Source organism: Saimiri boliviensis, chromosome 14 (assembly GCF_048565385.1).
Source record: "Saimiri boliviensis isolate mSaiBol1 chromosome 14, mSaiBol1.pri, whole genome shotgun sequence".
In the NCBI taxonomy this organism is placed as follows: domain Eukaryota; kingdom Metazoa; phylum Chordata; class Mammalia; order Primates; family Cebidae; genus Saimiri; species Saimiri boliviensis.
The window spans coordinates 44,547,298-44,603,339 of record NC_133462.1 but is presented as its reverse complement, the minus strand read 5'-3'; the positions used below and the strand labels follow the sequence as shown (position 1 = coordinate 44,603,339).

At 58.1% G+C, this 56,042-nt stretch overlaps 2 protein-coding genes across 2 annotated transcripts; one reads left to right on the top strand and one right to left on the bottom strand.

The window, feature by feature from the left end:
* The first annotated feature begins 11,160 nt into the window (after nt 1-11,160).
* CSNK1G2 (casein kinase 1 gamma 2) lies at nt 11,161-50,274 on the top strand. Its single transcript, XM_039466035.2, has 12 exons — nt 11,161-11,450; nt 37,988-38,438; nt 46,910-46,950; nt 47,046-47,115; nt 47,205-47,353; nt 47,462-47,696; nt 47,766-47,851; nt 47,944-48,028; nt 48,110-48,258; nt 48,368-48,451; nt 48,527-48,633; nt 49,118-50,274. The coding sequence occupies exons 2-12, from the start codon at nt 38,252-38,254 to the stop codon at nt 49,170-49,172; spliced, it is 1,248 nt and encodes a 415-aa protein (XP_039321969.1). The 5' UTR covers nt 11,161-11,450; nt 37,988-38,251; the 3' UTR covers nt 49,173-50,274.
* Nucleotides 20,467-22,086, bottom strand: LOC101037493 (uncharacterized protein CSNK1G2-AS1-like). Its single transcript, XM_074385701.1, is given in 4 exon segments — nt 20,467-20,665; nt 21,327-21,463; nt 21,895-21,958; nt 21,961-22,086. Coding segments are annotated over 4 exon segments (450 nt in total). The 3' UTR covers nt 20,467-20,542.
* Nucleotides 50,275-56,042: the final 5,768 nt, after the last annotated feature.

Genomic DNA, 56,042 nt, shown 5'->3' with positions numbered 1-56,042 from the left:
AGGTTCAAGTGATTCTCCTGCTTCAGCCTCCTCAGTAGCTTGGATTACGGGCACCTTCCACCATGCCCGGCTAATTTTTGTAGAGTCAGGGCTTACCATGTTGGCCAGGCTGGTCTTGAACTCCTGACCTTATGAGATCCACCCACTTCAGCCTCCCAAAGTGCTGGGGTGACCAGTGTGAGCCACTGTGCCTGGCCCCACTGTGTAATCATTTCTGTGTCCCCATATTCCTCCCTGGAGACTCGAGACCCTCTGTCTGCCCACCCAGCCCCTGGTGAAAAGCTGGGCAAATGAAGGAATGAATGACAACAGAAATCATCGTGGAGCCACTTTTTGCAGATGGGGAAACTGAGGCCGGGCGATTCATCGCCCTGCCGGGATCTCACAGAATAGCACAGCAGTTCTGTCGGCTTTAGAGCCACCGCTGTCCTGCCCAGGGGCACTTAGTGTGCTCTTCCAGATGCCCCGTCTCCGAGATCCCCTGGCGACCCCCTCCTTGATTCCCACCTTCCCCAGGCAGCTCTGTTCTGCCCGGCTGAGCCGCTCTTTCCTCCCTGTGTCCAGCTACCTCACATGAAGCTGACTGTCCCTGTCCCTGCCCTGAGACCCTGTGCTGCATTTTGTCCCCAGAAACGGCTCTGCAGGACACCCCAGCCCCCCAGTGTGGATTCAACATCCATCTCTGTCTTACTGTGGCCTCTGGGTCCTCCCAGGGCAAAGCGTGGTAGCTGCCTGGCTAGATGGAAATGGGGTGTCCGGGATGGGTGCTGTGGCTCACACCTGTGATCCCAGCACTTTGGGAGGCTGAGGCCGGCGGATCACCTGAGGTCAGGAGTTTAAGACCAGCCTGGTCAGCATGGTGAAACTTGGTTTCTATTAAAATACAAAAATTACGGGCCGGGTGCAGTGGCTCACGCCTGTAATCCCAGCACTTTGGGAGGCCAAGGCAGGTGGATCATGAGGTCAAGAGATCGAGACCATCCCGGTCAACATGGTGAAACCCCGTCTCTACTAAAAATATAAAACATTAGCTGGGCATGGTGGCGTGTGCCTGTAATCCCAGCTACTCAGGAGGCTGAGGCAGGAGAATTGCCTGAACCCAGGAGGCGGAGGCTGCGGTGAGCTGAGATTGCGCCATTGCACTCCAGCCTGGGTAACAAGAGCGAAACTCTGTCTCAAAAAAAAAAAAAAAAAAAAAAAAAGGCCGGGCGCGGTGGCTCAAGCCTGTAATCCCAGCACTTTGGGAGGCCGAGGCGGGTGGATCACAAGGTCGAGAGATCGAGACCATCCTGGTCAACATGGTGAAACCCCGTCTCTACGAAAAATACAAAAAATTAGCTGGGCATGGTGGCGCGTGCCTGTAATCCCAGCTACTCAGGAGGCTGAGGCAGGAGAATTGCCTGAACCCGGGAGGTGGATCACCTGAGGTCAGGAGTTCGAGACCAGCCTGTCTAACATGGTGTAACCCCGTCTCTACTAAAAATACAAAAATTATCTGGGAATGATGGGTGCCTGTAACCCCAGCTACTTGGAAGGCTGAGAAAGAAGTGCCCAAATCCAGGAGGCAGAGGTTGTCGTGAGCCAAGACTGCGCCACTGCACTCCTGTCTAGGTGACAAGAGCAAAACTTCGTCTACAGAAAAAAAATAATAATAAAAGAAAGCTCTGGAATGATATGAAATGGGGAAACAGAAAAAAGTTGTAGAATCAGGCTGGGTGTGGTGGCTCACATCTGTAAATCCAGAGCTTTGGGAGGCTGAGGCAGGTGGATCACCTGAGGTTATGAGTTCGAGACCAGCCTGGGCAACATGACAACATTGGCAGACATCACCAATCAATGAATGGTGTTTGTCCTGCCCTTCTTCCTCCTGTGCACGGGGTAGGCATCACCAATCAACCAACGATGCCCACACTGCTTCCCTCCCCTGCACAAGGCAGACATCACCAATCAATCAAGCAGCACCAGGAAGAAAGCAGTTTGGCAGTTCAGTCTGTGTTCGACTCTGTCCTTTTATAGATGAGGCTGAGGCCCGGGGACCTGCTCAAGGGCAACCACAGGGCAGATCCCTCCTCCCCTCCCTGGGAACTAGCATTGTCTCTGGTTGCTGGAGCCAATTCAGGAAAATCGCAAGGTCATGTCCATTTTCAGCCCAGGGCATGAGTCACTGGATCCCTGCTGTCCAGGGCTAGACCAGGAGATGATGGCCAGGACTGTCCTCTCGCAGGGAGGCCACTGAGGCTGGCGGGGCCAGGACTGGGCGCGGAGCCACTCCAGGCGGAAACCCCTTTGTAATTGGAGCTGCTCTGAACGCGGCAGCCAGGTCCCGAGTCCCAGGCAGCTGTTGTCATCTGCTCGGCTCCTTCCCCTTCCCGGCACCTACTCTTCCTGTTGTGGGGGGCCTGGCCCACCTGACTCCTGTGTTCCCAAGGGGCCGCCCCCTATGGAACCTGGCCTTGTGGTCACCAGGATGTGGCCTAACCCAGCACTGGCCAGTCATCTAGGAGGGGCCTGTGCCAGACAAGAGACTCCTAGTATCTTTTTTTTTTTTTTTTTTTTTTGAGACAGAGTCTCGCTCTGTTGCCAGGCACCAGGCTGGAGTGCAGTGGTGCGATCTCGGCTCACTGCAACCTCTGCCTCCCGTGTTCAAGCAACTCTCCTGCCTCAGCCTCCCGAGTAGCTGGGACTACAGGCGTGCACCACCATGCCCAGCTAATTTTTTTATTTTTAGTAGAGACAGGGTTTCACCATGTTGGCCAGGACGGTCTCCATCTCTTGACCTCGGGATCTGCCCACCTTGGCCTCCCAAATTGCTGGGATTACAAGCGTGAGCCACTGCTCCTGGCCCTTTCCTAGGATTTTATAAGGATCCTGGGAGAGAGGAGTTCTGTTTCGTTTCGGGTTGCTAAGCTAGGCCACACCTTCTGCCACGGATGGAAGAAGCTTGTAGTGAAAGAATGAAGCCAAGGCACAGAGACAGAGAGACAAGGAGAGGGAGAGAGAGACAAAGAGAGAAGAGATGGAGAGGGAGAGAGAGCGAGGGAAAGGTAGAGACAGAGAAAGATATGGGTAGGGAGACAGATGGAGAGAGAGAGATAGACAGAGATGGAGAGACAGAGATGGAGAGACAGACAGATAGAGATGGAGAGATAGAGACAGAGATCGAGATGGAGAGACATAGGGAGATATAGAGAGGGAGAGAGAGAGGGTGACAGAGATGAGACACAGTGGAGATAGAGGAAGGGAGAGACACAGAGAGAGACAGAGAGCCTGAGAGATAGAGACAGCTTGAGAGACAGAGACACAGTGATAGAGAGACAGAGGAAGGAAGAGACAGAAAGAGATAGAGCCAGGGAGAGGCAGAGACATAGAATAGCGAGCACGCCAGCCTGGACAAGAGAGCAAGGCTCCATCTCAAAAAACAGAGAGGCAGAGAGACAGATAAAGAGACAGACGGAGAGACAGACACGGGGAGAGGGAGAATGGCCACAGGCACTGAGCTGGGCCACCCGTGGATGCAGCCATGCCTGAGGGCGACCTCGCCCGGCAGGTGAGTTTCACAGCGCCGCACACGTGACGGGCTGCACCTGTGCGTTAGCGCGTGCGCGATGAGGCTCAGCTGCTGTGACGAATCGGCCGCCTGGCTCAGAGGCTCCGGCACCGTGGACATTTACTGCTTGCTCCAAGCGGGCAACCCAGGCAGCTCTGTGGGACCCGCTCCATGAGGTGAGCTCAGCACTCAGCGTCCCTCCCCATCTGGGCTCCACGGACCCCCAGGGCCCCGTGTGCTTCTCCTCCTGGGGTCGGAAGGCGAATGGAGGCCCAGGGTGGACGGCGGCACAAGCCCGAGGCGCCTGGGCGACCCGGCCTAGCTTTGCTTCCCTCGATGCCCGAGTCAGGCTGCTGCAGCCCTGCCCCACCCCCTGACCCTCCAGCCAACCGGCCTGAGAGTCAGTGGCCCTGAGAAGGCCACCGGGCTGCGGGGACACCTACAGCTGTCACACATGCCAGGACCACAAGGTAAGCCAGGGCAGAGAAGCTTCCAGAAGGCTCCCCAGAGGCGGCGACCCCGAGGCTGGGCCTTCAAGGATGAATGGGGCCACAGTGGGAGGGAGGCTTTCCTGGCAGAGGGTGTGGGGGCGTCGGGCTAGTGGCGTCTCTAACAAAATCCCACTGTTGATGCAGCTTATGCACAACAGAAATTTCTTTTTTTCTTTTTTTTTTTTTTTGAGACGGAGTTTCGTTCTTGTTGCCCAGGCTAGAGTGCAATGGCGCGATCTCGGCTCACCGCAACCTCCACCTCCTGGGTTCAGGCAATTCTCCTGCCTCAGCCTCCTGAGTAGCTGGAATTACAGGCACACGCCACCATGCCCAGCTGATTTTTAGTATTTTTAGTAGAGACAGGGTTTCACCATGTTGACCAGGATGGTCTCGATCTCTTGACCTCGTGATCCACCCACCTCGGCTTCCCAAAGTGCTGGGATTACAGGCTTGAGCCACCGCGCCCGGCAGAAATTTATTTCTCACAGCTCTGGAAAGGCCAGAGGTTCAGGACCAAGGTGTGGGCAGCTTTGGTGTCTGCTGAGGGGCCTGTTTGTTTTTGTGTGTGTGTGTGTGAGGCTGGGGTGAAGTGGCACGATCCCACCTCACTGTCACCTTCGCCTCCCAGGTTCAAGCAGTCACCCTCCTCAGCCTTCCGAGTAGCCGGGATTACAGGCACCTGCCACCAGGGCCGGCTGATTTTTGTATTTTAGTAGAGACGTGCTGGTCTCGTCGGCCAGGCTGGTCTCGAACTCCCGATCTTGTGGTCCGCCTGCCTCGGACTCCCAAAGTCTTTTGATGACAGGCGTGGGCCGCTGCACCCGGCCCCTTCCTTTCTTTCTAGAGATGAGGTTTTGCTGTGCTGCCCAGGCTGGAATGCAGACAGAGTCATGGCACACTGCCACCTCCTGGGCTCAGGCCATCCTCGTGCAGCGGCTGCGACTACAGGTGTATGTCGCCACGCCTGGCTAATTTTTAGATGATTTGTAGAGACGAATTCTCATTTTGGGTTCCTGATCTCGGACATCTGACCTAAAGGGAGCCTCCCACCTTGGCCTCCTTAAATGCTGGGATTACAAATGTGAGCACCTCTCACGTGAGTATAGGGATAGAACAGAAGGAGGCGCTTCCTCCCTTTCTCTCCCCCAAACCTACAGCTGTTTGGGATTTTCTGGGAGGCTTGATGGTTGTTTTTCTCTCTAGAGGAGCGGACAACTTGTTATCCTTACAATGTTCTTATTTGATTAAGACATCAAAGGGTGCCAGGTGCGCTGGCTCACACTTGTAATCCCAGCCCTTTGGGAGGCCAAGGACAGTTTGAGCTTCGGAGTTTGAGACCAGCCTGGGCAACATAGCGAAACCCTATCTCTACAAAAAATACAAAAAATTGGCCGGGCACAGTGGCTCACGCCTGTAATCCCAGCACTTTGGGAGGCCAAGGCGGGTGGATCACGAGGTCAGGAGATGGAGACCATCCTGGTCAACATGGTGAAACCCCGTCTCTACTAAAAATACAAAAAATTAGCTGTAATCCCAGCTACTCAGGAGGCTGAGGCAGGAGAATCGCCTGAGCCCAGGAGGCGGAGGTTGCGGTGAGCCGAGATCGCGCCATTGCACTCCAGCCTGGGTAACAAGAGCGAAACTCTGTCTCAAAAAAAAAAAAAAAAAAAAAAAAAAAAGTTGTTTCCTATGATCCATGTTAGAGGAAGTAAAAAAATAAAATAAAAAGAAAAAAAATACAAAAAGTTAGCTGGGCATGGTGGCGTGTGCCTGTAATCCCAGCTACTCGGGAGGCTGAGGCAGGAGAATTGCCTGAACCCAGGAGGCGGAGGTTGCGGAGAGCCGAGATCACGCCATTGCACTCCAGCCTGGGTAACAAATGCGAAACTCCGTCTCAAAAAAAAAAAAAAAAAAAAAAAGAAATACAAAAAATTAGCCGGGCTGGCTGGGCTTGGTGGCTCATGCCTGTAATCTCAACACTTTGGGTGGCCAAGGCGGGCAGATCACGACGTCAGGAGCTCGAGACCATCCTGGCCAACGTGGTAAAACCCCGTCTCTACTAAAAACACAAAAAATAAACGCAGGAGAATCGCTTGAACCCAAAGGGTGAGGTTGCAGTGAGGCGAGATTTTGCCACTGCACTTCAGCTTGGCCACAGAGCAAGACTCCGACTCCGTCTCAAAAAAAAAAAAAAAAAAAAAAAAAAAAAATTAGCCTGGCATGGTGGCGCATATCTGAGATCCCAGCTAGTTGGGAGGCTTAGGTGAGAAGATTGTTTGAGCCCAGGGAGGTAGAGGCTGCAGTGAGCCGAGATGGTGCCACTGCACTCCAGCCGGGTGACAAAGACCCTGTCTCAACCCCCAAAGGGGCTGTTCTCACCCACCTCCCCAGCTATCTCCAATGATGGCCTCATGATTACAGCTGAAATGAATCAGGAACATGTGGACCACATTTGAAGTGGGTTAAAAGTGAGAAAGCAAGGTTGGCTATGGTGGCTCACGCCTGTAATCCCAGCACTTTGGGAGGCAGGTGGATCACCGACGTCAGGCATTCAAGACCAGCCTGGTCAACACGGTGAAACCCTGTCTCTACTAAAAATACAAAGATTAGACAGGTGTGGTGGCGTGGGCTTTTAATCTCGGCTACTCAAGAGGCTGAGGCAGGAGAATCACTTGAACCTGAGAGAGGGAGGTTGCAGTGGACCAAGATCATGCCACTGCACTCCAGCCTGGGTGTCAGAGTGAGATTCTGCCTCCAAAAAAGAAAAAAAAAAAGCTGGGCATGATGGCCTGCACCTGTGTGTGGTCCCAGCTGTTCAAGAAGCTGAGGTGGAGGATCACTTGATCTCAGAAGGTCAAGACTACAGTGAGCCAAGATCACACCACTGATCTCCAGCCAGGCGACAGAGTGAGACTCTGTCTCACAAAAGAAAAAAGCCAAAAAGCATGACAGGCCATTTGCTTTTTCGAAGATCCCAAGTGAGGCTGGGCAAGGTGGCTCACGCCTGTAATCTCAACACTTCAGGAGGCCAAGGCGGGTGTATTACGAAGGTCAGGAGTTCGAGGCCAGCCTGGATAACGTGGCGAAACACAGTCTCTGCTAAAATACAAAAATTAGCCAAGTGTGGTTGCGGGTACTTGTAATCCCAGCTACTTGGGAGGCTGAGCCAGGAGAATTGCTTGCACCCAGGAGGCAAAGGTTTCAGTGAGCCGAGATCCCACTAGTATCAAAAGAAAGAAAAAAAGGTCCCAAATGATTAAACAAGAATCAATTTATTTGAGGCTGGAAGTCCCATACTGACAATTTTTGATTCATTCATTCATGAATTCCCATGACATACCTGTGGGGGCCATCATTATCCCAAATTTACACACAAAGATGAGAAGGCCAGAGAGGGTGAGTGAGCTTCCCACAGTCACACAACTTCTAGCTAGCACAGCCCCGGCCTGGTCTCACCGTGTGCATTCTTTCAGTTACACCATTTTACAGGGACATAGCCAAAACTCACCATTAAAGTACACATAATCCCAGCTAACGCCTGTAATCCCAGCACTTTGGGAGGCCAAAGCAGGCAGATCACCCAAAGTGAGGAGTTGGAGACCAGCCTGGCCAACATGGTGAAATCTTGTCTCTACTAAAAATATGAAAATAAGCCAGGCCTGGTGGTGCCCATCTTTAGTCCCGGCTACTCTGGAGGCTGAGGAAGAATCGCTTGAACCTGGGAGGTGGAGGTTGCAGTGAGCTGAGATCGTGCCACTGCACTCCAGCGTGGGTGACAAGACTGAAACTCTGTCTCAAAAGAAAGAATGGCCTGTAATCCCAGCACTTTGGGAGGCTGAGGTGGGAAGATCACGAGGTCAAGAGATCGAGACCATCCTGGTCAACATGGTGAAACCCCATCTCTACTAAAAATACAAAAATTAGCTGGGCATGGTGGCGCGTGCCTGTAATCCCAGCTACTCAGGAGGCTGAGGCAGGAGAATTGCTTGAACCCAGGAGGCGGAGGTTGCGGTGAGCCGAGATCGCACCATTGCACTCCAGCCTGGGTAACGAGTGAAACTCCGTCTCAAAAAAAAAAAGAGAAGCCAAGGGGTGCAGTGGCTCAAGCCTGTAATCCCAACATTTTGGGAGGCCAAGGTGAGAGGATCACTTGAGGCTAGGAGTTTGAGACCAGCCTAGGCAAAATAGCAAGATCCCCATCTTTATAAAAAATTTTAAAATGAGGCAGTCGTGGTGTTCACCTGTAGGACCAGCTCTTTGGAAGGCTGAGGTAGGAGGATAGCTTGAGCCTGGGAGGTCGAGGCTGCAGTGAGTCATGATTGTAGCGCCCCTGCACTCCAGCCAGGCAAGGGTAAGACCCTGTTTCAGAAACAGGAGTGGGAGAGAGGAGACAGGCCAGGGAAGTCTCAGGAACCGGAACCTGGGTTCTGAGAATGCTGGGAGGTCTGTGGCATTGATTCATTCATTCATTTCACTTACCACATATGGCTGCCCCATTTAGACCGAGTGTCTACTGTGTGCCAGCCCTTTTGCTGGGTCCTCCAGGCCCGGCTGGAGGAGACGGACATGAAATAAACGGGCTCCTTCACAGCGTGGATCCGGACAGAGGGGGGACCCGACATACTGTCAAAGGATAGCAGGGGTAGTTGCTAGAGCTTCTCCAAGGAGTCGCATTCCACGTGAAGCTGTCGGAACACAGGGGTGCAGGGAGGACTGTCTGCCTCTCACACTGCCGCAAGAGCTGCAACATTGGTCTCCCAGAGCTCAGTGCCACCCTCACAACGCTGCCACTCAGCCTTCCCATTCCGGCAGAATTCTCCTCCATTTTTCTCTGCGTTCCTCTCTGGCTTGAATACCACAGGACTGTCATAGGAGATGATGAAATCTTTCTCCCAATCTTATCACATCTAGCTTAGCCTTTAGGGTTTGGTCTTCCCTCACCATCTAGCCAGAGAAGGTGTCTTTCCCTCAGACACTGCCACATACTACCGTTGCTGTCTTTTTTTTTTTTTTTCCCTAAGATGGGAGTCTGGCTCTGTCGCCAGGCTGGAGTGCAATAGCATCATCTTAGCTCTCTGTAACCTCCACCTCCCAGGTTCAGGTGATTCTCCTGCCTCAGCCTCCAGAGTAGCTGGGACTAAAGACGTGCACCACCAAGCCCAGCTTATTTTTGTATTTTAGTAGAGACAGGGTTTTGCCATGTTGGCCAGGCTGATCTCGAATTCCTAACTTCAGGTGATCTGCCTGCCTCAGCCTCCCGAAGTAGTGGGATTACAGGCGTAAGCTACCGCGCCCGACCTGATCACAGCTTCTTACAGCCTCAACCTCCCAGGTGCAAGCAATCCTTCTGCCTCAGCTCCCCAATCAGCTGGGACTGCAGGTGCATGCCACTATGCCGATTTTTGTATTTTTTGTAGAGATGGGGTTTTGCCATGTTGCCTGGGCTGGTCTCCAACTCCTGGGCTGAAGTGATCCACTTGCCAAAGCCTCCCAAACTACTGGGATTTCTTTCTTTCTTTTTCTTTTTTTTTTTTTTAGACAGAGTTTCTGTCACCCAGGCTGGAGTGCAATGGCGCAATCTCGGCTCACTGCAACCTCCGCCTCCTGGGTTCAAGTGATTCTCCTGCCTCAGCCTCCTGAGTAGCTGGGATTACAGGCGCGTGCCACTGCACCCAGCTAATTTTTGTATTTTGTTAGTAGAGACGGGGTTTCAACATTTTGGCCAGGCTGGTCTCGAACTCCTGACCTTGTGATCCACCTGCCTCGGCCTCCCAAAGTGTTGGGATTACAGGCGTCAGCCACCGAGCCCGGCCAGGATTTCATTTAATATTACTATTTTAAGACAGTCTTGTTCTGTCAGACAGGCTAGAGTGCAGTGGGGCAATCACAGCCCACTGAAGCCTCGACCTCCTGGGCTCAAGCAATCCTCCTGGCTCAGCCTCCCAAGTAGCTGGGGCCGCGGGGATGCACCACCACACCCTAATTGTATTTTTTGTAGAGATAGGGTCTCACTCTGTTGCTCAGGCTGGTCTCGAACTCCTGGGCTCAACCGAGTGTCCTCCTGCTTCAGCCTCCCGAAGTGCTGGGATTACAATGTCCCCGCCCTACATCCTACCTCATAACATCTGAAATCATCAGAGGGCTGTCTCCTCCCGCTAGGACCAAGGACTCCCTGGGAAACGATGCCAAGAGTCTAGCTCGCTGTTCTATTCTCAGAGCCACTGACAGGCACTTAATACAGGTTTGAATGAATGCGTCTCCTCGGACTTTAAAAATGCCCCACCGGGAGGTGCGTGGGGGATGTGGGGAGGCCGGGAACCATTTCCGCAGCTGCTGCAGGTCCCCTTACAGGCCTTGTCATGGGGCGAAGAGGGCCTCCCTGTGCGGGGCCCGGGCCTGTGGGTCCCCTCCCCAGGTTTCTTGCCCGGTGCAGGCGGGAGGCGGGCAGGGAGCGGGTTCCACGCGCAGAGCCGCATGCGTGGCATGGCAGGCCCCGCAGTGCACTGGCCCCGCGGTCGGCCGCCCACGCCACCGCGGTTGTACCCCTGGACGCGGAGCAGTTATTCTAGAACTGTTTTCCCCTCCTGGCCCAGGAAGGCCAGATGGAAAACCCTCTTGCCCTTAATCAGTTCATTTCCTGGCGGGGCGCCCGCCCCTTCCACCGCCTGCCCCGGAAACCTCGCAGCCCCGCGCGCGCAGACCGTCGTCTCGCCGCGCCTCGCCCGCCACCGCCCCACGCAGGCAACGCCCCGCGGCGCCGCCCGTCCGTGACGTCAGGTGGCGAGACCGTGACGTCACACACGCGGTGGGGCGGTGCCGGGGCGACCAGCCACGCGTCGCCATGGTAACGGCGGGTGGGGCGGCGCGGGCGGCAGAAGCCCCACCCCTCAGGAGGATGTGGAAACCTCTCGACGCCTTTGCCGCCTGCGTACGTCCCCGCGGCCGCGCGCTTTCGGTGTTCCCCGCGCGCAGCGGTCCGGCGGTCCCGGAGCGGCCGCAAACCGCGGTGGCCGTCGCGCGGCGCTCCCCGCTGTCGCAAAGCGGCGCGAGTGACGCCCTGCCTGGCGTTGGCCCCTCCCCGCGCTGTGACGTCGGCGGCGCGCGCCCCCGGCGCCCTGGCCGCGGCTGCGCAGTGAGGCGCGTATGGCCGCCGCCCCCCGCTGGCCGACGCTGGCGGCGTAAGGCGCGCGGGCCCCGGAGCGGGCGCGGCGGAGCGCGGCGAGCCCGGCGCTTCCCGCCCCGAACATGCGGAGGCCGGCCCAGGCGGCGCGGGAGCCGGAGCGGGGGCCGAGCGGGCGCCGGAGCCGGAGCGCGAGCGGGCGCGAGGCCCGGAGCGGGGGTCCTCACCGCGCTGCTGAGCCCGGGCCGGCAGCCCAGACGCTACCCACGGGCCCGGCCACAGCGGAGCCAAGGTAACGAGGCGCGCGCCCGTCCCGGCCCCACACCCCCTGTGCCCGGCCCTCGGCGCCCCCGGTGACCCCCGGCGCCCCCGCCCCCACAGAGGGTCCATTGCCCCTTGCGTTCCGGACCCCATCGCCCACCCCGTCTAACGGCCCTCCACGCTGAGCCCCACAATCAGGGCCCCACTGCCGCAACACCCCGCTGACCCTGCGCTTGGGACCCCAGCGCCCCCAGCTCCGCCGACGCCACGCTCAGGACCTCCAGACATACCTCCACGCTGATCTCCACACTCCCCCGCCCCAGGGACCCTCACACTCCAGACCCGGCCCCAGTGACCCCCACTCTGCACCCCGGTGACTGCCGTGCTCCAACTCTCCTGCCCTTTGCTGAGCCTTTAGCCCTCGCCGCACCTCCCGCTTTCTTCCCCCACCCGGTGCTCAAGCCCACCGCCCACTCACCCGTGCCCTTCACACCTCCCCACGTTCTGGTCTCGATGCCCCTGCCCACCTGGCCCCGTCGCTACCTCCTGCCGTGCCCCCCCTCCACACTTTGTGGTCCTGACGCTTTTGAGGGGGAGAGCAGGGGAGTGGTGGGGGGAGGAAGGGGTCCGATCCGCAGGGACCTGTTGCGGCACTGCCTGGGAACTCCCGGCTGGGCTCGCTGCCCCCTCCCCCTTCCGCTCTGGCCACCGGCTTTGTTTTCCGGAAACGCACGGATCTGGGAGGGAGGGTGAGATGTCTGAGCGGGGCCTGCGGTGGTCACGCCGATCCCCAGTCCCTGCGCGGCTCCTCTCTTCCAACTTTCTTTGGGGAAGACTTTCCTGCTGGGGGGCGTGGGGGCTGAGAGGGCATTCAGGGACTGTTGCGTCCTGAGCCAGAATGGCTTTGGGACAGCTGGTTCTTATTCCTGTGGCCTCCGGATGGCATTGTTTGCAGGAAACGGCCGGAGGGTTGTCTGTGTAGGTGGAGTCCAGCATCTTCTCCCTCGCTGCGCTCCACTGTGCGTCCCAGGGCTCTCCACACGTCCATCTGGTGGGGCTCTGCCTTCCAGGGTCTGCCTCTCCACCCCAGGACCGGCAGGAGCATCGTTGGTGTTTCCTGGGCGTGGGAGCTGAGCCGGAAGGTACAAAGGTTCCCGTCTTGGGGGAAAACCCAGTTATGCCGCCGAAAGGCGCTCGGATTAGGGAGGGGACTGAGGGGGCAGCTGGGGATGGAAGTACCCGGGCTACTCTGCCCTGCACAGCCCAGCCTGGCCTGGGGCGCCTCTGGGCAGAGGACAGACTTTGCCAGGGCCCCCAGGTTCGGAAGGGGGAAGTTTGCGGTTGTTACCGGTGGAGTTTGTTTTCTTTTCCCCTGCGTCTCCACCAGCAGAACAAAACGCTATGGGCTGGGCTGGGCCCGGCTGTGCCTACTGATGAGTTTCCCAGGCAGGCAGCCCCCGGGCGTGTGTGCAGGCACGCGCACGCTTGCCTTGACGTCTCCAGGGCCCAGAGTGTTTTGTTAAGCCCCCTGCAGTGAGCTCTGAGAGCCGCTCCTTCACAGATGGGAGGGGATGGGAGGCTTACATGCCGGGTAGCTGGGGTTGGGGTGGGGTCGCAGTGGGAGGGCCAGGTCCAGGGGCTGAGAGGCCAGCTGTGTGTCCTGGAGGACGTGCCGCAGGCAGGTAGGGTGAGATGTGGGAGGAGCTGGCTGTACTCCCTCCGCCCCCGTGGAGGCGAAACCCCGGTGGTCCTCTGAATTGACTGTGCCTGCTGTGCATTTGGACCTCCTTGTGTGTAAAGGGGCTTCCTGTCCTGATTTCCCTCCTCTCCGGTTCCTCTAAAGGGGCTGCAGGACCAGCGCCTCGTTTCCCGGGCTCTGGGCAAGTCTGAGGCCATGCCGTTTGCAGGATGGCTCGCCGTGGTGCAGCACTTGGTGCAGACAGATTTTGTGGGATTGCTGACTTTGGTTTCTTTTCTTCTCCTCCTCCTCTTTAATGATATAGTCATTACTCTGGGCTACAAAGGAAGTAGGTAAGGGTTTTTAATTGAAAGTCTCCCTGTTGCTCATCCCAGGCTTAGGGGAAGCTAGTACGCCAGCCATTAATTTGGGATTTGATTTGGGGCAGTCCCGTGGTGTGGCAGTCGGGGGGCGGGTACTGTGTCTGTGGGGGGTCAGTGCACATCTGAGAGGCAGGCCCCCCACCAGACTCGTCTGCAGAGCCGCTGGGAGGGATGGAAGCTGAACTTGGGGACAGCCAGCATTGCCGGGGGCATCTGGAGAGGGGGATCCTGTTGCGGGTTTGGCTCTGTGTCTTTTCTGCGTCTCCACGGAGCGGCCCCAGACCCCCAGGGGCTCAGGGTCCATCAGGAGGGCAGATGGTGGCTGCAGGCAGCACTGTGGGTGCTTTTGGGGCCGAGTGCTGGGCACAGCCTGGCAGGGGCTACAGGCCTCGGGTGGCGGTGTTCAGGCCAGCCCACGGGGCTGTCTTTTCCTGAACCCGGAGGGGACACGGAGCCCATGTGAAGGAGGTCGTGGCCCGAGTCCCGGTGAGTGTACCGGGGGCGGCCACGGGCAGCCGTGGGCTTCGTCCTAGGTCAGCCTCGAGTCCTGTGTCCAGCTAGGGCTTGTGCTGGAATTCAGCTCTGGCATCAGGCGTGCCGGGTCCGCCTCTCTATCCCGCCATCTGCGGAGTGCTCCCCCAGCAGCCACGTGAGAGAAACTGTCGGTGCCGGCACGAAGCCTGGGGTAGGGAGGCTCCAGGTCTCGGGCTCTGCGTCGGCCTCTTCCTCATTCGGGAGCTCTCATGGGGCCTGAGCTGTGGGGCTTCCCGGGAGGTGGGTGGAGCATCCATTTTACAGATAAGGAAGTCGAGGCCTACCTGGCCTGCTTGGGTAGAGGGGAAGCTGCATCTCCCAAGGGCTCACTCCCACGCCCGTGCTCCTCCGGTTGCCCCCCGTGCCAGTGGGAGCAGTGGCAGTGAGGGGTGGTGGCCCTGCAGCCAGAGGATGCGCCTCACCGTTCTCCTGTCCTCTGGGTGCCGGCTCTGGGTGCAGGTGACCGTGCCGCCCCGTGCTGGCCACGTGGATGCAGCTGTCTGCTGGGTTGGCCTGTCCAGGAGCTGGACTGGCCTGGCTGGGTGGGGCACCCCTTTGTTCTGCCTCTGCGAGGACTCAAAGTGGGGAGCCGGGACCACCAGAACAGCGTATCCGGCGCTCTGCGGGCAGCCACACAGCGGGCAGGGATGGGACGAGGGACAGGGCCTGCCTGGCTCCTGGCCTCCTCGAAAGCTCCCCTCTGGCAGGTGGGGCCCAGTGTGCCCCCTCCCCTGGGCCGGCCTGCCTGTGGTGGGGCAGGGACCTCTGGTACTCCAATATGGCCTCCTCCATTTCTGTCCCATCACCACCTACATCAGTAGCGAGGGCATAGGGCAAGGCAGGATGTACCCCAGGTGGCCAGCGTGAGCCGGCCATTCCCCAAGCTCCACGGCCCCTTTCTCCCCCTGCCCAGAGTCCCTGGCCGCCACCGCTGCTTGGGGCCCTGTGCCAGCCTGTGCCTGTAAGGTGCTGGGATGCCCTCTGCAGAGTCACTCTGAGCTCCATGCTGGGCCCACAGGGAGCTGCTTCTCAGGGTCCTCCGCAGCCCACCCCCCCAACTAAGGTGGCCCTGGCCCCGGAGCGCTGACTGCTCAGGGCACGTGCCTCAGGTGTGGGGCTGTCTCTTGCTGGGAGCCTCCAGTGTGTCTCCTGCACAGGGAATTGGGGCAGCCCCCTGCCCACCCTACCCAGGGCCCCTCCTGTCACCCCCAGCTGTGTTCCTGGGGTGGCCCAGAGGCTTCCTTGCACCATGACAGTTTCAGGTCACATCACTTTGAAAACAGCCAGCTCTGGCCAGATGCAGTGGCTCACGCCTGTGATCCCAACACTTTGGGAGGCTGAGGCGGGTGGATTACCTGAGGTCAGGAGTTCAAAACTAGCCTGGCAAACATGGCGAAACCCTTTCTCTACTAAAAATGCAAAGATTAGCTGGGTGTGGTGGTGCGCGCCTGTAATCCCAGCTACTCAGGAGGCTGAGGCAAGAGAATTGCTTGAACCTGGGAGGCAGAGGTTACAGTGAGCCGAGATTGCGCCACTGCACTCCAGCCTGGGCGATATCGAGACTTTGTCTCAAAAAAAAAAAAACCGAGAAAACCGCCAGCTCTTCCTTGCTCCACATCTGCCGTACTTCCGGCTGCGCTGGGGTAGGGCCATGGCCTCCCTGGAGAGGGCGTGGGGCAAGGACCGAGGCTGTTGGTCATGAGTGGGACCGGCAGCCCAGGAGTCCCCTGCGGGAGTGGGACGGGAGATGCTGGTGTGGCTGTTGCAGCCCATGGGGCGTGACTCTTGTCACGGCAGACTCCATCCAGGTACAGAGGCCACACGCGTGCTCCAGAAAGAGGTGGGAAGCACGTCCCCCTGGGCCTGTCCCAGGAGGTCACTCCCACCCCACACCTGTGGGAGCAGCTGCCTCGCCTCTGTGTCTCAGGCCCCTCAGGAGCGGGTGCAGGTGAGGGCAGCAGGAGGAGAGATGGCCTGAGGCTTGGGGTCCCAGGCCAGGGCAGCCCCTCACTATTTATTGATTTGTTTTAGGTAGAGTCTCACTCTGTCTCCCGGGCTGGAGTGCAGTGGCGCGATCTCAGCTCACTGCAGCCTCCACCTCCCAACTTCACGAAATTCTCCCACATCAGCCTCCTCTGAGTAGCTGGGATCACAGGTGCCTGCCACTGTGCCCGGCTAGGTTTTGTATTTTTAGTGCAGACCGGGTTTTGCTGTGTTGTCCAAGCTGGTCTTGAACCCCTGGCCTCAGGTGGTGTTCCTGCCCGGGCCTCCCGAGTAGCTGGGAAGACAGGCATGAACCACCGCGCCCGACCTTGTCGCTACTTAAAAGGCAGAGAAAATCCAAGAGGCTTTTTTGTTGTCACCAGCAATTTTCCGTTGATGCATAATTGTCCTTGGAGCCTTGGAAAAAGTTGTGCTTAAAGGTAGTCCCTCCATTTTCCGGGAACTTCACCGTCCGGAATGAGGCATCCGAGTCCTGGTCCGACCGTTGGAGGGTCCCCACCCGTGAGGCTGACGACCAGGCCTCCTGCCTTGGCCGCGGTGCTGCGGGCGGTGTGGCCTGTGGGGCCCGGCCCCCTTAGGGGCCTTGTTTCCCAGGTGACCTCTGGATGCTCGTGTGGTCTGCGGTGACCTCTGCCCTTCCCCATCTGACCCCGTACCCAGGGAAGATGGCAGGTGTGCGAGGCCTTGTCCCGTCCCAGTGGCCATGACCCTCGGGGTTTTCTGTTCAGGGGTTCTGGGGCACTGGCCCAGGCTCTCCCTGCGGACACTTACTGGGATGGGAACCTGGGGCGGCGCACGGGGCCAGCGTGAGGACAGGGAGGGGACCTCGTCTGCCTCTGACTGGCTGGGTGTGCCTGTGAGTTCCTGAGGGTGAGGGTGTGGGGGGGATCCAGTCGGGGCCTGGATCCTGCAGGTGGGCTGGGCCAGGGTTTGTGGCTGCAGGGGTCATATGTGTGTGCCATCCCTCCAGTCAGGCCTGTAAGCCTCGGAGAGGGGCGTTGTGTGGGGCTCGATGCCTGAGTCCTGGGTGGGCCGTGGCTGTCCCAGGGGAAGTTGTCAGGGACCCCGCTGCCCCTTGGAGTTTGGCAGGGACCCTGGCGATGGGGGTGGTGGCGTCCTGGGGCCTCCAGGTGAGTCACCTCGCTTTCCTGGTGCCCAGGCGCTGGCCTGTGCTTCCTGTGGGCGCACAGCCCTGGTTCCTTCGAAGGCTTCATGGGCCGTGCCTCGGGGAGCTGGTTAAACGCTGGCCCTGTGAGCAGGAGGTGTGGCTTCGACGGGCGCCCGGCCCAGGGGTAAGACTTGATTCTGCTCCTGAGGGAGCCCTTCCCTGGCCCTGTCCTGCCTCCTCTTCCCCGGGGTGCTGGTTGGAGCTGGGCTCGCTGCTTTTCTTAAAATTAGTGACCCCGGCTGGGCTCTGTGGCTCACACCTGTAATCCCAGTGCTTTGGGAGGCCGAGGTGGGCCGATCACTAGGTCAGGAGATTGAGACCGTCCTGATCAACATGGTGAAATGTCGTTTCTATTAAAAATAAAATACGCCGGGTGCGGTGACTCAAGCCTGTAATCCCAGCACTTTGGGAGGCCGAGGAGGGTGGATCACGAGGTCAAGAGATCGAGACCATCCTGGTCAACATGGTGAAACCCCGTCTCTACTAAAAATACAGAAAATTAGCTGGGCATGGTGACGTGTGCCTGTAATCCCAGCTACTCGAGGCTGAAGCAGGAGAATTGCTTGAACCCAGGAGGCGGAGGTCGCAGTGAGCCGAGATCGCGCCGTTGCACTCCAGCCTGGGTAACAAGAGCGAAACTCCGTCTCAAAAAAAAAAAAAAAAAAGAAAAGAAAAAAAAAAAAGACAACTCTTTGCCGGGCACGGTGGCTCAAGCCTGTAATCCCAGTACTTTGGGAGGCCGAGGCGGGCGGATCACAATGTCAAGAGATCAAGACCATCCTGGTCAACATGGGGAAGTCCCGTCTCTTTTAAAAATACAAAAAATTAGCTGGACATGGTGGGGTGTGCCTGTAATCCCAGCTACTCAGGAGGCTGAGGCAGGAGAATTGCCTGAACCCAGGAGGTGGGGGCTGCGGTGAGCCCAGATCGCGCCATTGCACTCCAGCCTGGGTGACAAGAGCGAAACTCCGTCTCAAAAAAAAAAAAAAAACTGGAAAAGAAAAGAAAAATATTTTGCTGGGCGTGGTGGTGGGTGCCTGTAATCTCAGCTACTTGGGAGGCTGAGGCAGGAGAATCGCTGGGAGGTGGAGGTTGCAGTGAGCTGAGATGGCGCTGCTACACTCCAGCCTGGGAGGTAAGAGTGAGACCCGTCTCAGAAAATAACAGCCCCGTCACAGGGACGCAGCTCAGTGTTGTCTTACAGCTTTACTTGGGTTTGTCCTCAGAACACGAACCACTATTTTGAGTGGAAACGTCCACGTTCGGGAGAATTGCTCGGCGTGTGCATGTGAGTGGTGTTTGCACAGCTGCCCCGTGAGCGGGACGGGTTAGGGCGCCAGCCCTCACGCGGCGGAGCACCCTCGAGCCCCGCAGCAGCTGCTGGCGACCGAGGCCTCGGGCAGACACAGTCCCTGCATGCGCCTGGAGTGCCGTGAGTGTCGGGCGCTGCGTCCTCACAGTGAGGAAGCCGGAGCCCAGGACGTGCTGAGGAGCGTGAGGAGCCCGCTTGCTCTTCCTGCGGTGCCCATGACGCCCATGGGAGCCTCTGTCCTCGTCGCGCTCACGTGGAGGGCCGAGGTGCAGCGGGTGCGTCTTGCTGCCTCGGGCGGCAGAGCGGAAGGGCGGCAGGAGAGGCTGGCGTCCTCGGGAAACCCCTATTGAAGAAAATCCGCCTCTGAGTGGACCTGTCAGTTCACACCCGGCTTGGTCAAAGGTCCTCTGTGCAGCCACCACCTCCCCAGGGAGCCCGTCCTTATCGCAGTCCGCCCTCCACACCGCCCTCTCCAGAACCTTCCTGTTTTCCCGAAGTGAAACGCCGTCCCCATGAAATGCTCGCTCCCCTGCCCCGAGTCCTTAGCACCCCATCCTACTTTCTGTTCCATCTTGGAGACCTAGACCGAGGGCTCTAGGGACCTCCTGGGGTGGAATCACAGGGGTGTGGCGTCTCTCACGGAGTGTGGCTCCTCAAGGTGCATCCGCCCGTGTCCGAGCCTCGCTCCTGTTCGTGGCTGAGTCAGTGCAGTGTGTGGATGGACACGCGCTTATTTACGTCGTGGATGTTTGCGTGGCGTCTGCGTGTCGGTTGCTATGAGCCTCTGTGTACAGTTCATGCATGTCCGTGTGCTTGTGGTTCTCTTGGGTGGACATCTAGTAGTGGAATCACTGGTCACATGGTGACTCCAGGTGTGGCCGTTTGAGGAGCCGCCAGCCACTATCCATAACACCTGCCGCGTTTGGGGACCACATCTCTGCACAGCGGCAACCACGCCTCTCCTCTTCTGGTGACCGGGTTCTTCTCATCCTTGGCCCCTTGGTGAGCAGCGGGTGCAGGGCTGGATGAGGGCTCCTGGGAGACGGTGAGGAACGTGGGCAGAGGCCAGTGTGCTGATGATGTGTGTGTTGGCAAACATTCCACGTCTGTGGCTGTGAGTGCTGCGCCTGCCCAGGTGACGGATGGCAAGATGCTGCCACGTGCTCAGCTCAACTTTTTTTTTCTTGAGACAGAGTCTTGCTCTGTCACCCAGGCTGGAGTGCAGTGGCACGATCTTGGTTCACTGCAGCCTCCACTTCCCAGGTTCAAGTGATTCTCCTGCCTCAGCCTCCTGAGTAGCTGGGATTACAGGTGCCTGCCACACGGCCAGCTCATTTTTTCTATCTTTAGTAGAAACAGAGTTTTACCATGTTTTGGCCAGGCTGGTCTTGAACTCCTGACCTTGGATGATTCTCCCGCCTCAGACTCCCAAAGTGTGTTCTTTTTTTTTTTTTTTTGAGACAGAGTCTCACTCTGTCGCCAGGCACCAGGCTGGAGTGTGGTGGCGAGATCTTGGCTCACTGTTGGCTCACTGTGACCTCCGCCTCCTGGGTTCAAGTGATTCTCCTGCCTCAGCCTCCCAAGTAGCTGGAACTACAGGTGCACGCCACCACACCCAGCTAATTTTTGTATTTTTAGTAGAGACGGGGTTTCACTATGTTGGCCAGGATGGTCTCGATCTCTTGACCTCGTGATCCACCCGCCTGGGCCTCCCAAAGTGCTGGGATTACAGATGTGAGCCACTGCGCCTGGCCTGTGTTTCTTTTAATAACAATATACTTGAAGATGATTTTAAAAAAACCCAATTCCTGAAGGGCCTTGATCAAAGTCGAGGTGAATACAGGCCTGACTCTGAGGGGCACGTATCTAGCAGGTGTCGCATGGTAGACAGGGCCTGGAGCTGAGTCTTGCAGGACTGGATGGAGGCCAGGGGATGGCGAAGACCTGGGCGGCTCCTCAGGACCAGGCCCTCTTGCCGGGGGCTCCCCAGGGAATGAAGCTGAACTCCACTGTGATCTCCCTGCTGCAGCCCTCATGGGGATCATCACAGAGGTAGGAGCCGGGGACCCATGTGACTTCCTTCGAGTGGAGGGAAACGGAGGTGGGACATCGCATGGTGGCTCCCACATGACAATGGCAAAAGGCTCTCCAGTCTGGGGGACAGAGCGAGACTCAGTCAAAAAAAAAAAACAGCAGGCCGGGCGCGGTGGCTCAAGCCTGTAATCCCAGCACTTTGGGAGGCCGAGGCGGGTGGATCACGAGGTCAAGAGATCGAGACCATCATGGTCAACATGGTGAAACCCCGTCTCTACTAAAAATACAAAAAATCAGCTGGGCGTGGTGGCGCGTGCCTGTAATCCCAGCTACTCAGGAGGCTGAGGCAGGAGAATTGCCTGAACCCAGGAGGCGGAGGTTGCGGTGAGCCGAGATCGCGCCATTGCACTCCAGCCTGGGCAACAAGAGCGAAACTCCGTCTCAAAAAAAAAAAAAAAACAAAAAAAAAAACAGCAAAGTAAACGTAGAAACGTGTCCACCCAGGTTTCTCATAGCTGTCCTGTCCGAGGTTACGCTTCTGGAAGGGCCAGTGTCCTCCAGACGCAGCAGGATTCCGATGGGAGGTCCCACCCGCCCCGGGGCCTGCCATGGAGCTCTCTTTCCTGCTGGGGTGTCTGACTGCCCATGTGCTCCCCTGCCTGTCTGTGGCAGCACCTGGGGCCGGCAGACCCCTGCCCCCTGAGAAGGCTGGGTCAGCTCTGTCCCGGGCCAGGATGCGGGAACCGGAGCCGAGGCTGCTGAGGCAGAGCAGGGTCCCATGGGGTCCTGTGCACCGTGGCGGCCTGGGTGGGGGTGCCCTCACTCGAAGGCCGTCTGTGTGATGGATTTGCTGCGAATACTTCCGCTTCGGTGTTGTTGGTAGCGTCTGAGGCCCTGGAGCCCATGGCAGCCTCGCCCCTGTTTGCATAGTCTGAGTTTTGGGAAAATCATTCCTCTGTGGAGAAGTAGCAGAGATGGCACCCCCCACCAAGGCCACCGGTGGTGTTTGCCCCGTGTGTCCAGCGCTGGGCGAGTGCCAGCTTTTTCCCGGAGTTTGCTCTGCCGTGACCCGTGGTCTCTGCCGTGACCAGGGTGCGGCTGACCTCCTGTGGCACAGGGGTCCCTGTGCCCCCCGCTCCCCTTGCTGGGTCCAGTCCCAGCCGCCGTGCTGTGGTTCTCCCGTGTCCTTTATCCCCAATCCCTTTTTTAAAAAATTCATTTATTTAAAGACGGGGTTTCACCATGTTGGTCAGGCTGGTCTTGAACTCCCGACCTCAGGTGATCTGCCCGCCTTGGCCTCCAAAGTGCTTGGATTACAGGCGTGAGCCACCACGCCCGGGCAATCCTCAGTCCAATCCTTGCCTTTGCTCATGGTGACCTGGGACGGCTCATTCACCTTCTCGGAGGCCGGCTCTCCTCCTGGGTGTGTCTCTTCTGGCTCTGTCGGCGCAGTGAGGTTGGCGTCTGCCGTGGACGGGGCCTTCTTACAGTGATGCGGGGCGCCCTTGGCTCGGTGTCCCTCCTTTCCCTGATTCGTGGGTGTTTCTCTTTCATGCCTGATGCATTAAACCCACTGCCGGCCTAGGGCAGCCTGAGGCTGGAAGGGGCTGGGTGAGGATCAGCATCACCCTCCATTTTGGAGGGTTCCGGTCCATCTGCCCTGAGTCACCGGCTCGGCCTGGCCCCGCTCTACTGTGGCCCTGGGACTAGAGGTGGTATGCAGAAACTGCCCTGGTGTTGTAGCTCGTGGGTCCTAGGGTGCGGCAACCCCTCATTCTCTTTCCTTGGGGTGCAGATGAATCGGGGTGGTGGGGGACTGAGCCCATAGTGGACAGTCCCTGCAGCCCCAGGTCAGAGGGCATGGCCCTCCTGGATAAAGCGGCCTAGAAGGGTCCACGGCTGGGTGCATGTGAGTCTAGGCGCCTATGAGGGCACTGGGGGCGGTGGGGGCGGCCTGTGCCTGCCAGCCCGGCGGGGTCCCCGCCTCCCCTTAGCTTCCCCCCAGCTCTGGGCTGAGGCTGTGTGGTGATGTCAGCTAGGGTCTGTGACATCACTCAGTGGAGACAGTCAGAGAAGGGGCCTCCCGGGGCCCTCCCCGGGGACCTGGCCTGGCTGCAGACCACATGGAGGACCCCGTGAAGAACAGGGGAGGTAGCGGCCTGAGGCCAGGGCTGGGGAAGGGGGCGGCTCTGGCCCCAGAGCCTCGTGGTGAGAGCAGCTCCTTGTGGGGATGGCTCCCATCCCCTTTTTGGTGCCTGGGAGCCGTCCTTGGCATGCGACCCTGAGCTGGCATTGGCTGTGTGGGTTGGGTGGGGGCTGGGTGAGGATCAACATCCCCTCCTTTCACCCCAGGATTGTTGCTTTTCACTGTGGGCCTTGGGTGTGGCAGGACAGGCCCCCAACCCAGCGTGGGCGCGGTGGGTGCCTGGCCCTCGTGTCTCCACTTCTCTCCAGGCCCTTCTCTGGCTTCCCTCGGGCAGCCCCTGGGTGTTGGCACATCCCAGGAGATGCCAGGGTCTTCCTTCTTGGTGACGGACGGGTGCTGAGTCCTGACTGAGTGGCAGCTGCCTCCAGGGAGTGCCCTGAACGGTGTGCGCCCTCGGAAGCTGCTGAGTCTTGGGTCGGTGGTTCTTGTTGGTGTGGGTAGGGGAGCTGGCACCTGCTCCCTGCCTGTGGAACACAGGGTGGCAGCCCTGCCTGTCCTCCGACTGCTCCCCTGCTGCTGTGAGGGCTGAGGGCGCAGGCGGTGACTGTCGGGGCCCCTCCTGAAGTGGGGAACGCGGACTGGGGACTACCATGGGCAGCAGGTATGCAAACAGCATTCCCGTTTTGCACTGGGCTGCCCCCCACTGAGGCTGAGGCAAGGTTCCGCAGCATGGGCGTGTGCCCAGGCGAGGCTCCACAGGTCCGGTGTGTGGCAGGTGAGGCTCCTCAGGGCGGGGGTGACTCCTAGGGCCAGGGCGTCTCCGGCTTGTGTGGGGATGTGGCTGGGCCCTCGCTCTCCTCAGAGAGGCTGCGGTGAGGTGCTTGGAGGTGCAGCCTGCCCTGGGTGTGCAGGGAGTGCTCAGTGGACCCCTGTGCCCCTGCTGTCCCCAGGGCTGTCTGTGGAGCTGTTGAGGTGGTGCAGCCCGGCCCTGGGCTCCGCCTGGGGAGCTGGGGTGTGTGGTGTGTGTGTGTGTGTGTGTGTGTGTGTGTGTATCTGGGGAGCTGGGGGGCTGTGTGTGTGTGTGATGTGTATGTGGTGTGTGTGTCTGGGGAGCTGGGGTATGTGTGGGTGTGGTGGGTGTGTGTGTGGTGTGTGTGTGATGTGTGTTTCTGTGTCTGGGGAGCTGGGTGTGTGTGTGTGTGTGGTGTGTGTGTTTGGGGAGATGGAGTGTGTGTGTGTGTCTGGGGAGCTGGGGTGTGTGTGTGGTGTGTGTGTGTCTGGGGAGCTGGGGTGTGTGTGTGGTATGTGTGTGTCTGGGGAGCTGGGGTGTGTGTGTGTGGTGTGTATGTTTGGGGAGCTGGGATATATGTGTGGGGAGCTGGGGTGTGTGTGGGGTGTGTGTGTGTGTGTGTCTGGGGAGCTGGTGTGTGTGTGGTGTGTGTGTGGTATGTGTTTGGGGAGCTGGGGTGTGTGTGTGTCTGGGGAGCTGGAGTGTGTGTGTGTCTGGGGAGCTGGGGTGTGTGTGGTTGTGTGTGGTGTGTGTTTGGGGAGCTGGGGTGTATGTGTGTCTGGGCAGCTGGGGTGTGTGTGGTTGTGTGTGGTGTGTGTTTGGGGAGCTGGGGTGTGTGTCTGGGGAGCTGGGGTGTGTGTGGTTGTGTGTGGTGTGTGTTTGGGGAGCTGGGGTGTGTGGGGAGCTGGGGTGTGTGTGTGGTGTGTGTGTGTGTGTGTGTCTGGGGAGCTGGGGGGTGTGTGTGTGTGGTATGTGTTTGGGGAGCTGGGGGGTGTGTGTGTGTGTGTCTGGGAAGCTGGGATGTGTGTGTGTGGGGGAGCTGGGGTGTGTGTGTGTATGTGTGTGTTGTGTGTGGGGAGCTGGGGTGTGTGTGGGGAGCTGGGGTGTGTGTGTGGTGTGTGTGTTTGGGGAGCTGGGGTGTGTGTGTGTGTGTTGTGTGTATCTGTGGAGCTGAGGTGTGTGTGTGGTGTGTGGGGAGCTGGGGTGTGTGTGTGTGAGGGAGCTGGGGTGTGTGTGGGGAGCTGGGGGGTGTGTGTGTGTGGTGTGTGGGGAGCTGGGGGGTGTGTGTCTGGAGAGCTGGGGTGTGTGTGTGGTGTGTGTGTTTGGGGAGCTGGGGGGTGTGTGTGTGTGGTGTGTGTATCTGTGGAGCTGTGTGTGTGTGTGGTATGTGTTTGGGGAGCTGGGGTGTGTGTGTGTGTCTGGGAAGCTGGGATGTGTGTGGGGGGGGAGCTGGGGTGTGTGTGTGTATGTGTGTGTTGTGTGTGGGGAGCTGGGGTGTGTGTGGGGAGCTGGGGTGTGTGTGTGGTGTGTGTGTTTGGGGAGCTGGGGTGTGTGTGTGTGTGTTGTGTGTATCTGTGGAGCTGAGGTGTGTGTGTGTGGTGTGTGGGGAGCTGGGGTGTGTGTGTGTGAGGGAGCTGGGGTGTGTGTGGGGAGCTGGGGTGTGTGTGTGTGTGGTGTGTGAGGAGCTGGGGGGTGTGTGTCTGGAGAGCTGGGGTGTGTGTGTGGTGTGTGTGTTTGGGGAGCTGGGGGTGTGTGTGTGTGGTGTGTGTATCTGTGGAGCTGTGTGTGTGTGTGTGTGTGTGTGTGGTGTGTTTGGGGAGCTGGGGTGTGTGTGTGGGAGTGGGGAGCTGGGGTGTGTGTGTGTGTATGTGTGTGTGGTGTGTGTGTGTGGCTTTCCAGGCCTCAGTGCTCAGCTCTGCAGGGCATAGCGGTGTTCACTCCTGGCCCTGAAGCTGGGGAGAGGGAAGCCAGTGCTCATCCAGGGGGGCCCAGAGAGAAAGTGGCAGCCCCGACCTGCCTGGGCCACGACACCTGGGCAGCTGTGTCCGAGCAGCAGGGCCCCGGGCGGGCCTTCATCCCAGCTTCCACATGGTTGGGCCCGTGAGTGCAGGGCCTGCGCCTTTCCCATCCCCACGACTCCAGGTCGCGGGGCAGGGGTACCAGGGCCTGAGAGGTGACGGTCACCACCTGGATGAGAACCTGGGGTGGCACAGGGAGGCTTCCGGAGGGTGCCAGGAGCAGTGGGGCCCTGGGCCCAGCAGAGCAGCGCCCACTTTAGTGGTTTTGAGGGCTGGTGCTTGTCTGCAGTTGCAGCCGGGATGGGGATTTGGTGCGTTTTCTCTGCAAAAGCCAGAGCGTGCTTAGCTGAGTCAAGGCCAGGCAGCGTGGGGGCGCGAGCCCGTGGTCCCAGCTGCTCAGGAGGCCGAGGCGGGAGATGGCTTGAACCCGGGAGGCGTCGGTTGCATGCAGCCAGCCGAGGTCTTGCCACTGCACTCGAGCCAGGGCGACGGAGCTCGACGCTGTCTCAAAAAACAGAAGACCACGTGTCGTGGCCCATGAGGCCACTCTTTGTTCTCAGACCCTGGGGTTGTGGCACAGCGTTCACCCTTGTGGCATGGGCTCTTCCGGGAGTTGGCGTAGACCTTCTGCAGAGGGGCTGGGTGGGGCATGCTCAGTCCCACCTGGTGGCCTGAGTGTTGGGGCTGGGGGAGTGTTGAAGGAGGCGGCTGTTATGGACGCGACAGCAGGAGACGCGGGGCCACAGGTCATGCCTGCATCTGTGGGGGCTGTGAAGAGACGGCCATCTAGAAGCTTCTGCCTTTGAGCCAGGAGGATGCCCCAGAGAGCCGGAGGAGGCTCCTTCCGGAATTTAGGGCTGTCTCAGCCTCGCTGAACCTGACCGGGTGGCGGTTGAGTTAACTCCGGCCATTAATTACACATCACTTATGATGGTTTCTTTGGGTTTTTTTTGAGGCGGAGTCTCCTGTCACCAGGTTGGAGTGCAGTGGCTCAGTCTCCGCCCAGGCTGGAGTGCCGTGGCCCAGTCCCCGCTCACTGCAGTCTCCATCTCTCAGGTTCAAGCGATTCTCCTGCCTCAGCCTCCTGAGTAGCTGAGACTACAGGCACACGCCACTGTGTCCGGCTAATTTTTATACTTTTAGTAGAGATGGGGTTTCACCATGTTGGCTAGGATGGTCTCGAGCTCCTGCCCTCAGGTGATGGCCCGCCTTGGCTGCTCAGTGCTGGGATTACAGGCAGGAGCCACCACGCCCGGCCATCACTCATGGTTACTTAGTGGGAGAATCTGACCAAGCCAGCAGTCCACCTGGAGGAGAGGAGGAGGGAGCAGCCGGGGGATTCTGCAGGGGCAGGGCTGGTGGTGGTGCCTGCGTTTGTCGGTCTCACCCTGATGCGTCATTTAAACAGTGCCACCTGGAGCCTGGGGGTGGGATTGGGCCCCGGGGGTCCCCCAGCTGTGGAGAGGGCGAGCCAGGGACAGCTAGGAAGAGAAGCAACCTGGACGAAGACCCCTCTTCCCTCCAGGCAGCCCTGCAGACTTGAGGGCCACCGCGTCAGGAGGGACAGCCTAGATGGAGAGCAGGCGGGGGGCCACAAGGACAAGAAGTAGGGTGGTCAGGTAGGCAGCACAGAGAGGAAGCAGAGTGGGGGAGAGGTGTCCCGGGGTGTATCAAGCACAAGGGCAAACCACGTGCTGAGCCTGCGCCTGAGGTGCTGCCCCTCATGGCTTGGGTGGCGCTGTGTGGAGGGCCTGGGGTCTGCCGTCAGGAGGCGCCTCCGTCCTAGCTTTGTGTTTGTCCTCACCGAGGGAGTCGAACGATGCCTTTGCCCCTGCAGGGCCCCGGGCAGATGCCACACGCTGGGCCACTTCCACGGCTCATCACACAGGCGAGACGAGGGTACGAGGGGCCCCGGGTGGCTGCGGGTGTGGGCACAGAGGGGCCTCTGAGGGTGTCTGGTCACCTCCAAGCAGCTGCTGGATCTCCCCTGGAAACAGTAGGGCGGGTGCTCGGCGGGCACTGTGTGTGTGGCACTGCTGAGGCTGATCACAGGCAGGAGCCACCTCGCCCGGCCATCACTCATGGTTACTTCTCGGGGCTCCGGGCACGGCAGAGCCAGCCTCACGGCACCCCGTGCTTCCCCTGTGCGCAGGGAGAGGTTGGAGGCGCACGCCTGTCTCCTGTAGTGGGGCGTCAGGACGCGTACTGACCACCCTGCTCACTTCCTAATGGGGTGCCTGAGGGATGGCAGTGGCCAAGCAGGTGGCTCCTCCTGAGCGAGTCTGCAGGCCTGGAAGCCAGCGCAGCCTCGTGGGGGTCTGTCCTTGAGGGCCCTGTCTGCCCTGCCTGAAATTGAGGGGACCGGGAGGCCCAGCGTTCCCGCCAGAGCCTGTGCCCAGCGCCTGTCCGAGCACAGCTTCCTCCTCGGCGGCCCCCAGAGGCTGCTGGGCTTCTCCCGGTCCTTTCTGGGCACCTGGTGTATCTGTGAAGGGAACAAGTGCTGCCGGTCATTTCTGGGTGCCCGAGCGTATATGTGGGGGAGTGGGAGCCCGGCAGTGCCGCCCTGCAGGGCTTGGCAGGGAGGGTACACGGGTTCCGCGCTTGGAGCGGGAGGGTGGAGAGGGCCTCAGTTCTGCCAGGCATGGCACAGTAGCCAGTGGTGAGTGTGGGTGTGGCATCGGCTCTGGGTCCCGAGCGTCTCCTCCCCACATGGCTTCCCAGTCCACATCTCCGTTTGCTCCCAGAGTACAAGTTGGTTTTCATAGGAATGATTGAAATATGACTCTCCGGCTGTCCCCACCACCCTGTAACCCCCACAGCTCAGCGCCTTGAGCTCTTCTCGAGGCTGGGGTTCCGTCCATGCTGTCTGACTGAGAACGGTTCATCCTCCCAGCACGCAGGGGTGGATTCGTTCTCCAGGCAAAGTCCGTGGTGTTGGCTCTTGACGCTCTGCTCGGTGGCCTCCAGCCTCTTGGCCTCGCCGAGGGTTTTGGAGGCTCCCTCTCCGTGCCTGTGAGCGTCCCCACTCCTTTGTCTAGATGTCTTTTTCCTGATGTGACATTGGGGTGTCTCTCCTGACTTGACACCGCCCGTCCAGGGTAACACAGACCCCACAGGCTGGGGCGCAGTCCCTCGTGAAGCCTCCCCCATCTTTAATGCCTCCCTGGGTCCCCGCACCCCTTGGCTACATGTTGCAGGTCCCACGACCCCCCATTTGGGCTCTTGGTCCTGTAGCAGGACTCTTAAGAACCGGAGGGAGAGTTTATTACCTGCTGTCGCAAAGGGCATGACCTGGGGACAGCCAGGCAGAAGCCCCCACCCACACCTAGGGCCCTGTGTAGGGGTGTGGACCTTCCCTGCCCTCCCTGGGTGCCCGTCCTGACCCTCCCACTGCCAGGTGTCTTCGTCAGCACTGGGGATTGCTTAGGAGACAGGTGTGTCTGGGACCTGGGCCTTCTCGCCCTCTGCCCACAGGGAAGGCCTCCAGACCTCGCCTGGCCTCCCCTGCTGCTGCATGCATCCGAGGTGGCCGAGCGTCCTGCTGCTTTCTAGCAAGGGAAAGCCAAGGCCTGTGTCAGGACGCTGCCTCTTGGGCAGCCTCTGGTCTTCGTGGAGAAAGGCAGCCAGTGCCTTGCTAGCAGGCCGGCCTCGGGTGGGGACTACTCCCGGGCAGTGTCCCCTGGGGATGTTTGCCACTCGAGTAGACCCGGCAGCATGTCACACTGGGCTCTGACGCACTGCTGGGTCCTCCACGTGCCTGTGCTTGGGGTCTGCATATGTCTGTCTGTGCGCAAGTGTGTGGTTTTGCTTTCTGGTAGGATGGAAAATCTAACAGTAGGCTGGCTGAGGGAGTGGTGGCTCACACCTGTCATCCAGTACTTTGGGAGGCTGAGGCAGGTGGATCACTTGAGGTCGGGAGTTCGAGACCAGCCTGGCCAACGTGATGAAACCTTGTCTCTACAAAAATACAAAAAATTAGCCAGGCATGGTGGGGGGTGTCTTTAATCCCAGCTACTTGGGAGGCTGAAGCAGGAGAATCACTTGAACCTGGGAGGTGGAGGCTGCAGTGAGCCGACATCACACTACTGCACTCTGGCCTGGGTGACAGAGTAAGACTCTTTTTTTTTTTGAGACGGAGTTTCGCTCTTGTTGCCCAGGCTGGAGTGCAATGGCGCGATCTCGGCTCACCGCAACCTCCGCCTCCTGGGTTCAGGCAATTCTCCTCCTCAGCCTCCTGAGTAGCTGGGATTACAGGCACACGCCACCATGCCCAGCTAATTTTTAGTATTTTTAGTAGAGACAGGGTTTCACCATATTGACCAGGATGGTCTCGATCTCTTGACCTTGTGATCCACTCGCCTCGGCCTCCCAAAGTGCTGGGATTACAGGCTTGAGCCACCGCACCCGGCCAAGACTCTTGTTTTAACTAAAAAAAAGGAGGTTGGGCGCGGTGGCTCACACCTGTAATTCCAGCAGTTTGGGAGGCTGAGGCGGGCAGATCACCTTGAGGTCAGGAGTTCAAGACCAGCCTGGCCAATGTGTGAAACCCTGACTCTACCAAAATACAAAAATTAGCTGGGCTTGGTGGCAGGTGTCTGTAATCTCAGCTACTTGGGAAGCTGAGGCAGAGAATTGCTTGAACCCAGGAGGCGGAGGTTACAGTGAGCCAAGATTGTGCCACTGCACTCTAGCCTGGTGACAGAGCAAACTGCATCTCCAAAAAAAAATGCAGGCATGGACGTTTCAGTGCCCCTTCCTGTGGATCCCAAGAGGGTTTCCAGAGGGAGAGTGTTCTGTGCCAGTGGGTTGGGCAGGGGAGAGGCCCCAGGCGTCAGTTTTCTCTCCCACGGATGTGTCACCCCCCATGGTGGTCCTCTGCAGAAGTCTCCCTGTCCACCTTGTTAGCTGTTGTCTGGATGGGGTTGGAGGCAGCTGCGGTAGAAGGACAGATGGATGGATGGGCAGGGTGTGACCAGGACAGCCCAGTGTGACCCCAGCCCAGGCCATCATGGTTGTGGCATTCTTGCTGTTGGTGGGCTGTTCCCCGTGGCTCTCGTGGCTGTGGAGGGGTGTGGTCAGGGGTGGGGCGCTATGGCAGTCCCTTTGGTCAGAACCTGGCCGTGGCGGGTGGAGGACCTGAGCCTGGCTCAGCCATCAGAGCTGCTGCTCCTTTCCCTACACAGAGGCATTGGGTGGGGCTACCTTGGATGTCCCTCTTGGCTGGGTGTGTGTGTCACCCTGAGTTTCCAGCCATGCCGAGGAGCCTCGCGGGCAGGCCCAGCGGCCTCTACTCCAGGCCATGCTGTCCGTTTCTCTAGAAGGCCCTGCTGGCGGGGGGTTCCAGGAGCAGGGCCTCAGTGGGGGATACCAGGACAGCGCAGCCTGGGCGCCCTGTCCCTGTGACGGGAGATGAGCTGCGGCGGGGGCGGGATCTGCGTCTCACGGATCCCTTTCCCAGGGCACATGAGGAGACTGCCCCCCTAAAACGCCCAGGAAGGAAGTTAAATTTTAATATGAGTTGGTTTAGAGAAACTAGGTTAGCCATGCGTGGGCGTTTCTGGATGTTTGGACAGTCAGGAGAGTTGGTAGCTTGAGACATCTGCCCTCTAAGCTGGGTGAAGGGCACCGACTGTCATCCCTTCACCCATGGCCACTTGGTCACATCAGTGTCACCGGCCCCCTCCCTCATCTGCAGCACCAGGGCACCCCTGCACCCCTGACCCAGTCCAGTGGAGAAGACAGACATCTAAAACCAGGAGTCAGCCAAAAAATGCACATTCAAAGCACACCCCAGCATGGATGTGCCCAGAAGCACAGCATTGGGGCCACCAGCGCGTGTCTGTCATCCCAGCACTTCGGGAGGCCGAGGATGGGGGATTGTTTGAGCCCAGGAGTTTGAGACTAGCCTGGGCAACACAGCAAGACCCCATCCCTACCAAAAAAAAAAAAAAATTAGCCAGGCATCGGGGTGCATGGTGCATGCCTATAGTCAGCTACTCGGGAGCCTGCAGCAAGAGCCTGGGAGACAAGTTGCAGTGAGCTGAGGTGGCACTGCTGTGCTCCCGCCTGGGCCACGGAGCCAGACCATGTCTTATGCAGCGAGCTGAGGTGGCACCACTGTGCTCCCACCTGGGCCACAGAGCCAGACCCCGTCTCAAAGCAAAAACAGAAACCAAGCCTCACAGAAGCAGTGGCTGGGTGTGTAGGAATCAGACCCTCAGGTGCGACGGGTTGGGTGTAACTCGCTCCAGCCGCTGTGGTCACGGCCGGGCAGCTCATCAGTGACGCACATGGAGCTCCCATCCGACCCAGCAAGGCCACTCCCAGCTACATACCCAAGAGGAGTGGACACCCATGGCCACACAAAAGCCTGTGTAAAATACAGCTGCGGAGTCCAGCAGCCAGACGGTGACTACAGCCCAGATGGACGTCAGCAGAGGAGGTGGCGTGATGTGGTCCTCCACACACTGGAACACGACCCAGCCCCGACGCAGACCGTGGCAGATGCACCTTGAGGACATCAGACTCAGCGAGAGACGCCAGACACAGGGGACTTGGAGTGTGTGATCCCATTTCTGTGAAATGTCCAGAACAGGACAGGCACGGCGGCTCACGCCTGTAACCCCAACACTTTGGTAGGCTGAGGCGGGTGGATCACCTGAGGTCAGGAGTTCGAGACTCACCTGACCAACGTGAAGAAACCTGTCTCTACCAAAAATACAATATACCCAGGTGTGGCGTGCGCCTGTCAACCCAGCTACTCGGGAGGCCAAGGCAGGAGAATTGCTTGAAACAGGAGGCGGAGGTTGTGGTGAACCGAGATCGCGCCATTGCACTCCAGCCTGTGCAGCAAGAGTGAAACTCTGTCTCAAAAAAAAAAAGAAAAGAAAGAAAAGGAATGTCCAGGACAGGCCCATCCACAGAGACAGGGAGTAACATGGTGGTTTATTATAACTTTTTCATGAAAATGAAATATATCATACTCTGTCGTCAGTTTATTGTAGCCCATTGATGGTTTTTTTTCCTTTTAAGATGGTGTCAGGCCGGGGGCGGTGGCTCATGCCTGTGATCCCAGCACTTTGGGAGGCCAAGGCAGGTGGATCACGAGGTCGAGAGATCGAGACCATCCTGGTCAACATGGTGAATCCCCGTCTCTACTAAAAATACAAAAAATTAGCTGGGCATGGTGGTGCATGCCTGTAATCCCAGCTACTCAGGAGGCTGAGGCAGGAGAATTGCCTGAACCCAGGAGGCGGAGGTTGCGGTGAGCCGAGACCGCGCCATTGCAATCCAGCCTGGGTAACAAGAGCGAAACTCCATCTCAAAAAAAAAAAAAAAAAAAAAAAAAAAGATGGTGTCTCGCTCTTTCGCCAGGCTGCAGTGCAATGGCACAATCTCAGCTCACTGCAACCTCTGCCTCCCGAGTTCAAGTGATTCTCCTGCCTCAGCCTCCCGAGTACCTGGGCTTATAGGCATGCACCACCACGCCTGCCTAGTTTTGTTTTTTTGAGACAGGAGTCTCAGTTTGTAGCCCATGCTTTAGTGCAGTGGCACGATCTTGGCTCACTGCAACCTCCGCCTCCCGGGTCCTGGTTCAAGTGATTCTCCTGCCTCAGCCTCCTGAGTAGCTGGGATTATAGGCACGTACCACCATGCCCAGCTAATTTTTGTACTTTTTTTTTCGGTAGAGGTGGGGATTTCACCATGTTGGCCAGGCAGCTGGTCTTGAACTCCTGACCTCAAGTGGTCCGCCTGCGTCCGCCTCCCAAAGTGCTGGGATTATAGGCAGGAGCCACCACTCCGGGCCTAATTTACGTATTTTTAGTAGAGGTGGAGTTTCACCATGTTGGCCATGCTAGTCTCGAACTCCTGACCTCAAGTAATCTGCCCACCTCGGCCTCCCAAAGTGCTGGGATTACACTAGGAGCCACCATGCTCAGCCTCTGCAAAAAAATTTTTTAAAATGAACTGGGCATGATGGTGCATGCCTGTAGCTCCAGCTACTCTGGCACACCGGTGAGGTGGGAGGATCGCTTGGGCTCAGGGGCTTGAGGCTGCAGCAAGCTGTGATTGTGGGTGACAGAGTGAGACCCTGTGTCAAAAAAAAGAAAACCACCAAAAAACCCAAGTTCAAGGTGAAAAGCAGCACGTGCAGATGGAGATCGTCAGCCAGCATTCAGACAACACAGCCAAGATCATTGATGGAGGTGGCTGCGCTCAGCGGATTTTCAGCGTGGAGGAAGCCACTTTCTGCTGGAAGAAGATGGCACCCAGGACTTTCCCCAAGTGGGAGAAGTGCTTCCCTGGCTTGAAAGGAGAGGCGCCCCCCCCCCCCACCTCCCACCGCCGTTAATGGCTAATGCAGCTCGTGACTTTCAGGTGAGGCCGGGGCTTTTAACATTCCCCAAATCCTAGGGCCCCTGAGAAGGATGCCAAACCCACTCTGTGCTCTAGATAGGAAAACAGGGCCGGGCGCGGTGCCTCATGCCTGTAATCCCAGTAGTTTGGGAGGCTGGAGCAGATCAGGAGGTCAGGAATTCAAAACCAGCCTGCCCAACATGGTGAAACGCCGTCTCTACTGGAAATACAAAAATTAGCTGGCTGTCATGGCTGGCACCTGTAATCCCAGCTACTCAGGAGGCTGATGCAGTAGAATTGCTTGAACCCGGGAGACAGAGGTTGAAGCGAGCCGAGATCATGCCACTGCACTCTAGCCTGGTGACAGCGTGAGACTCTGTCTCAAAAAAAAGAAAGAAATAGAACAACGGCCTGGATCTGGACGACAGCACATCTGTTTAACACTGGGCTTACGGAATAGCTGAAGCCCACTTTGAGACCTGTTGCTCAGAAAAAAGATTCCTTTCAAAACATGACTGCTCGTTGAGGACACACCCGTCGCCCCAGAGCCCTGATCGAGATGGATGGACGACGTGTTTCCGTCCTTGCTGGCACAGCATCCATTTTGCAGCGCGTGGATCAATGAATGAATGAATGAATGACTTGGAAGCCCAGATGACTCCTTGGCATGTCATTTATGAGTGAATGAATGAAAAGGTGTCGCTGTGTCACCCAGGCTGGAGTGGAGTGACGCCATCTTGGCTCACTGCAGTCTCCACCACCTGGGTTGAAGCAGTTGTCCTGCCTTAGCCTCCTGAGTAGCTGGGACTACAGGCATGTCCCACCACACCCAGCTAATTTTTACATTTTTTCTTAAGAGGTGGGATTTCGCCATGTTGCTTAGGCTGGTCTGGAACTCCTGAGCTCAAAGCAGTCTGCTGGCCTCAGTCTGCCAAAGTGCTGGGACTACAGACCTGAGCCACTGTGCCTGGCCAAGTCTTATTATTTTTTTTTCTTTTTTTGAGACGGAGTTTCGCTCTTGTTACCCAGGCTGGAGTGCAATGGCGCGATCTCGGCTCACCGCAACCTCCGCCTCCTGGGTTCAGGCAATTCTCCTGCCTCAGCCTCCTGAGTAGCTGGGATTACAGGCACGCGCCACCATGCCCAGCTAATTTTTTGTATTTTTAGTAGAGACGGGGTTTCACCATGTTGACCAGGTTGGTCTTGATCTCTCGACCTCGTGATCCACCCGCCTCGGCCTCCCAAAGTGCTGGGATTACAGGCTTGAGCCACCACGCCCGGCCAAGTCTTACTATTTTTGAAACAAAGTCTCTCTGTCTCCCAGGCTGCAGTGGAATTGCAGTCACAGCCCAGTGCAGCCTCCGCCTCCCAGGCTCAAGTGATCCTCTTACCTTAGCCTCCTAAGTAGCTAGGACTGCAGGTGGGCACTGCCATGTGCCTGGCTAGCTTTGTTTTTATTTTTGTAAAGATAGGGTCTCCCTGTGTTGCCCAGGCTGGTCTTGAACTCCTGGCCTCAAGCGGTCCGCCTGCGTCGGCCTCCCAAGAGTGCTGGGATTACAGGCAGGAGCCATCGTGCCCGGCCCATAACTCTCATGGTTTAGAAATATGTTTGTAAGGCTGTAGGTGCCATGGAGAGAGAGTCCTCTGGTGGCGCTGGGGAAATTGAGTGAATTGAATCCCCCTGGAAAGGATTTGTCCTTGTAGATGCCGTGACGAACCCACGTGATTCGTGGGAGGTCAGATGTCAGCTCAGCGGAAGTTTGGGAGAAGTTGATCCCAGTCTTCAAGGATCACGGTGAGGGTTCAAGACTTGAGTGGAGGGCAGAGCTGCAGAGGTTTTAGCAGCAAAGAAGGAGAATTAGAAGAACCTGGAGATGCGACTCAACGGCCACGATCTCATGAGAAAACGTTCACACGTGAGGAGTCGCCTCAGCTGCGCTCTAGTCCAGGTGCAGATGCTGTGGACGTGGTCCAGAGGAGAGCAAAGGACCGGGGATATCCTGCAGCCTCAGCTGGTGAAGCAGCTACAGGTTTGAGAGGACCGACTCCAGTTCTGAAACACGTTCTGCTGCGGGTAGCAAATGCCGTCAGGCAGCCGCCCCACGGAGAAATCTCACGAGAGGGAGAGTCCGTCCGTGCAGCCGACTCTTTTGTAGTCAGAGTTTGAGAAGTTGCCCCAGCCTCCCCAGCCTTCAGCAGCCGCCACCCACATCCGGGTGAGACCCTCGGGGAGGTGAGGGCTCACACGCAACTCCAATGACTGTCACTGTGGCTTGGCATTTCTTTATTATTGAAGATGGGGGTCTCACTATCACCTGGGCTGGGGTGCAGTGGCACGATCATAGCTTGCTGCAGCCTCCGCCTTCCGGGCTCAAGCGATCCTCCCGCCTCAGCCTCTCATGTAGCTGGGGCCACAGGCTTGTGGCACCACACCGGCTTAATTGAAGTGCATCCATTGTTTTAATCAGACACAGCGCTACCGCACACGTTCTAGACCACGGTACGCTGGGAACGTGACTCTTGTGCAACTGGGAAACTGGAAGATTTGAGTGACTTGACTGCGGCGTGTAACCCTCAGGGCTGCCTGGGATGATCACAGGGCCTTTCTCGGACAGGAGCGCAGCAGCTTGCGACGCCAGTGCCTTTGTCCGGCGTGGCTTGTTCAGCTGGGAGCTCCTGTCCTTCCATTCTTGACAATGGCTGTGCTCTGGTTGCCCTTCCTCACCTGTGGCTCCCACGTCCTGCCGGTTGGCAGGGCACCTCTTCCCCTGCACATCTTGGGGGACAGCAGCCAACTCTGGTTCCCCCCTTCTCTCATGAAGGTGGGGCTTCTGTCTGCCTGGAGCCCCAGGGTGGGGTCGGGGGGCGGCTGGGGCCTGGGCGAGGGAGGACCTGGTGGGATCTGTGCGGAGCGGCGGGTGGCCTGTGGTGGCCCCAGGTGCAGGGTTCTTGGACTCCTGGGCGGGTTCCTGGCTCAAGGGTGTCAGGAGGTGACAGTGGCGTCCCTGGGGTTGCCGTGCCGTAGAGCTCAGTTAAACCATAGTCTCGCCCTTTGGTTCTGCAGGTGGGACCCCTCCCCAGGCTGCCTGAGGCTCCTCGAGGGAACTGTCCTGCCTCCTGTCGGGGCCTGCGCCGAGAGTGGGCTCCATGCCAGCTGGGGTCCGCTGGCCCTCTCACTCCAGAGAGCGACCCACGGAGTCCCCTCAGCCATGAGCCCTGTCCAGACTCTGCGTTTCTCTGAGGGCGGCAGTGGGTTTGGGGGCCCTTGGTGGCCCTGGGCTCGGGAACATTTAAGGTGGTGTGGACACGGTGAGGGGCTGTGGGCTGGGGTCCCACCATCCCGGGAGCAGGAACTGTGCATTCGTTCTCAGGACCGGAGGCCTCTGTCCTTTCCCCTGGGGTAGCAAGTTGGCTGTCTGGCCTTGCTTAGGTCACCTTTGGCTCCACTGTCCCTCAAGCCACGCCGATCCCTCCCCAGCTCCCCTCTGCACCGAAGGGGTGGGCTGGACCCACTCTGGCATCATCACAGCCCCAAGTGGCGTTCAGCCTGCCCCGCTCCACCCGTGGCTGCTGGAGAACGAAGCCCGAGCCTGGGTCACGGCTGGGGGCCTCCTGCCCTCTGGTCCCCCGTCAGCATCACCCAACTGCCATTAGCAGCAGCAGCCTGGTGGCTCCCATTTCCCTGCCTTGGGTCTGCCTGCTGTCACCTGTTTCCCTCCCTCTTTCCTGGACAGCCCGGGGCCTGCGGACAGGGACTGTTGTGTGGCCCCTCTGTGTCCGGGAGTGGACTGTCCCCGGCTTCGGGACCCTCAGGGCCTCTCCCTGGGATTGGCAACCATGCCCTCCTGGCAGCATGCTCTTCTGCCTGTGCCACCCCCCCCCACCCCTCTTGTTCCCCAGAAAGCCCCTGAGCCCCACCCTTTTCGTCAAGACCTCTGGCCTCTGATGTCATGCAGCGCATGCTTCCCAGCTGGGTTCTGGGACAGGGACGGTGCTTGTCATGCCCTGGCCTCAGAGCCCCTTCCAGCATAGCAGCCCCCTGCCCACGTCCTCCACACCCTCTGCCCCTGTCCTCAGTTGCTCTGCAGCCCCAACCCCATGGGGGCCTCGCTGGCGCTCATCCGTGCCTCTGTTTCTCCACAGCTGTGAACCGTGAGCTTTGAGGCAGTGGGACCTGTCAGCAGAATGTCTCCTGCCCCCGAGAGCGACCCCGAGGCCACCAAGATGAGCACCGCGGCCTGGCCGGCCCAAGCGCCTGCGTCTCAGTAGCCAGGAGCTGCGGGCCCCGCCCGCCCGCCCGCCGCCGGGATGTTCTAGCCTCAGAGGAGCCAGGACCTCAGGTTTCCACAGACTTAGGATTTGCACGGCAGCAGAGTCACCGTGGAGAGGCCAGGGTATCACAAACTTATGGATTTTGACAAGAAAGGAGGGAAAGGGGAGACAGAGGAGGGCCGGAGAATGTCCAAGGCCGGTGGGGGCCGGAGCAGCCACGGCATCCGGAGCTCGGGGACCAGCTCGGGGGTCCTGATGGTGGGCCCTAATTTCCGTGTCGGCAAGAAGATCGGCTGTGGCAACTTCGGAGAGCTCCGCCTAGGTGAGGCCCACGCGGTGGTGGGTGGGGGCAGGGGCAGGAGGCCGTGGCAGTGCCGGCCGAGGTCACAGCAGCCTCTGGCGGGGCCACCCCAGGTCCCCGGCAGGTGTGTTGAATCATGGGTCGATCGTGGTGTGAGCGAGGAGGTTCTGCGGGGAGGGTGGGTTTCTGGCCCTGTCCCCTTTTTGGGAAACAGTTCTGTTGGGAAGCAGGTGGCCCAGAGCAGGCCAGGCCGCCAGGAGCCAGAGTGCTAAGTCAGGAGTGACTTCCGCTGCCCGTGTCCGTGCAGGACGAAGCCCCGGCGTTAACCGCAGGCGCGTGCCCGGCACTCAGCTCGTGGGAGGTCTCAGCCGGCCCAGAGCAGGCGTCGGGTGGCTGGAGTGACTTGTGTGGCAATGACGCTGTGCGCCACTCCTAGCTTCACCCTTTGAAAGGCAGCGCCTGGCCCACCTGGCTCCCTCCTGTCTGCCCACACCTACCTCCCCTGCCAGGGTCTACTGGAGGCGGGCATGAGGAAGGGGCTGAGGGCTGAGCCTCTCACCGGCCAGGGCCACCTTCCCAGGGTGGGTGTGCCTGAAGATGACCACCAGGCCTCGGGGAGCTCTGAGCACGTTGGTTGCCGGTCCCAGTCCGTGATTAGCTGAGCCTGGGACCTGGATCATCCCTGAAAATCCAGTTACATTCATTTTGTGATGAATGTTTGCTGCTGGATGTAACAAATGCCTGAGCTCCTGCGGGAGGGCACATGGCATCTTTTACTGCGGTTCTCCGGGGAACCCAAGGCACCCCCAGTCAGTGTCTGTAGTGGTGGAAATCGGGGTCCTTGTGAAGGAGTGAGGGATGGGCAGGTCCAGGAGGCCACAGCAGTGTATCAGCCTTACATTGGCGCCCAGAGCAGGCGGTACCAGAATCTGGCCCCTCAGCCCAATGAGGCTGTCAGATGAGGGAAACTGAGGCCAAAGGAGTGGATTTGACGTGGCTGCACCTTCAAGAGCGGCCACCCAGGGGTGCAGGAGCATGGGCTGTGGCCACCTGGACCCAAGAATGTTTTGTGGCCCTGCTTCCTACCTCTTGCCTCAGTTTACCCACCTGTTAAATGGGGATGAATGGCATTTGCCACTTGTGGGCGGAAGTGGGGTTCAGCAGGCAGTTAGTGCGGCAGAAGTGTGTGTCCTGTGAGTCAAGCAGCTTTTCCCAGGCGAGGGCTGCTCTGGGGGTCACTGTTGGCTGCTTCAGTGTTTTGTTTTTCGAGGTGGAGTCTTGCTCTTTTGCCCAGGCTGGAATGCATTGGCGGGATCTCTGCTCACCGCAATCTCTGCCTCTTGGGTTCAAGCGATTCTCCTGCTTCAGCCTCCTGCGTAGCGGGAATTACAGGCACCCACCACCATGCCTGGCTGATTTTTTTGTATTTTTAGTAGAGATGGGGTTTCACCATGTTGGCCAAGCTGGTCTTTAACTCCTGACCTCGATCCGCCTGCCTCCGCCTCCCCAAGTGCTGAGATTACAAGCATGAGCCACTGTGCCTGACCACTTTTGTTCTCCTTGGCTGCACCCAGAGCCCCGGGAGGCCGGCTTGAGGCAGGCCCCATCCAGAACCAGAGTCCACCCCAGCCCTTGGGGAGGCTGCCGGGATTCCAGCTCTGCACAGAGGCTGGGTGTGGGCCACAAAGCCTCACTGCCTGTCCGACAGCCTGTGGCTTGGGAGTCCCTGGGTGCGGTTTCCCAGCCAAGAGACTGAGCTTTCCCTGCTGGGAGCTGTGGTCTCCTAGCCCTGCATGTGTGTGCACGCTCATACACGCAGCCACATGCAGATGTGTACGCATATGCCCACACATGCATATCTGCACACTAACACACACACAGGGACGCACGGCCACAGACGTGTACACAAGCACACGCACATACGTACACGCACATCCGCACACAGGCACGCATGGCCACACATCTACACACCCACACAGGGACAGCCGCACACGTACACACACGCACATCCACACATGCATATCTGCACACACCTACACACGCACATCCGCACACAGGCACCCATGGCCACAGATGCATACACACACACACACATCTGCACACAGGCATGCACAGCCACAAACACATGTACATAAGCACACATGCATATCCACACATGTATACACATGCACATCTGCACACAGGCACCCATGGCCACAGACACGTACACAAACACACACATCTGCACACAGGCATGCACAGTCACAAACACGTGTACACAAGCACACATGCATATCCACACACGTACACACGCACATCCACACATCCACACACAGGCATGCACGGCCACAAACACGTGTACACAAGCACACATGCATGTCCACACACGTACACACGCACATCCGCACAGAGGCACGCATGGCCAAAAACGCGTACACAAACACATCCGCACACATCCACACAACCAAACACGCACATCGGCACACGCACATCCGCGCACGCGCACATCCGCACACGCGCACATCCGCACACACGCACATCCGCACACACACATCCGCACACACACACATCCACACATACACCTGGCACAGCCCGCAACCTGCAGCCCAAGGAGTGGCCCTGGATGGCTTTGGGGTCCCAGATGGCTACGTGGGCCCTTGGGTGGCGGTCGCAGGTCCCTGGCACCAGCTTTTAGGAAGCTGTGGTTTGCACTCTCTTCACCCTGGCGTCTTCGTGTCGTGTGCTGCGGGAGCCGCACATCATGGCTTCTCGGTGCCAGGAGGCCGTCCGTCAGGGGACTCCCCACGCCTTCTTCATCTGTTCTTGGCGCGGGGACCACAGACGTTTCTGGCCGTGGGCTCTTCTGAGAACTGCCCAAACAGAGCTGAGTAGCACGGGGCGTCTCGAGCACCGCCTGGGCCCGCCCTCAGCTGGCGGTGGCTTTGGTGCTGAGCCTGTTCAGGACTCAGGTTGCTGAATATTGTTCCCTTGTTGAGAATGTTCTAGAATGGGTCAGTTTTTCTGTTTTCGAGGTTTTATGTTTGGTTTAAAATGTTGACTGTGCTCTACTTAGGTGTGTGTTTCTGACTTTATCCTGCTTGGGATCCATTGACTCCTTGGAGCTCTGTGTTGGTTTTTTTTGTTTTTTTGTTTTTTTTTTTTTTTTTGAGACGGAGTTTCGCTTTTGTTACCCAGGCTGGAGTGCAATGGCACGATCTCGGCTCACCGCAACCTCCGCCTCCTGGGCTCAAGCAATTCTCCTGCCTCAGCCTCCTGAGTAGCTGGGATTACCGGCACACGCCACCATGTCCAGCTAATTTTTGTATTTTTAGTCGAGATGGGGTTTCACCATGTTGACCAGGATGGTCTCGATCTCTTGACCTCGTGATCCACCCGCCTCAGCCTCCCAAAGTGCTGGGATTACAGGCGTGAGCCACCGCGCCCGGCTTGGTATTTTTTAAAATTAACTTTGGAAAAATGTGAGCCATTATTTTGTGGTACAGTTTTCTACCTTAGCCTTGCTTTTTTTTTTTTGAGACAGAGTTTCACTCTTGCCACCTACGCCTCGGCTCACTGCAACCTCTGTCTCCGGGTTCAAGTGATTCTCCTGCCTCAGCCTCCGGAGTAGTTGGGATTATAGGCACAACACCTGGCTAATTTTCTGTATTTTTAATAGAGATGGGGTTTTTCCATGTTGGTCAGGCTGGTCTTGAACTCCTCAGGTGATCTGCCCACCTCAGCCTCCCAAAGTGCTTGGATGACAGGCGTGGGCCACCACGCTTTGTTTTTAGACAGAGTCTTGCTCTGTCGCCCCTGCTGGAGTGCAGTGGCACAATCTTGGCTCACTGCAACCTCTGCCACCTGGGTTCAAGCGATTCTCCTGCCTCAGCCTCTTGAGTAGCTGGGATTACAGGTGCTGTCCACCATGCTCAGCTAATTTTTTGTGTTTTTACTAGACACCAGGTTTCACTCTGTTGCCTAAGCTGGTCTTGAACTCCTGACCTCATGTGAACCACCTTCCTTACCCTCCCAAGCGTGTCTGGCTGGATTGCGGAGTTTTAGGCCCAGCCTTGCTTCCGTTCTTGGATTCCGGGTGTGTGTGTGACAGGAGTGCTCGGCCCTGTCCCCAGGTCCCGCAGCCCCGGCTGTTCGCCTCAGCCTCTGTGCTCTGCTGGCGCCGGGCTGTGCAGTGGCCGCTGCTTGTGTAAGTTCGCTCCTTTCCCGCAGCCTCCAGCCTCTGATGGCCATCGTGACTCTGGCATTGCTTGCGGCATTTTTCAGCCCGTCTGATTCTCCGTTGGGTCTCTCTGCCGAGGCTTCCCACGTGCGCGTTCACGGTGGCCATCTTTTCCTTTCAGTCTTTGAACACGTCTGTGCTGTTTTAGTCCGCTTTGTGCTACTGTGCCACAGACTGGGCCATTTGTGATGAACGGAAATTGATGGGCTCACAGTTGTAGAGGCTGGCGAGCCCCAGATTGAGGGCGACGTCTGGCTAGGACCTTCCTCCTGTGTCTTCCCGTGGTGGAAGGCAGGAGTGGGAGGACGGGAGGGGCCGGATTTACCTGTTAATCAGGAACCCGCTCCATGCTGAGACATTCACCCATCTTCAAGGGCAGCAGCCCGGGTCCTCCCACCGGGCCCCAGCCCCAGCGAGCAGAATTGGGGATCAAGTTTCCAACATGTGACCCTTGGGGGACACATCAAAGCCACAGTACTGTGTGAAGTGACGTGTGGGTTGCTGCTGACTCTGTTCATTGTCAAGGTCACGCCCACCCCCCCACACCCGACCTGTGAGACAGCCTCACTGGATGTGGCCGTGGTGTGTGCCGTGAAGTGTGGAGGGTGTGATCTCCTGGACTGGGCCCTGCGTTTGTCCCGTGGCTTACTTTGCTTCTGTCAGGGTTGGCTTCAGGGTTGTTGGCGCAGGGACTCCAGGGCCAGGGAGCCCTGCACCAAGGTATGGACCTTCTGGGTTCTCAGCTGAAGTTAGGGTCTGGGGAGGGCCCCTCACTCCGCTGTTGGCACTGTGGCATCCTCCTGCCCGTGTGTCCTCCAGAACCTCCTGAGCCTCTCTGGAGCTGTTCTCCCAGGCCTCGCGGGCTCTGCTGCCCTCCACGTGCACAGAGTGCTGCCGGGGGCGCCGTTTGGCTTCCAGAGCCCAGAGCACCAAGCCGCCTCCCGGAGTCTGCAGATCCCCAGGCCTCTGACACTGCTGCACACAGCGGCAGGGGTCAGGCGAAGAAGGTTTCTTCCACGGAACGGAGCGGAGGAGCCGGGAAAGGCCGTATCACCATCGATGCATCAGAGCCTAAAAGGCCTGCTCATCAAGACAAGACACTGCCAAGCACATGAGGCCAGCCAGGCTGGGGACAACGTTGGCGAGCGTCTGCCCGACCGTCAGGGAGCCACAGCTGGATAATAAATCCAGAGATGTCAGGGGGACAGCGTCGCACACAGGCAGACGCTCTGCTGGAGAAGGGGGCAGCTGCCCGCAGGACAAGCCCCACAGCCGCGCCCACCGCAGCTCTGCTCTGGAGAGGCAGGACTGTAGACAGCAGGGCGTCCCCCAGGGGCAGATGGGCAGCCACTCCCATCCTGTGAGCCGCGGCACAGCGCCAGCCAGGCACACTGTGCACCAGGGCGAGGAGCCCACCACAGGGGTGGGGAAGGGGAGATAGGTGGGGGCCGTGGGCTCTCCCTCCTAACAGGACCAGGACTGTACAGGAGTGGGCAGCAAAGGAAGGATACGCAAGAGCTGAAAGAACCTGCAGGTGGAAGGTTTAGGGGGCAGTGTCCTGAGCTCTAAAACTTGGAAATCTGGCTGGGCCTGCTGGCTCACATGTGTCATCCCAGCACTTTGGGAGGCCGAGGCAGACAGATCACCTGAGGTCAGGAGTTCGAGACCAGCCTGGCCAACATGGTGAAATGGCATCTCTACTAAAAACACAAAAATGTGCCAGGCGTGGTGTGTGCCTCTGTAATCCCGCCCTACTTGGGAGGCTGAGGCAGGAGAATCTCTTGAACCCATAAAAGGGGAAGGTTGCAGTGAGCCAAGATTGCGCCACTGCACTCCAGCCTGGGCAACAGAGCAACATTCAAGAAAAAACTTGAAATCCATCTAAAACTAAGACGGACTGGTGGACGGCAGCTGTGAGGATGGAGCCGTCTGGCAGGTTTAGTTCTGGGGCCTCGGCGGTGAGTATTGGGTGTTCAGGGCATGGCTCCTTCTGTTTTACGAGGAAAGTTTTCTAGTAACTTGTTACGTTGGGGGAAAACAAGGGAGGCGAACTCATTTGTTCTGGAAATGCAGGGAGCAGCCCCGGTCCCTGCCTCAGTATTGGAGGGGGACGCCCTGGTCCCTGGCTCAGTCCCGGAGGGGGACGCCCCGGTCCCTGCCTCAGTCCCGGAGGGGGACGCCCCGGTCCCTGCCTCAGTCCCGGAGCGGGGTGCCCCGGTCCCTGCCTCAGTATTGGAGGGGGGCGCCGCGGTCTCTGCCTCAGTCCTGGAGGGGGGCGCCCCGTCCCTGCCTCAGTATTGGAGGGGGGCGCCTTTTTCCCTGGCTCAGGCCTGGAGGGAGGTGCCCTGGTCCCTGGCTTAGTCTTGGAAGGAGGTGCCTGGTCACCAGTGTGGCCATCCTGCATCCTCACGATTCTGCGTGCTCAAGATGCCACCTTCTTGAGGCTGTTTGGGGAAACTGACAAGCTGATTAAAACTGTTGAACTGCCGGGCGCGGTGGCTCAAGCCTGTAATCCCAGCACTTTGGGAGGCCGAGGCGGGTGGATCACGAGGTCGAGAGATCGAGACCATCCTGGTCAACATGGTGAAACCCCGTCTCTACTAAAGATGCAAAAAATTAGCTGGGCATGGTGGCACGTGCCTGTAATCCCACCTACTCCGGAGGCTGAGGCAGGAGAATTGCCTGAACCCAGGGGGCGGAGGTTGCGGTGAGCCGAGATCGCGCCATTGCACTCCAGCCTGGGTAACAAGAGCGAAACTCCGTCTCAAAAAAAAAAAAAAAAAAAAAAAACCTGTTGAACTAGAGCCGGGCAGTGCTACGGACAGGGTGATGCCGGAAGGAGCCCCAGTGATTCCCGTGCTGCAGGGCATGCCCAAGACTGGGCACTAGCAGGGGGAAGAGGCTCTCAGGGCCCAGGTGGGACCCCCAGTCTCAGACTGTGAGGTCTTGACCGTGTGCGGCTCAGCCACCGGCTCTGGGGTTTTGCATCCACTTCGCAGGGTTTCCAAACCCACTGTCCCCAGGCCGCCTGCCCATCCAGCTGCAGCAGGGCAGGAGGAAGCGGAGGCCTCTTTCTGCAGGGAATGCTGCTTGGGCAGAGGCAGCTGATGGCAGACCCAGCGCGGTAACCCAGCCGGCCGGTGCCTGAGAGATGGGGCTGCCCCACGTGGTGCCTTGTCGTGCCTCGGGACAGGTCGCCCAGCAGACAGTGGCTGTGGTCCCAGTGCCGTCCTCAGCCGGAGCCACGTGGGCGCCAGCCACTTCTGGGCATGTTGCCTGGCCCGGCTGCCTTGGGGAGCCCTTGGGGCCATGTGCCATGTGGGCCCACTGGCTGATGAGCGAGGCCATGCCCACCCCCAGGCAGGCCAGCTTGCACAGCTGCCCCTTCACAGCTCCCCTGCGTGAAGGGTTGGCCTTCTCCTTCCTCAGGGGCTGCAGCAGCTGAAAGCTGTGCCTGGGGCCAGCACAGGGGCTCCTGCCTGCCATCTGGACACTGGGAGGCTTAGGCAGGTGGATCACTTGAGTTCAGCAGTTCAAGACCAGCCTGGGCAACTTGGAGCAACCCATCTCCATCTCTGCTAGAAACACAAAAATTAGTTGGGTGTGGTGGCGTACACCTGTAATCCTAGCTACTCAGGAGGCTGAGGTGGGAGGATGGCTTGAGCCCAGGAGACAGAGGCTGCAGTGAGCCGTCATCTCACCACTGCATACAGCCTGGGCAACAGAGCAAGACCCTGTCTCAAAAAAAGTTACAGCCTTCTGCCTTCTGCACTTTCCTGGGACGGGACCGAGCCCTGAAGTCCAGCGTGGCTGGTGGTCCCAGGAGACAGGACCTATGCTCCTCTCTTCCAACGCATGTGGGCCGCAGGTCCCTCTCCAGCTGTGCTGGGCTCACCTGGGGGCCGGTGGGGGCCTCCCCCTGCGGGAGATGCCATGACCTGAGGGCGTCTTTGAGAAAGGGGTAGAGGAGTGTGGAGCCCCTGAGGCTCCCTGAAGGCTGTGAGAAACCTCCCCGGCTAGGGAGGGGTGGGGACGGTGGGGGAGGTTGGCAGATACCCAGGCCTGCAGTGCTGTGAACCAGGACAGGTGCTGGTGTGGGGAGGACCTGGCAGGCCCCAGGGCAGTGCACGGGCAGGCTGGGCCCAGGCCTGGCTGCTGGGTGAGGGTAGTTCTTTGGAGGGTGGTCCCTTTTGCCTCCTGTCCGGGGTGGGCGAGCTGGGGAAATGGGGGCTGGGTAGCCCGGGGTGAGAGGTGCTGATGGTCTCTATCCCCACAGGAAAGAATCTCTATACAAATGAATACGTGGCTATCAAATTGGTGAGTCGGCCCCTCCACCCCATCCCCGCTGACGCACCCCCAGGGATTTCTGGGCAGCGACCAGGGCCCCCAGTGACTCGCACCTGTGCCCCCAGGAGCCGATCAAGTCCCGGGCCCCACAGCTGCACCTGGAGTACCGGTTCTACAAGCAGCTCAGTGCCACAGGTACCGGGCAGTCCGCGGGTGGGGTGGGGGCTGCGCAGGGGCAGGGAGGGGGCCGCTGCCACACTCGGTGCGTCTGTCCTCCGCCGCAGAGGGCGTCCCTCAGGTCTACTACTTCGGCCCATGCGGGAAGTACAACGCCATGGTGCTGGAGCTGCTGGGGCCCAGCCTGGAGGACCTGTTCGACCTCTGCGACCGGACCTTCACGCTCAAGACGGTGCTGATGATCGCCATCCAGCTGGTGCGTGGTGGGCGAGGCCCGGCGGGGTGCACGTGGGCGGGGAGCACGTGGGCGGGGCGGGGCAGGGGGCCGGGCACAGGCCGGCAGACCCCGCTCTGCTGCCTGCAGATCACGCGCATGGAGTACGTGCACACCAAGAGCCTCATCTATCGGGACGTGAAGCCCGAGAACTTCCTGGTGGGCCGCCCGGGGACCAAGCGGCAGCACGCCATCCACATCATCGACTTCGGGCTGGCCAAGGAGTACATCGACCCCGAGACCAAGAAGCACATCCCGTACCGCGAGCACAAGAGCCTGACGGGCACGGCGCGCTACATGAGCATCAACACGCATCTGGGCAAGGGTGAGCTGCGCGCGCGCGGCGGGGGGTGGGCGCCAGGACCCCGCTGAGGCTGCGCCCCTGTCCCCGCAGAGCAGAGCCGCCGCGACGACCTGGAGGCGCTGGGCCACATGTTCATGTACTTTCTGCGCGGCAGCCTCCCCTGGCAGGGGCTCAAGGTGCGCACGGGCACCTGTGAGGATGAATCCCTGTGGGCGGGCGAGCGGGTGGGGCGCGGGGCAGGAGCAGGGCTGACTGCAGACCTCCACAGGCCGACACGCTCAAGGAGCGGTACCAGAAGATCGGGGACACCAAACGCGCCACGCCCATTGAGGTGCTCTGCGAGAACTTCCCAGGTAAGGCGCCTACGCCCCGCGCTCCCGCCTCCACCCTGCTCCCCCGCCCCAGCCAAGGCCCGCTCGGTGCTGTCTCTGCAGAGGAGATGGCCACGTACTTGCGCTATGTGCGGCGCCTGGACTTCTTCGAGAAGCCCGACTACGACTACTTGCGCAAGCTCTTCACCGACCTCTTCGACCGCAGCGGCTTCGTGTTCGACTATGAGTACGACTGGGCCGGGAAGCCCCTGGTAGGTGGAGGCCCTGGGGTGTGTGCGGGGGGGGTGCACCAGGAAACCGCCCCGAGGGGATGGGAGGCGGCGCTGCAGCCCATCCTGACCCCGGCTCTCCCACCCACAGCCGACCCCCATCGGCACGGTCCACACAGACCTGCCCTCCCAGGCTCAGCTCCGGGACAAAGCCCAGCCACACAGCAAAAACCAGGTGAGGCCCGGGCGGGACCGAGGCCCCAGGGAGGGGCACAGGCTGCCAGCGTGACCCTTCACTGCCGTCCCCCAGGCGCTGAACTCCACCAACGGGGAGCTGAACGCTGACGACCCCACGGCGGGCCACTCCAACGCCCCTATCACGGCACCCGCAGAGGTGGAGGTCGCCGACGAAACCAAGTGAGGCTCTGGGGGTGGGGGGGCCCTGGGTCCCCATGAGGATGGGGGAGCCTGATGCTTGGGCTGCCCCCATCCCCCCGCCGTTCTCACTTGGGCTGCCTGCATCCCCCATTCGGTCCTCACCTGGGCTGCCCCCATCCCCCCCTCCGTCCTCACCTGGGCTGCCCCCATCCCCCCCTCCGTCTTCACCTGGGCTGCCTCCATCCCCCGTTCCAGTCCTCACCTGGGCTGCTCCCATCCCCCACTCTGTCCTCACCTGGGCTACCCCCATCTCCCCCTCCGCCCTCATCTGGGCTGCCCCCACCCCTGCCCCCGTCCTCTCACCCTAGGCTGCCCCCGCCTCCCCCTAGTCCTCACCCCAGGCTGCCCCCACCTCCCCCTCCTCCATCCTCTCACCCCAGGCTGCCCCCGCCTCCCCCATCCTCTCACCCCAGGTGGTCCCCGCCTCCCCTGTCTTCTCACCCTGGGCCACCTCCCTCCCTAGATGCTGCTGCTTCTTCAAGAGGAGAAAGAGAAAATCGCTGCAGCGACACAAGTGACCGGGCGCATGCAGCCCCTGAATCTTCTCCGTGCAGCCCCTCGGGGCTTGAGCTTGTGTGAGGCCTTCGGGGCCCACCCACAGCGGCCCAGGGCCAGACCCTGGCTGGAAGCCAGGACGCAGACTGCAGGGGCCGCCCTGGCTGGGCTGGCGGCCCCACCCCAGGACGTGGGTCACTCCCTTCACGTAAGACTTTGGCGATATTCCTACACCTGTGTCTAGTCCTTCCCTCCAAGAGCATTAACTATTTAAAACAAGGAAAAAAGGAAAAAACAGAGGCCCGCCTTGCCCCCACGCCTGCCCCTCCGTTTCTTTGCTGAAGTGAGTAGTGTGATCTGGGGGCTCTGGCTGAGGCCCGGCCCCACCGGCCTCCCCCGTTAGCGTCATAAAGTCCAGCTTGTCTCCCTCGATCCAAAGGCCGTTTTCTCGAGGGGAGGCAGGCCCGGCCTGGAGGGGTGCCGTGGGGCCGTCTTGCCCAGGCCCTCCTGGGAGGAGCACAGGCATTGCTGCCAGGGGTGAGGCCGTGCCGCGGGCCTCCCCGAAACCAAAGGGGAAGGCGGGGGTGGCGCCACAGCTGAAGCCGGCTCCCCAACCAAAATGCTGCACCAAAGCCTGGGCGCTGCGGGCACAACCCCGCAGCCTCTTCCCAGCTGGCCCCGGCGAGGGCAGGTGGGCCCTGCCAGGCGGGTGCTTCTCAGTGCACCTGCTCCCAGAGGCTGTGCCCCGACGCCCAGAACCCGAGGTGGGACGGCTGGCTGGTGTCGCCCTGCTCAGCCCCGGGCCGTGCTGCGTGGATCGTGGGCACGGGGCTTCCTGCCTCTGTGCTCCGCCACCCAGCCAGCGGCCAGACAAAACGCCTTAAAGCCCCGGCCCAGCCCCGCAGGTGTGCGCGCAGGGGCCTGGGGGCGCCCTGGACTGGCAGGCGGTCCCCAGTGGGGTTGCCTGGAGGCTGCCAGGCAGAGTGGGGCAGCTTGGGGCCGTGGCTGGGAGTCTAGGGTTTGCTTTACCAAGTGTACAGAAATGGCATTCACGTTTCTTTGACGCTCCCTTGAAGCCATAGAATTTAGGGGCTTTTTTAAAAAAATAAAAAAAATGAAATCAAACCCAAGTGTTGTGTCTGGACTTTGTACGAAGCTTGGCCTGGAGCAGACAGCGCCTCCATCACAGCCCTGCCCACAGGGGAGGGACAGGTCAGAGGGTGACGGCGCGGCGGAGCACGGGAAGGTAAGGAAGACAGAGGCAGAGGGGAGAGCTGGGCTCTGTCTGGGGAGAGGGCAGGAGACAGTTTTCACTGACCTTGGAAAGGGGAAGTCACAAACAGGCAACTATTCCTATTCCCCAAAGCTACACAGAGACCCAGAAAACATCAGCGATGGGGCCCAGGCGGGGTGGTCCCGGCCACCTCTCACAGCAGAAGGCCTCCTGACTCGGGGAAGCAAGCGTCTGCCTGGGGTCCCACAGCACAGTGGAGGAGTCAGCAGTAGCTCCCGGAAAAGCAGAGGGAAGTGCAGGCAGGTGAGGACCGTGGCAGCTCGTCACGTACCTTCCCCCCGGACAATGCCCGGTGGCAGCTGGGAGCAAGCGTCCACACGTGGCTGCCTTTGCAGGGAGACAGAGGCAGAACTCCCCACATGCCGGGCGGGATCTTCGTCTCCCCTGCTGACCTGTAAGGCTGAGGGGAGTAAAGGCAGCAGAGGGCAGCGGCTGGGGGAGGGGGAACTGCCCACCCTCCTCCACGAACAGCCAAGGAAGTCCACCCTTCCCCAGACGAGTCACCATGAACTGAAGGGGACACACAGGTCCCTCCCAGGAAGCACTGGAGACCAGAAAGCCATCCCAAATCAGAGACTCAGAAGCACAGAAGTGGACAAACCACCGATGATGAATTCAGGACGGAAACATCGGAAGAAGAAAAACCCGTTGTGGAAATGAGTAAATTGCAAGGTGCCCGAGACTCCCATGAAAACAGGAGGAAAGGCACTGCAGGCAGAGTAACTGAGAAGGTGAAACACGACAAGAGACCGCCGGACACGGCACCCAGTCCCTGAGAGGGGCCAAGAACAACTGGGCTTCGAGTCTTCCAAGAAGGGAAGCAAAACAAGCAGGTAAGACCCTTGTCCAAGGAGGCTTTGCAGAAAAAGACCCAAATCTCCACGTTGAACGTGCACCTGAGAAAATTAAACCAGAGCAGTCCGCCAGGCGCAGTGGCTCACACCTGTAATCCCAGCACTTTGGGAGGCCAAGGTGGGTGGATTACGAGTTCAAAGAGTTCAAGACCAGCCTGGCCAACATGGTGAAACCCCATCTCTACTAAAAATATGAAAATTGGCCGGGCGCGGTGGCTCAAGCCTGTAATCCCAGCACTTTGGGAGGCCGAGGCGGGTGGATCACGAGGTCGAGAGATCGGGACCATCCTGGTCAACATAGTGAAACCCCGTCTCTACTAAAAATACAAAAAACTAGCTGGGCGTGGTGGCGCGTGCCTGTAATCCCAGCTACTTAGGAGGCTGAGGCAGGAGAATTGCCTGAGCCCAGGAGGCAGAGGTTGTGGTGAGCCGAGATCGCGCCATTGCACTCCAGCCGGGGTAACGAGAGTGAAACTCCGTCTCAAAAAAAAAAAAGAAAATTGGCCCAGCATGGTGGCGGGCACCTGTAATCCCAGCTATTCTGGAGGCTGACAGGAGAATCGCTTGAACCTGGGAGGTGGAGGTTGCAGTGAAGATCCCACCATTGCGCTCCAGCCTGAGAGGCAGAGCAAGACTCTTTTAAAAAAAAAAAAAAAAAAAACAACTTTAAGACAGAGCCTAGGGCAGCGTCTTGCCTGACACTTGCTTGAGGCCAGGAATTCAAGACCAGCCGGGGCATCGGAGACCCCATCTCTACAAAACAAAAATTAGTCGGTCTTGGTGGCACATGCCTTTAGTCTCAGCTTACTTGGGTGTCAGGCAGGAGGATCACTTGAGCCCAGGAAACTCAGGCTGCAGAGGGCAAAAGGACCCCGTCTTGTCGCCGGGCTCGGCAGCTGACACCTGTTATCCCAGCGCTTTGGGAGGCTGAGGTAGGTGGATCACTTGAGGTCAGGAGTTGGAGACCAGCCTGGCCAGCATGGTAAAACCCTAACTCTACTAAAAATACAAAAATGAGCTGGGTGTGGTGGTGGGCGCCTATAACCCCAGCCACTCGGGAGACTGGCGCATGAGAATCACTTAAAGCCGGGAGGTGGCGGTTGCAGTGAGCTGAGATAAAAAGACCCTATCTCAAAATAAATGTTCCAAAGGTGAGACCAAGGTAGTACCAGTGTCACGTGACAAGGTAGAAACAATGTAACTGCAAGTCAGGTGGCACTGATGGTTTTCCTGGCAGTAGCTTGGGGATAAGGATTACCCATAGTGTGTTTATATTTTTACCCACGTTAACCTCTTGTAATGCTCTTCATTTCTTTTTTTTTGAGATGGAGTTTCGCTCTTGTTACCCAGGCTGCAGTGCAGTGGCGCGATCTCGGCTCACCACAACCTCCGCCTCCCAGGTTCAAGCAGTTATCCTGTCTCAGCCTCCCGTGTAGCGCGCACCACCATGCTGGGCTCATTTTTGTATTTCTTTTTCTTATTTATTTATTTTTATTATTTTGGTATTTCTTTTTTTTTTTTTTTTTTTTTTTGGAGACGGAGTTTCACTCTTGTCACCCAGGCTGGAGTGCAATGGCGCGATCTCGGCTCACCGCAACCTCCGCCTCCTGGGTTCAGGCAATTCTCCTGCCTCAGCCTCCTGAGTAGCTGGGATTACAGGCACGCGCCACCATGCCCAGCTAGATGCTCTTCATTTCTTTCTACTGCTCAGAGATTACCTCTGGGATAATTTCAGCCTGAAGAACTTCCTTCAGTTTTTTTTTTTTTTTTTTTTTTTTTTTCTGAGACGGAGTTTCGCTCTTGTTGCCCAGGCTTGAGTGCAATGGCGCGATCTTGGCTCACCGCAACCTCCGCCTCCTGGGTTCAGGCAATTCTGCCTCAGCCTCCTGAGTAGCTGGGATTACAGACACGCACCACCATGCCCAGCTAATTTTTTGTATTTTTAGTAGAGACGGGGTTTCACCATATTGACTAGGATGGTCTCGATCTCTTGACCTTATGATCCACCTGCCTCAGCCTCCCAAAGTGCTGGGATTACAGGCGTGAGCCACCGCGCCCGGCTATTTTTTTTTTTTTTTTAAGTTGAGATAGGGTTTCCCGTCTGGCTATTGTCGAGGCACTTCAGGAGGATGAGGTGGGAAAGTGATCCTGGGAATGGAGGCGTGAGCTACTACACCCGGCCGAATCCAGCTGTGTTGGTAACAAATCATAGATTATCTCAGCTTTTCCTTAAAAAATACTTATTTCACCTTTCTTCACAAGGATGTTTTTGCTGGGAATGGAATTCTGGGTTGACAAAGTACATGTTTGTGACAAGTCTCGCTCTGTCACCCATGCTGGAGTGCAGTGGCGTGACCTCGGCTCACTGCAGCCTCCACCTCCCAGGTCAAGCAATTCTGCCTCAGCGTCCCGAGTAGCTGGGATTACAGGCATGCACCACCACGCCTGGATAATTTTTATATTTTTAGTAGAGATGGAGTTTCATCGTGTTGGCCAGGCTGGTCTCGAACTCCTGACCTCAAGTGATCCACTGCCTCAGCCTCCGAAAGTGCTGGGATTACAGGCGTGAGCCACTGCGCCCGGCCAACAGAGTCTTTAAAATGTTTTTGTTTATTGCCTTTCAGCATTTTAAATACATCGTTCCATCCTTTCTGTTGGGAGGTTAGTTGGCATGGTCTTTCCTTTTGAAGTAATGTACCTTTTTTGTCTGGCTGCGTTCAGAGGTTTTTTTTTTGTTTTTTTGTTTTGTTTTGTTTTTACTATAAGAAAAAGAATAAAGAAGAGGAAGAAAGAGGAAGAGGGAGAGAGGATGGGGGTATTGCTTTATTGCCCGGGCTAGAATGCAATCTAAATATGGGTATGCCTATAATTGTCCTTAATAATGGAGACATAAAAGAAAATGAGGGAAGAGAATAACAAACAAGGAGCCAACCAACATTTCGTTTAAACTTCTAAATTGATATTATGTGGTACTGATAAGAGTGTATATTTTGTATATTTAAAGTGGAGAATTCTATAAATGTTAATTACATTTACTTGTTCCAGATCTGAGTTCAAGTCCTGGATATCGTTAATTTTCTGTCTCATTGATCTAATATTAATGTTGAAGTCTCCCACTATTATGTGGGAGTCTAAGTCTCTTTATAGTCTTGTATGTCTGCGTATTCCTGTATTGGGTGCATATATATTTAGGATCTTTAGCTCTTCTTGTTGTTGCATTGATCCTTTTATCATTATATTATGTCCTTCTTTGCTTCTTTTGATCTTTGTTGCTTAATTGTAACTTCTGCTTTTTATTTATTTTAGCTCTCTGTTTGGTTGGTAAAGCCTTCTCCATCCCTTGTTTTGAGTCTTTGTGTATCCTTGAATGTGAGATGGGTCTGGATGCAGCATACTGATGGGTTTTAGTTTTTTATTCAAATTGCCTGTCTGTCTTTGGATTGGGGGATTTAGTAAATTTAAATTTAGAATAAATAATAATATATCAGAGGTTTTTTATCTTTGGTTTAAGTGTCTGGACTATGGTTTTCTTTGCATTTATCCTGCTTGGGATTCGCAGAACTTATTGGATCTGCGAGTTGATGTCTTTCATCAGTTTGGAAACTCTCTGGCTGTTACCTCTTCAAACATTTCAGCTTCATTTTCTCTGTTCTCCAGGACTACAGTTACCTGTACAGATGACCATTCCATATTATTCACCAGGTCTCTGATACTCTGTTCTGGTTTTTAATTGTTTTCCTTTCTTTTTTTTGAAACAGGGTCCCACTCTGTCACCCAGGCTGGAGTGCAGTGTGTGGTCATAGTTCACAGCAACCTCGGCCTCCTGGGCTCAAGTGATCCTCCCACCTCAGCCTTCTGAGTAGCTGGGACCACAGGCACTCACCATGCCTGGCTAATTTTCTAATTCCTTGTAGAGATGGAGTTTAACCATGTTGCCCAGGTTGGGCTCAGGGATCCTCCTGCCTTGGCCTTGCAGTGTGCTGGGATTACAGGTGTCGGCCACTGTTTGTATGGTTTAAATTTGCTGTGAATTTTCTAGTTTCTTGAGATGAAAGTTTAGACCATCAGTCTTAAACCTTTTTTTTTGAGATGGAGTTTCATACTTGTTGCCCAGGCTGGAGTGCAATGCTGCGATCTCAGCTCAGCGCAGCCTCCACCTCCTGAGTTCAAGAGATTGTCCTGCCTCAGCCTCCCGAATAGCTGGGATTATAGGCATTCGCCACCACATCTGGCTGATTTTGTATTTTCAGTAGAGAGAGGGTTTCTCCATGTTGGTCAGGCTGGTCTCAAACTCCTGACCACATCATCTGCCCGCCTTGGCCTTCCAAAGTGCTGGGATTACAGGCGTCAGGCACCGTGCCCAGCCCTAAACCTTTCTTACTTTCTAATCTACACATAAAAAATTCCCTCTCAGCCGGGCGCGGTGGCTCAAGCCTGTAATCCCAGCACTTTGGGAGGCCGAGGCGGGTGGATCACGGGGTCAAGAGATCAAGACCATCCTGGTCAACATGGTGAAACCCTGTCTCTACTAAAAATACAAAAAAAAAAACATTAGCTGGGCATGGTGGCGTGTGCCTGTAATCTCAGCTACTCAGGAGGCTGAGGAAGGAGAATTGCCTGAACCCAGGAGGCGGAGGTTGCGGTGAGCCGAGATCGCGCCATTGCACTCCAGCCTGGGTAACAAGAGCGAAACTCCGTCTCAAAAAAAAAAACCAAAAAAAACAAAAAAAAATTCCCTCTCAACC

Excerpts from the sequence above, each read along its gene's own strand:
- CSNK1G2 (XM_039466035.2), top strand. The coding sequence starts at position 38,252 with ATGGATTTTGACAAGAAAGGAGGGAAAGGGGAGACAGAGGAGGGCCGG. Across the intron at positions 46,951-47,045 it reads AATACGTGGCTATCAAATTG|GAGCCGATCAAGTCCCGGGC; the intron begins GTGAGTCGGCCC and ends CTGTGCCCCCAG. Across the intron at positions 48,259-48,367 it reads ACTGGGCCGGGAAGCCCCTG|CCGACCCCCATCGGCACGGT; the intron begins GTAGGTGGAGGC and ends TCCCACCCACAG.